The sequence below is a fragment of the Labrus mixtus genome, chromosome 6, assembly GCF_963584025.1.
Source record: "Labrus mixtus chromosome 6, fLabMix1.1, whole genome shotgun sequence".
NCBI classification, from domain to species: domain Eukaryota; kingdom Metazoa; phylum Chordata; class Actinopteri; order Labriformes; family Labridae; genus Labrus; species Labrus mixtus.
The window spans coordinates 28992637-29064725 of NC_083617.1; the positions used below are offsets into that span (position 1 = coordinate 28992637).

At 40.6% G+C, this 72089-nt stretch overlaps 1 protein-coding gene across 1 annotated transcript; it reads right to left on the reverse strand.

Moving 5' to 3' along the window:
• Positions 1 to 793: 793 nt before the first annotated feature.
• On the reverse strand, positions 794 to 44700 carry rin2a (Ras and Rab interactor 2a). Its single transcript, XM_061040818.1, has 12 exons — positions 44473 to 44700; positions 35252 to 35354; positions 30362 to 30462; positions 27659 to 27869; positions 24836 to 24947; positions 21646 to 21718; positions 21080 to 21171; positions 13422 to 15050; positions 4931 to 5239; positions 4681 to 4812; positions 4380 to 4543; positions 794 to 3872 (listed from the first exon to the last, which is right to left on the reverse strand). The coding sequence occupies exons 2-12, from the start codon at positions 35303 to 35305 to the stop codon at positions 3396 to 3398; spliced, it is 3354 nt and encodes a 1117-aa protein (XP_060896801.1). The 5' UTR covers positions 35306 to 35354; positions 44473 to 44700; the 3' UTR covers positions 794 to 3395.
• Between the last annotated feature and the right edge of the window lie 27389 nt (positions 44701 to 72089).

The following is a 72089-nucleotide window of genomic DNA, read 5'->3' on the forward strand; positions in this document are numbered from 1 at the left end:
CATCATTTTGCGCATGCTGGTCCGAACTCGTTAATTTACGAGAATAAAGTCATAAATTTACAAGCTAATTTTTTATTTTTTTTAACATGGCCCCTAATCCTCCGTCGTAGTCAGGGACCTCATTAGCATGTGGAAGATCCATATAACGCAGCCACAACAGCTTGGCACCTCCTCCTCATGCTGGTCACCACATAGTATATATAGTCCAGTGACATAAGTCACGGCCTGATGAGGAGAGATACCTAACCAGGAGTGACATTACTTGTGACGTCGATGAGATGATGTAGCAGGACCCGAACAAAAGGTTGGATCCATAAAACAACTTATGCTATTTTCAATGCTATTGGACTGTAATTTGAATTCATAATTATAATTTTTGAGTTCAATTTTTGTGTATAACTTTTGGGTGATTTTAACTTTTGAGTTTCTTCAATATATTATTTTGTACTGATATAGAATATTTTTTTGGACGCCTGTATAAGAGGATTAAAAAGGGGTACACGAAGTACAGAGGACAACAGTGTTTTGTGGCTTTGAAGGAGTATTTTAAATGGTGAATGTGATGATCATTTAGTTTAAAAATTCATTTAAAAAAAGGATTTTAAGTTTTTTAAATTCAGTTTTATTAAGGGACAGAGGTGAGTTGTGTCTCATTGGGTTGTGTAAAGATTTGACAAGATGAGCAACAAGTGTGGTCAGTTAGCAGAATGGTATGGAGTGAAAATGTGGGGTGTGAGCACCCTCTAGTGGTGAAACACGGGTACAAGTCTTGACAGAGGAACCAAGTCAGGCATGCAATTTCATTTCCAACTTTTATTAAGTGCAAAAGGATATAAATGAAATCACAAACAGTTTGCCTGGATGAAGTTGATATTTTGACACTGTAAAGAATATTACAAACATGGAAAAGCCATCTGTGAAAAATCCCCGCACAGAGACACATAAATACTCACCTCGCTAAATCAATGAGAAGTTATTTTACTGAAAATGTCGCACCATGAGTCGATTCAAGCTTTAAAAACTTGGCACCCAGATAAACACATGTTGAGCATGTCACAGGTTACATACAGACGATACATGTCATCCTGCTACACAACCGCCTCGAAAAGCCTGCAGGTTTGCTTAGAAGGTGATTCCACTCATTTAGACCAGGGCCCTCGGTTCAATACTACAACACTACTTTGAAGACCGTGATGATTCAGCCGTTTCCTCTTACCTTTACAATCAGGTCTATGCCTGTAGAGATCTGTTCTGTTATTTTGTCATTTGAGCAGAAAGAAAACACTGAAGCCATTACAGCTGGTCTTGCAGCTGAAATTCATGTCCAAAGTACATTTAAGGGCCCGGATTAAAAATACTGGAATTCCCTTTTAAGCAACCAAGCTTTTCACTACTGTTTTCAAATTCACTTCACATACCTCACGACATTTTAAAACAGGAATGAATGGAGTGTTACAGTTCAAGACAGTAATTATACAGCATATCAACTTGATTTTGAAACTACTGATATTTAAAAAAAGAAGATATTTTCAAGTGTTTTGTTTTTTGACTGACACTCAACTGTCCTGTAGGCTGTATTGCTGACTGAGCCTGTCTCAGTAACATCTCCGCTCCTGTAAACAGAGTCCTCACATACTTTTGTCTTTCTGAATATCTACGAGCTGTACAGCATGTTCCTCTGTGTGTGACCTCAGACCAGCATGGAAGTCCACAAAACCTGTTTATAACTGACCATATATATATATTTTTTTTTTTTTAATGGGATAAAAACCTTTATCATTCGTCAGTAGTACAAAGACTTGTCTATAATTAGAATATGGCAGCCAGTCACAGTTGTTCCTCGGCCACATCATGTCAATCTGAATGTAAAAGGCGCCCATAAACAAGCAATATATCATGTAAGACACAGTATCTTTCATATCACCAGGATAATCAGTAAATACATGAATGAATGTTACATTTTCTAAACACTGGCAGACGAGCCTGTTTCTAAAATTACACTTAAAAGACAAAACTACATGCAAGAACTTTTTTTTTTTTTTTTACAAATTTCAAAAAGTGAATCCTTAAGATTGTTATATAAAAAAGGCAGTATTATACGTGATATCTTTCACTGATAATGCCAGGATCTACCTGCATATATGCAGCTTAGTGCATGGGACGTTCTGCATGTTGAGAGCAGAGGAGAAAACGAGAAAACGAGAGGCTGTGGCTGTAAACACTGGCCCAGTAGCCACAGCAGCATAGATTTGTTGGAAAAGTACAATTTGACGAGATCGACTTCCCATTTCAAGACATAAGAGAAAAGAGGCAGTTTGGGTTTGGTGTTCCAACAACTATGGAAAAGAAAAAGGTTAGAAACTTCTCGTCTCCTTGGCTCCACACTCTTTGTTTTTTTCCAACAGATTTCTACTTCTTCAAACTCATTAAAGGGAGATTCTGAACATTTGACACAAGCGTTAAGTTGAAAAATGTCTAGAGGCAGCTGTGGGAAATCAGTTATAAAAAATGTCCACCTCTACTGAAGACCAGTACAGTACTGCAACTCTGATTGGTAATGTCATATTATTATATAGACAGCCCTTCTTTTTTTTTTTTTTTTTTTTTTTCTACACATTGCTACATCTCTTTAAAGATATTTTTCCACCACTGAGTTCCTCTTCTTTTTAATAATTGCATAAAGTTACTTAATAAAAAACACTTGGAATATATCAAATTGCAATATTCACCAGCCACCACTAGGTGTCACTTATCTGTTAAAAACTACTATCAGAAAGATTAACAGTTTCAAACCTCACAAAATACAAAATACAGTTTACCAGCAACTGTAACCTTAAAGTCTTAGTTATACCCATCACCTAAATAAAATATCTTAATCTATATCTAAAGTGATTGATCCAAAATGAGATGTTTAGTCTATGTATCTAATGTTTACACTAAGAACATCTGACCCTGAATCAGCACCTTGACACCAGTATTAAGGCAGGACTGTCAACACATTTTAGTGTTTATGTCATCTTTACACTTTATATTAACTCCTACATCCCTCTCTATAAACCTTCTGTTTAGATTTCAAGAGCTGTGTTTAACAAAGTGTCGACCTGATGCCAAATCTAGACCCCAGGAAGTAAACAAAAACTCCATCTTTCTCATTTCCTTCCTTCCTTTTTTCTTTTCCTCTTTCACGTGTCTGTCAGACAAAACATTCCAGCGAGGGGATGTTGACTGAGACGAGACGTGTCATTCGAAAGGAGAAGTCAGGCTTTGTAAAGACTGGCACGATACAGCGTTCAGCCCAGTGGAACCCTGTCAACATGCCGGCCCTTTAAGGTCTAATGGAAATAAAGGGCGATACTGTCACAACTTGGGGACAAAGACCCCATTCACACTCTCAGTCATATTGATATTGAGTTCCCATTGAGGTGACTGGGCGGAAGGCTGAGGCTCAGATGGGGACTGAGGCCGAGGCTGAGAGCTGGCTGGAGGGAGGGGTCTGACAGCTCCCTACCGAGGTCGTTCAAATTGTCCCTGTGGTCAGAGGTCGCAGTGAGGTCGTTGAGGTTGGGTGTAGTATCGGGTGGAGCTGATGATGAGGTGTTGCTGCTGGCCACACGGCGGAACACAAAGTGGAAGGGAGTGGCCTGCGAGCGGCTGTGGAGCTCAGCCTTGATCTTCTGAGGGTGTGTGTCTGGCGCCAGCTGCTGGCTGCTGCCTTCCATCAGCAGAAACAAGCCGTAGTTCTCAGGATCGGACACTTTAAACTTATGAGCGCACAGCTGACAAACCTCCTCCACCGTGGCATACGGCCGGACCTGTAGGGTTTTGGCCGTACAGCCGCTGTCCAGCTCCTGCAGTGCCACCCTCAGGTAGTTCTGAAGAACAGTAACAAAAGAAATACAAATATTTTATCATTTTAGCTTCATCAGTCACTGAACATTATCTGTGTCTGGTAGCCTAAAACATGATGAAGACAAGGGGAAATTCTGTTTTTACACTCTGTAAGTCATGAACACACACATAGGCTGAAGTATACACACACATGCACAAACAGGATCCTCTGGACATGCACTAATGGAGAGATGTCAGAGTGACGGAGCTGCCCACAGCGGGCGCTCCTGAGCTGGTGGTGGATAGGGGGTTTGGTGCCTTGCTCAAGGGCACCTCAGCAGTGCTCAGGAAGTGATCTGGCACCTCTCCAGCTGCCAGACCAACTTCCATATTTGGTCCGCACCAGGACTTGAACCGGCGACCCTCCGGTTCCCAACATACAGACTGAGTTACTGCCACCCCTATACTGCCCCCCCTATACCAGTTAACTCATTCAGCCAAGGGGCTGTGGTAGCCTAGTGGTTAGTGTTCTGCTAAGACTGACTGTTTACCTGGAAGTCATCAAAAGATGGAGCAGATCGCTGCATGGTGCGTCGGCGGTGCCACTGGTGGAGTGTGTCTCTGGTTTCAGAGCTCAGGACTCTGGCTGCCTGCTCCTCCTGGAAGTTCTTGATCAGGGACATAGCTCCGTAGGCGCTGGTCAGGTAGTAGCCACCTGGAAATAAACAAACAGAAGTTTTTAATAATACGTGCATATTAGAAAAAAGACAAATACACCTAGCCTTTGTGTTTTTACTGTTACTGTTTTTAAGAAAGTTTACATCGTGGTTAGAGTGTTTTAAACAAACAGACCTTCTCCATGGAGCAGTGAGGGGTCCAGCAGCTCCATCATGTAAAGTATTTCATTGTCCAGCTGGGGCATGTCACACTGGGCCAACACATAGGTCAGCATGGGCAGGAAGTCATCAGCACCGTACAGACGACCTGAGAGGCAGAGAGAGCACAGACGTTAGGACCGAAGCTTTTAACTTCATCATTTGTGACTATTTTTACTACTTTACTTTTTTTTTTTCTTATAACCCAAAAGTGCTTCGATGTTCACCTGAATTGTCCTCCATGATGGTGTAGATAAGTTTGCAGACTCTCAGCAACATGGTGACCTTCTTCTCTGGGGAGTACAGCTTACTCATGGTGTGGAACTTGTGCTTAATCTTCTCTATGGCCACAGGGTCCGGGGGCAGCGTGTCGGCCACGCCCATTTCCTGCGGCTGCCTGGCCTTGGCCAAGGCCAGGTTCTCCTTTAGCTCCTGCCACTCACCGTTGCGCACCTGGAACTCCCGCAGGGCTGCGCTCACTATCGGTTTGAGGGGCTTCAGGACGCATTTGTGCATGGCCTTTTCCAGAACTTGGTCTAAGGACAAAACAAACAGTTTGTGTTCATTAATAATATTCATATCCGTGTTGAAATGTTGAGTTTTGACTTGTGTCAACATCAGAGAAATGTTTCTGTTTGTTACATGATTAAAACATTTTAACCCCTGTGGAGGGTTTTTCATGTATTCAGATATTTGGAAGACCCTTTGAAGATTCTGAAAATGACCTTCAGAATAGAGATTTGAAATGAAGACCCTCACAAATACTTGCTTTTTTTTAAAAAAAACCTTTGATCTGTGTCCTCTACATCTTTTGTTGGACCAATGAGAAACTTCTTTAAAGGCATATCAGGTAACTCATGCATGGCCGCTGCCTGAAGTAGGATTTAATAGAAACCCCAGTGTGTATGTTGCTGATGTTGAACAAACAAAAATAAAGCAGAGGAGGAACACGATGACTAACCAATCAAATATGCGACGCAGCAGAGGCAGCTGTACACAGAGCACTGCAAGACCACAGGACCTGAACTTTTATCTCCTGGACATGTACTGGAAGGAAATGCTCTGCCCCTCCTGTGTAAGTCTGATATCTGCAGGATGACTAAAAACAACCCTCAGATAACAGCCTGCTGGAGAAGGATGTAAATCTCTTCAACAATCCCACCTCTGACAACATGCACATTAGTCCAGTGTCTGTATATCTGTTGAAGTGTCATTAATCTATAGCCTGTTTGTCTATTTGTCCACATCACACCAAGGTTAACATCTCACTCCTGAACAGTGTTGTTTTGGATAATTGAGACAAAAGTTAATTAGTCAGGACTTCTAAAGCTGCTGAATCTGATTCTTTTTTTGCTCTTATGTTCCTAAGATCTGATTTTTTTATGACAGTGTGAACAGCACAAGTCACATGGAATCAGATCTTTTCATATCAGATTGGGGCCACTTTCACATGTGTATTCCCACAGCAGTCTCATGCAGGCCACATAAAAAGCAGTGTGAACAGCCAAACAAAAGCAACAAATCTGAGCAGAAAACGTCAGAACTGAGCATTAGGGCTTGCAGTGTGAATGCAGCCTAAGTTTCCTGGAAACTAGCACGGTTATATCCCGCCCTATCTTTCTGTTGTTGTAATCAGTCAAACCAAAGTGTTCAATATCCGCAATCTTTAAACATCAGAGTCCAAGACAGTCTTGTCCATGACTCTGTTGGTCTTGAACAGTAACCCAGATTGCAGAGCAGCCAGGGTGTGTATCCACAAACCTACAGTGTCAACACAACTTTTTACAAGCTCAGCTCGTGCAGTCTGACTAACACGAACCATGATATCATAATACAGACAGGATGGATGCAGAGAGGGGGGGCCAAACCACAGCACTGCTGAATAAGGAGCATGTGTGTGTGTGTGTGTGCCGTCTGTGTGTGTTTGTTGCTGATTTTCCTCCAAAAAAGGATGAAGTCAGCAGATTTTCAGCTGAGCACACTAGCAGACACAGATTTTACTTCTCCACCACAGTTGGCTGAAATTCAGCATCTGCCTTTCACATCAATCAGTCTCTTTCACAGAATGAGGAGTTGTTGATTTCTTTCACTTTTTTAAAATACTTTTTTACCATGTAGTTCCAGAGCTCAGAGTAGACTAATGTCTTTTTTTGTCAATAGAGTTTCATGTCTTTGAATACAGTGATGTAGAGGCTATTTCTGGTCCCCCCCCCACCCCAAGTATAAACCCCATTCCAGCGGGGTTGCACTTCCCCGCTGAAGTCATCTACTGAAGCAAAATGGTTTGATCCAACATTTGTAACCAAAACATCATAACACAGATCCCAGGCTCCTAAATGACACAAGACAACACACATTCCTGCTACCTACCTTTGCTAAACCTGAACAGGGCTTTCTCATTCCATCTTTCAAAGACTACAGACTGACTTACAGTGGCACTAAGTAGGGCACCAATCACAGCGAACTAGCATCAACACAATGAGTGATGTGTTTTAATTAAAGGTAAAGACTGGGTGGATTTGTTTTTTTACAAGCTTATTTTAGTATCCCAGGACTATACTTTCCCTAGCTTCATAATCACAAGTTATTTTGGAGGAAAAAACCAACCTGTCTGTTGGAAACAATGTATTCCTTTTGTTTGCATGTTCCCTGTGACAACCTGAATGTGTTACTGCCTACCTGTGGTTTACATGGGAAGTTAAGGCAAACCAAAAGCCCCAAAAACATTTACTCTACTTCCCCAAGTGACTTTGGTATAGGGCTGGGAATCTTTGGGTGTCTCACAATTCAATTAGATTTCGATTCAGAAACAATGTTTGATTCAAAACGATTCTGGATCCATGATTCAAGTCTATTTTTGAATAGTTCAGGATCTACTCCAGTCATCTGTGAGACTGTCTGAATTTCTTGCTGCTCCATTTGGCATTCTACTGAGATTTTTGGAAGTTATGAATCTATTTAATATCTCAGAAGATAAGAATCTCGATTTTTACATAAATAGATTTTTCCCCCCACCTCTACTTTGGTACATTAGTTGTTACATAAAAAAGTTATTTTCCAGCTAGATTCTTGGAAAACAGGTTCAGGGTAAAACCAAATAATTTACGTAAAGTCTCAGTGTGGTTACAACAGACACCAAGGCCTAAAAACAATCTTTTGCTGCATTTGAAGTGTATTTGATTTTCTTCTTCACAAAAAAATTAAAACAAATGAATTTTTAGGATTTGAAAGGAGTCATTTTCCCATACAGTGTGACTTGTACTACTGGCAGACGAACAGATAGATTTTGTTTGTCTTGTTTTTATTCCATCAGTTTGTGTTAAACTGTCCTATGTCTTTTTATTTGTTGTGTTCTTGTCCACTGTACTTCACTATATATATCATATATTGAGTTTGTGTATATCTGATATATTAATGTAAAGAGTTACAGATTAATTAACCTGTAGATAATACAGTCACTTTTTTTTTTTTTTAAGATTTATTTTTGGGCTTTTTGTGCCTTTATTTGAGAGATAGGACAGTGGATAGAGTTGGAAATCAGGGAGAGAGAGCGGGGAACGACATGCGGTAAAAGGAGCCACAGGCTGGATTTGAACCCAGGCTGCCAGCTTGGAGGATCGCTGCCTCCATACATGGGGCACGTGTACTAACCACTGCGCCACCAGCGCCCCATAAACAGTCACTTTTAATCACTCTTTTGAAAGGCAGCTATTTCTTTAAGAAAGAGTAAGAACTGATTTGCTTTTTTCATTGTGAGGTTTCACTCTCATTACAAATACCTCTCTTAGAGCTTAATGACCACTAGACTCCCCACTGTTACAGTGATTAACAACAGGGAAGTCCGTGCCAAAATTCCCAACTCTGGGCCAGATTTACAGAAATTAAAATGACCCAGTTCAAAGTAGAGCAGTGTGTCTAACAGACCTGTAGGAGTGTGAGTGTGTTTTCCCTGTGGCCATTTGTTTTCCAAACTTCAGAGGAACAGCCACAAGTGGTGGCTGACCCTTCTGGACTTCTATGTCCTGTCCTGGCTTCAAAGAGAATTCACGCACTTAGCTTAAAGCATCACCTCTACATAACACAAAAGAGGGGTCAGGCTAATGCAGGGCAACTTATTGGTCAAGGACGGCCAAAGCAGACAACCAGACGCAAAAATATTCTCATACTTCCCACAAACAGGGCCTCTTCCCGCTTGATATAAACATCCTCCCACCCAACATCCTCCCTGTTGTCCTTGACAGTAGTACAAGGAAATGTTATCATTGAAGTTGTATCCCTCAGTCACTTATACCCTTTTTAATATCGTCCCTGGTCTCTGATGCTTTAACTCTTGATTTTGATGTCTAATGTTTGTTTTTAGCAATTTTAAGTTTGATGCCAAGGTGACCTCCTTCAATGCTAAACCAACCAATCATTCTTTTTTTAAACATCACGTTTGATTCCATTTCATATCCTGTGTTGAAAATAGGTTAAACCAAATGTGACACCAAGCATTTAACTCAAAGGCAGTGTGAGGTAGTTTCTTTCAAAAACACTTGGAAGTAGATTGTTTTACAGTATAAATATCTCAAACTTACAACCACACACTTCTAAAAGCACAAAGAGAGACATGTCAACAAGTGTGTCTCCTTAAAGTAAAAATAGACTCACGTTATGTGGAGGAGTGAATCTATCATGTCACTGAGAGAGCACTCCTTGTGATACACAGATTGCTGACTTCCTGCTACAATGATATACACCATAAAAATAACCCAAGTCCATATCTTTAGATCTCAAAAACAAGCAGGCTGAGGGACAAATGTTTACAAGTTAAAACTGGTTTATTGTCTTTCATAAATACAGATCGTGTTGTAGTGAATATTGTAGAACATAAATTGATAATTTGATGAAAAGGAAGAGTTCCACATTCTCAAAAGAACACCATATTGTCTCGTTGAGGGTTGCTGTGAGTACTGACACCAATGCTGTATTTTTATAATACTGCAGCATTTAAAGCTTACTATGCGGCTCTGAGAGAGTTTGTTTTGATCTGAAAATCTGCTTATAAACCCCTCTCTTAAAAGAACCCTCAGGCGTTCTTAAGGCGTCACAAGAGGACCCTTGCTATGTAATATTTTGTGCTTACATGTCTATATGTTCTGTATATTTGTTGTACTTACCTAGATGTTTTCTAATATCCACATTTGGATTCATTCCAGTTTCCTGGAGCAAGACAAGGTTGCTTAGAAAGTTAGAATCTCCAACTAATTTGCCATATTTTGATGTCCACGCCCATGGGTGGGACTTGTGTTAAATAACACCTGAACCTGTTTTTTTGTACAGCCCGGTCGGGCTCGAAAACTTAGTATCCTTAAAAGCACATAGCAAACTAAATCTATAACTACACTAACGCTGCCACTGGATCCACTGGTGATAAACATGCTCACTGCCTAAACAGCCTTTGTTTACATTTTCCACAGCACTGAATGTGCTGTAACGTGAAGTTTTTTTGGGGGGGCGGGGGGTTATGTGCTGTACTGCTAAACTGAGCTCACAGGCTGCTGGCTATGGCATCTTAATGGATGGCTGGATATCGATCTTATCTTCTGTGTAACTACTGAGAGAGTTCTGTCTGGTTTCTTTGAGCAACACATACTGACGAGGTTTACAACGAGCCTTTACTGAGGAGTGAGGCTTCTTCATTATGTATGCAAACGTTAAGCAAACCATCTTTTTCTGATATGTGAGTGGAAAGCTTTCACTTTAAGGCTAAAGTCTAAGACCTCTTCGCTAAAGAGCTCAACTAATGAGCACTCTGTGAAGCACTACGAATAAAGCTTCATGATGCTGGGTTGTCTTGGCTGTGGGATGAAAACAAGGAACTCTATTCTGCCCCTTACCACTCTCGCGGCTCCCCCCACCCTGTCTGAACATCATGAACCCAAATACACACATGGCTGGGTTTGCTGGCTGTGTTGCTGAGTGAGACAGGGACAACTTCCACAGATACAGCAACAACACCAAAAGCATCTCTTGTATTTGAAACCGTTTCTACTCTGAAAATGATTTTCTTTTTATTCTGAAGCTCTAAATTGTCTTCATTTGCTTAGGTTGCATTACTCTTCTTGTATTTAACACATGATTCCACTGAGGTGACCATACGGAGTCCCCAGCAGCTATCCCTTCATTATAGTTAATTTAAGCATGGCACATTACTTTAAAGACAGAGGACCCAAAGAAATGCAGAATTAAAGAAGATATGCAAATCAAGTGCCACAAGGGGCTTGCCTCAATCCTCTCCCTCTGATTGGAGCTTCGCTTTAAAGGACAGAGAGTTGTTTAGACTTCCATTCTACAACTTGGCAGACAGTCATGCATCTGGGCTTCTGAGTTTTCACGTAAAAAAACAGAAAGAAGCTTCCACAACAAAATATTGTGCAACTATTCCAAGAACTCAAACTGCAGCTCAGAACTCATCCCTTTGAAAAACAGGCCAAAAAAAAAAAGGAAGGGGGGGATGGGCAAACAGCACATGGGACCTATAAACATAAGAAATACTGCAGCCTTTAAAACGTCTCCTTTTTCCTTCAGGCATTGCAAAATTACTGGGAACACAGAGAACTTCAATCCTTGCATACGCCCCTGCTCTTTTGCTTTCTAAGCACAAATACTTTGTGATGAGCTCCCTCTTCCATGTGATTCTAGAGTGTAATAAATAAAAACATTTAATAAATGCTACTTTTTCTGAGTTGGCTTCTCTTAAATGTCAAGTGTTGTTGAGTTGTGATTGTTCACCGTATGTTTTTAAAAATGTATACTTCTCCCTACTTACATTTTTAGTCGAGGTGAGGAAAAAAATTGATTTATGTTCAAATCTAGATTCGTATCTTCTGAGATTTTAAATAGATTCATAACTTCCAAAAATCAATTTTCTTTTGGCTAATCAGTCACTCCCTGCTAAGTACTAAGGCTAGCTCTTTAACTGCCAAATGGAGCAGCAAGAAATGCAGCCAGTCTCACAGACTGGAGTAGATCCTGAAGTATGTACTAATTCAAAAATAGACTTTGAATCCATGGATCAATGAATCAAGAATTGTTTTGAATCGAAAATAGATTCTCAACCTTGTGACCCCAAGAATCGAAATCGAATCAAATTGTGAGACATCCCTAATTTTTAGAGTTGTTCATACATGTCTGCACTTTCCTTGTTTAAATCATTCTACCAATATCACTTCCTGTGGCCCTTAATTCTTTATTTTTTTTTAAATATTCAATTATAGCAAATCTCCAGAGCTCATCATGTCAAAGCTGTGTTCCTCAGATTGCAAACTATGAAATAAAAACAATAATAGAGGTATCAGAGACCGGGGTTTTCTGATGTTTGGTCTCTTTTAAGCATTAAGGTTCAAAAACACAGGGTCCTACATTATCCCTAATGCAGTGGGACAGTTTTATTCCACCTTCCATTTTTATAAACAAGGTGGCATTTTCCAAACTCCATCTAAACCAAATGAGACCTTCAAACATCCAGTTTACATTTCAACCTTCCAATTAGCCTCTTTACTGTGAACTACATTATCATCAGTGATGTGCACTGTTAATGACATTCTTTTTCACCACAAGATGGCATTGCCTCAAATACAATGTTCCAGTAAGTTTAGTATATCAATCGAACATTTAAACATGGCTAACCTCAGGGTGTTAAATAAAAGCCTTCCTGAAAGGTGTTAACATTGTATGATGACTTTTGATAGATGAGGATGAGGAACCGTTTTTGACTTCATAATTACAGCGCTCTGGTTCCGGGCCAGTGGAAACAGGTTGGTTCAACAGCAGCCTTCCTTCTGAGATAAAACCCTCTTTGTGCTCTCTGTTTACATGTTACTCTGTCCAAAGTCAAATGCAGCTACTGAAACTTGGCCTACATTATTCAGACAGCTGTTCCGGCAGGTGTGCGTGTGTGTGTGTGTGTGTGTGTGTGTGTGTGTGTGTGTCCATATGGGTGTGTTTGGCTTCACCCTTTCATGTTGCAGTCTATTGTTAATATATTAAATAAAAGGTGGCTATAAACGGTATCGGTAAAAGGAGAATGCAAATATTAGCACTGCATTGTAATAGACTGGCACAAAGTTTGAAAATGTGGGACTGATAAGATTCACCTGTTCCTCTTTTTGTTTCAAATGGATCCTGTCCTTAAAGCACGCACAGCAGCACACAAGTGAATAACGTTATCCTGAGGGTTGTGGCTTTACCAGGATGTATACACACACATTAACAAACATGCACACATCCAACTGCAAACACGTGAGGAGAAGTTTTTCCAATGTCCTCACTTCAAAAATAATGAAGTGAAACTGCTGTGTCGGCACTAAATATGCCTTTTTGTGACATAGCGTTTCCATTTAGAATGACATTTCTCCATTGAAACATCCCTCATTCACACTTCCTAAAAGTAATCACTACATTATTTGCAAAACCATGCAATACTGACTACCACCTCCCTTCAGGTCAAGGTCAGCAGGAGGTCAAGATGTGAAAAAGGTAACAAAACGTTGAGATGGAGCAATCCCGTCTTGTAAACAGTTTGGAAAACGTTGCTCACAGACACAATTACTATAATTAAAGCATCTAACTGGCGTCTTTTCCTGGACTGAAGCAACTTCTACATTTGCACTGCGCTACAGGACACTGTGCAGAGTAAGAGTACAAGCTGGAAGAAGTATTTCTTTAGGTACTCACCGATCTGGTCTTCAGGAATGAGGCTCTCAATTGGTGGCTCAAGCTCGGAGCTCTGTTGCAGGTAGCTCTTCATCTGAGTGATAAACTGGCGGAGAGTCTGCAGCAGCTCCAGTCCAGAGGCGTAGCCCTGCCAGGCCTGGGTGCCTGCTCCCTCGCCCATGTAGCTCAGGTAGTCCTGCACCAGGCAGCCGAAATACGTTCCTCTATCCCTTGACAATTCCACCACCTTGCGGATCGCCCTCTTCTCAGGCGTCAGCAGCGAGTTGAAAACGCCGCTCATCTTGCGCAGGTGCCCTTTCAGTGCTTTCTGCAAGACCAAAGCGCCCGCACTGGGGCGGCGCTTTGTGCGGTGGCCAGGTGGCACCATGGTAAGATCCTGGTCTTGGTCCTGGTCGCTCTCCAGGCTGACACCGTAGTCAGGCTCCTCTTCCTCCTCATCATCGTCATCATCGTCATCTTCCTCCATACTGCAGTAAGGTAGGTGGGATGGTGGGATGGAGAGGGGGAGATGGGTGTTGAAGTCGGCTATGGTTGGGGGGCTGGGGTCATGAAGAGGAGGAAGGAAAAAGGCTGAACACTGAGAAAAATCCAGAGAGTCAGAGGAATCGGTGGACAGGCTCATGTCACTCAACCGCTGACCACCACCGCTACATTCCTTGCCTTTTTCTTCTTCACCTCCTGTCAGCTCTGCCCTCTTTCGTGTTGTCAACTGGGAAGGGTCTGAAGGACTGCTAGAGTCCTGGTCTGGGGATTTGGAGGAGGTTTGTTGAGACAGCCTTGCCCTTAAGAGGGCCTTCTCAATAGTTTGTTCCTCGAGCGCCAAGTGGCACTGAGCATCCTCCTGGCTGGATGATGGTGAGGCTTTAGTCCGTCGAGGAGAGGAGGAGAGAGACGATAGAGAAATGGGCAGGGAGGGCCGGGGGATGGAGATAGGGGAGCTGATGCTGAGTCTCTTGGGTGGTGAGGAAGAGGGGCTGATGCTTAGAGAGGAGCCCAAACGAGAAAGAAGGCTGCCGCCCCTCTCCCTCTCCTCTGCCTTGTCCTTAGGGACTTTGATCCAGGAGATCTTCTCAGGCATGCTGCGTTGTCGGGGAGGAGGGCCTGAGCCTCGCTGTGCAAAGTGAGGTGGAGGTGGACGAGGAGGTGCTGACCGGGGAATGTTGTCTGCAGAACTTGGCTTTCGATTGCTGGTTTCACTGCTATCGTCCTTTACCTTCGTGTTTCTGCTGAGACTCTGCAAGTCGCTTTGACCTGACTGGTCACTGTCACTGTGCACTGAGCTGCAGACCTGAGGACATTGTTGGATTTCACTGTTGTTAGTTTCCAGGCTGTTGCCACCAGGCTCCTCTGTCTGTACTTTCTTAACTGTGCCAGAGGGATTTGAAGTAGTGCTGTGGTCTCCCTCCGGCTGGTGAACCTTTATGAAGAGGGGATTGATGAAGCAAAGAGCCCCGTTAGACTGACAACACTCAAGCTCAGATGGGGTACGAGTTTGAAGCTGAGGGCTCTCTGGGGAGGTTGTTATGGAGACTGGTCTCGGGGAAGGAGGCGGTGGTCTGCTGGGAGCAGCTATTGCTGCCGATGAGGCTGACACCTTTCTCCTGTGGCAAAACTGAGCATCCCAGAAACCTAGATGACACAGTGAGAGAAATATTCTTACTATACAGTCTATAGTGGGCAAAGTTTGATACATAATTTAGGCTCAACATTATGTCAAAGCCCTTGGAAGCCCTTCAGTATTCAGATAACTGATAAGCAAAACTGAGGCAAAGACTTCCTCTTCCATCAGATCGTACGCTCAGTGTTTATAGCTTCACTGGCAACTTGAAACACAATAATGGAGTTGGAGAGGAGAGAAGGGAAGACTCTTATAACCAGATTTGCATACAGCAGATATATTTTTTATTGAGAATTAAAAACAAAGCTAACTTGTTGTTTACTGATAGACAATGATATCCAGTCATTTTGGCCAAGGTGTTGTAGCTTTTTGCTTGGCATAGACTGTTATCCAAAACTGCTTCAAGTGACTGGCCACTAATCACCAGACTTCTTTCAACAACAAAAATGCCCTGCCTACGAGTTCTGCATTCACGGATATCTGGTTTTAGAGGAAAACCGGCTGAAGTACACATCCCTCTCTCTCTCTCCCAGACTTTATTATGCTGCAGATTCATACTGGTCAAAGCAATGACAACTGCTATCTATGTGAAGCATTACTGACAAACGGTTGCTCTGTGAATGTCAAATCACTGACTGTAGACAAAAGCTTGACTCTTTCAGCAAGGACATCAGCCAAATGTTTAGAGGTTTTTTTGTTGAACAACAATACAAGTTGCAACAATACTTTGTATAGATGACTATTTTACTTGAAAAAATTAAACAGTGCTTATTCACAGTAATGACAGCAAATTATACTCACAGAATATGATACCTCATGCTAAATTCAATGTATCCACTCGTCCAATCAACCAATCCGATTGCACTCCTGTTATAACGACTCGTCTCCAAAACAATCACTTAAAGCCACTTTGTTCTAAATCAACACTAATTGCTTTTGTTTTCTGTGAGTGTAAGTAGAAACCCTTTAAAGCAAATGAGAAAATAGGAAAATACTATCAAATCACTGTAACAAGTGATTGTTGAAGCTCCCAAGCCGTACCAGACAGAGCAAAACAAGACAGACCAGCACCAGCAGAAACAATAGCACATGAAGAATACTAGTACCAGACACAGGGCAGCTCCTTCACACGACTACATAACCAGATGGAAAGGGCAACAATACTCACTGTGATCCTGAGGCTCAGTAACACACAGGCAAACTGTTGAGAGTCCGAATTGTCAGAATTTTCTGACTTGTGGTGCTGCAGAGGACAGGTTGCTGTGTCTGCACAAGCTGGGACTCGACTGGCTTCTCTGGCTCACTCATGCTCAATCTGTGTTATGACTCACTCGTGCTAATGTGTGTGTGTGGGCGGGCTGTTAGCTCAGAATTCCCGCCTCCATCCCTCCCTTCCAGTTGAAGTTGCATGGTCTGACTCTCTGTCCCGATTGTTCTCCCTCTGACACACTGAGACACACAAAGGTCTCTTCTATTGAACTTTATCTTTACTCGATGTCTCTCTTTTCTTTTCATATTCTATCATTTTATTTAGGTGCATTAATTATCCCTTTTTTTATATTTCAGGATTAGATCCAAGTTTATGTGATTCTGTATAGTTAGAAAAACAATCAGGAATTATAGATAGCATTTCCGAATTGGTGGGATCATTTTGATGAACCACTTTATACACAGCATGTCCACACAAGTACAGCACAAAAACAAAAAGAAAAGCTGCTGTGAAATGTTTCGACACACTCACAAAAACACACACATACTGCACACCTATGACTGAGAACGGAGAGGAATGTGGTTTGACACGGCTAATGTCAGAAGAGGGAAAGTCAGGGCTAAATTGGGGGCAACTTGTTGAGAGATACAGCAGCTGAACTGTAGCCAAAAATAGAAAGAGTTGGGGAACAGACAGCCTAGCGATTTGGTCGCTCCTCATGTACAGAGCCTATAGTCCTCCAAACCAGTGAATCTGGTTCCAGTCTGACCTGTGGTTCCTTTCAAACACGTCATTCCCCACTCTCTCCTGAGTTTCCTACTCTATCCACTGTCCTGTCAAACAAAGGCAAAAAGCCAAAAACTCCCTTTGTTTCTTTAAGGGTTTAGAGTAATTACAGTCAGGGCTTACAAATGCAGTAGATTCAGGTTTGCTTTGACTGACACGTTCATTTTCTTCACAAAGTCCACCTGTGTTGCTGTAAATAGCCAACAGGAAAGAATGATAGAAAATATCTTGTTCAAAGGGCTGTTCATCTTTGCATGGTTTCATTAGAATCCTGCTGCCAGCATTCTTTACTGTTTTCAAAATTGTACCTTTCCTGGCTGAAATTTCCAGACATCACGATACATTTTGAGACCAAATTTTTATATTTGAGCTTCAGAGTTAGTAAAAATCCCCTAAAAAAACCTACATTTAACTTGTTATTTCCATCAGCCCACAATCCTTTGCTTAATCTGATGTGCAGGTTGATAGAAAACTCTGCAACTAAACCTTTGAATTAACATTAATACAATTTGAGCCTCGAACGACAAAAAATACAGCAATCAGCAGCAACCTATCAAGTAGAAGGACATGAGATATCAATGCGTTGGTATTTTGGTTATGAATATTTAGGGCTTCCCCAGTCTGACTCGCTTATATCAGGCCTTTGATAAACTCAAAGTAACTGCATCCAAATACTTAACTTAGTCAGTAGTGTACCTTTCTCATTCATTTCAGGTACCTGTACAGAAATCTATTAGAAGGGGGCGTCACTAGCACAGTGGTTAGTGCGCTCGCACCAAGCGGACGGCCCAGGTTTGAATCCGACCTGCGACTCCTTTTCCTGCATGTCATTCCCCACTAGGTCTCTCTCTGTTCCTGATTTCTGACTCTATCCTATCTCTCAAATAAAAGGCATTAAAGGCCCAACATTAAACCTTTAAAAAAAAAAGAAGAAATCTATAAGAACTTTTAGAACAAATTGTATGAAAGATAATGTGTACTGAGGACCTCTAAGGCCGTGTTTACACTAGACTTCTTTTTTCAACTGCCAGCACCTTTTTTACATACAAGCCTATGGGAAAATGAAAAAGGATGACGCCTTTTTAAAAAGCGGACACCTTTTCAAAAAGCGCTGTGCCCGACGCCTTTTTCAGTTGAATAATTTCAACTTTTCAGAAAAGCGCTGGGTGACGTCAAGCGCCTTTCTGACAGCTGACCAATCAGGACGAGTAGTAACCTACGTCCCTAGTTACCGGTGCCCAAAAAGATGTCATGCACCCAAAAACGGCAAACTTCCACCAGATATGTGTGCATTGTGTGTCCGCTCCGGTCTGTTACAGGTCCGTGCATCCTCATCCGTCAACACCCACCGGCTGCGTTCTCAGTCTGCAGCACGGAGAGCACAGCCGGACAGCTGGAGTATGAAGACACAGGAATTTCCGCGGTAATTTAACAGATTCACTTGCGACAGCACGAGATAATACGATGTTCATGGTATAAAACTCAATAAAAACTTATAAACACATAAACAAACACACAAACGGTCGTTTTTCTGAACCGTCAAAACGGAGGGTGTTATTCTGAAAATAAACCGGATGTTTTAATGTTGTATCGGTGTCTGACTTCCCGTCCCGCTTGTTCTTTTCTGCACCGCAGACTAGATCCTGTTGTTAAGGTTACAGAACACTCACACATCATCGCTCAAAAGGCGCTGAAGGCAGCGCTTTTTTCTGAAAAAAGAAGTCAAGTGTGAACACGGCTTAAGGTGTGAAAAAAAGAAAAGTTGGCAGACCACCATAATGTAAGAGTGCTGATGAATCATTTCAACGATTAAGGCACATTCATATTTCGCCGACAAAGCAGAAGGAGCAAATTAGGGTTAAGTGTCTTGCCCAAGGACACATCAGACATGTGGCTGCAGGAGCTGGGGATCAAACCACCAACCTTCTGGTTAAGAGACGACGATTCCACCAACTGAGCCACAGCCGACAGGAGGGCCTTCAAAAGGCATGACAAAAGATGACAGAATGTCTCCAGAGCCATACTGTCATTACAGGTGAGCCACACAACAGGTAACATAACACCGTGAGGACGTCAGAATTGCCGGTACATTCTTCTCATCTCAACCGGCCATTAATGTTTGCACGTACGTCAGAACGGCCTCTTAGAGCAACTATTCACTGCTGCTCAATTAACTTCATAGACACAAAACCCGCCATTGTGTCACCTCGCTAAACAGGAAGGCTCTTATGAATGAAAGATCAAGAGGGAGAGAGAGAGAGAGACGGACGAATACAGAAGAGGCAAGAATAGAACCATTTATGTTTGTAGATGGTTTGAGACCACATTAAAGACAAGGTTTCATCAGTTCTTTGTGTGTCTTCCGGTATATTTGAAAGGGTTTGTCACTCTGAGGGACACTGGAAGTCTGGTCGAGTCATTTCTGAGTACACATGATAGCTCAGATGAGTCAAAGGAACAGTATATGAATGCACAGAGATGTCACCCTGAGCGGGTTTAGAAAAGGGAAGTGCTGTGGATGATGAGTCCAACAACACCTACACATTTTTGAAACTTCTATTTTTGTCTCAGCCATGTAAGCATAACTTACAATAATGTCTGCTCTTTTTTTTTAAAGAAATAACAAAGATTAAATTATTGTGTTTCATAAAAATACTACACTCCTCTGAGACAGAGGTGTCAGTTTAAATGAATGAAAACGTCCACATTTTGTGCTAAAGGCTGTAAGCAGGCTCTACCTTTCACAACTGTGAGGGTGAAAAAAAATACTCCAGAGGAACCCAGCTATTGCCTGACTCCATGCCCAGCTGAGCAGTGCAGATCTGGGCCTGGAAGACGCTAGTGTCCCTTGGGGTGAGTCATTAAGCACTGGCATGCCAGTTAATGCTCAGAGCAGAGGGGAATGTGGTCGAGATGGGCTTTACGAGTGTCACGCCTCAGGAAAAAAACTAGTTTTTTACACACAACAGATGTGGGCCCAATGGAAAACATTCTACTTTTCTGAATCTGCAAGAAGCTGAGAGGAGAGCAAAAATATCTTTGCTCAACTGGAGATGTTTCCCTGCTGATGCAATGAGGTACATTTAAAATAAAAACAACTTACAATATCATACCTCTACACACTGACCTACTCAGTGGCCATTCTAGAGTCTGTTGGGGCCCCAGGCGAAAAATAATTGGGCGCCCTACAACCCGCCTTTATCACCATAATGTCTGCCATTTTCCTGACGCTTACTGTTTTCCTGTTTCTGTTTTCTCTCCTATAGACGGATAATTCCCCTTCATTTTTCTTGGTTGACTTTAATTGAGAAACTTCACAGCAATAATGCATGCAACACTTTGCAAGGCAACAAGAGTGAATGCTTTTAAATGGGGCCCCCTTAGGGAGGTTTCCTACTGTCATTGCAAAATTTGCACATTCTGGGCAGCTGCTGTGGTTTCAAGTTTGTGAGCCCTCAGGGGCCCCCTACTGGTCTGGGGTCCCAGCACATGCGGCCCCCATAGACCATCAACGTGGCCCTCAGGTACATTTTTATATATTAATTAATTGGAAGTATTAAGAAAACGTGACAAAATCTGCCATGAAAATCAGAAATATGTCCATAATAATATTTGATCACTGGTATATGTTGAGTTAAAATTGAGACATAATTGACTGTAATCTTTTTGTATGCTACAATTTGGCCCTCTGGCAGTGAGAATTAAATTCATTTGGCACTTGCTGTGACCAAAGTTGCCCATCCCTGGATTAGATGATCATCTTTTCTTGTGACACCTCCACAGTGACTTCGACCTACTTAACTTGATTTTGATTACATGTTTTTATACAAGATTGTCAGTTTGTAGATATATGTAAAATATTTTTTTCTGTTTTGATGTTTGTTGTCTTGTGATTATTATCTATTTTGTGTATAATCTGTTGCTTTCTACTGCAATCAAATCACTTGACGTCATCTTCATATCTCACCTTCAACCTGCCAAAGATTATTCCCATAATTGCATACTTGACCCCCAAATAGATATTCCAAAGCGAGAACAACAAACCTGCTCCAAGTTTAGCAACCTCCTCGAGATCAGCAGAAGTTCTGGCTGATGCAATGGCCTCTGGAAGCTTCAGTGTGAACGGCAGCACATCCCTAAGAAAGATTTCCAGTGAAAAAGGAGAAAGACTCGGTCAACAGAGAAAGAAGAACAGAGTAAAAGAGGGTAGGAGTTACTGAGAAACTAATCCTTAAAGTGTGTGAGTCACTGAGTTGGGCAAGAGGAGCGCGGCTGGGCCTGGGTGGTGTTGGCTGAACCATATTTTCAACCACACAGTCAGAAGGTAATATGCGCCTCCTGCTTTTCTCCTTCAAGGCTTTGACATGCTTTCAAACGTTCCTGTCAAGTAAACCTAAATGATCAAAGTCGGAAAATACACCTATTAGTTTAACTATGGAAGAATGCACAGAGAAGCTTTGTAGACAAAGGTGCTTTGCCGTCAATCTCTGAATGACCTCAATATGAAGTCAAAACAAATACCTGATAACAACCGATACCAAATCCTTGAAATGAGGATATGAAGCATTGACTTAATGTAATTATCAGTCATTCTCTTGTGATGAACTCACCTGCTGATGCAGCAAAAAGCGACCAGACGGAAGAGGTCTGCAAAGCTCAGGCCCGATCCCTCCAGAGAAAAAGCTGCAGGAGCAAAGAACAACATGATCAAGACACGACAAACTCCCTGAACTTTCACAGGACAAGTATTAAAAACACTACAATCTAAGATATTGAATCATGCTGACTACACAGCAAAACATCATGTTTATACTTGTTTCACTTGTGAAGGGAAAGAAGAAAAAGCTGACAAACAAGTACAATCACCAGGGCTCGCATATCTTTATAGTGTTTTAATTCACATGAACTCCCCAGAGATAACAGAGTCACATTGGAATCATAGATATTCAGAACAAATCAGCAAAAAGCATGACAGCAGGGGTAACTGCTCTCCTCATGTGGAGGCAAATTAAATTGTTGCTCTGTAACATCTGTGAGATCTCCTGCTTTAAAAGGAAGAGAACTTCTGCATGCATCTTGTCATCACAACACCTAACACACTTTACACACAATAAAAACAACAAGATAGATAGTCAGACTTCAAATCCATTTAACGTAAGAAGAAAGAACAAAATGGAATCTTGGCAGTAGGAAGTGCATTGAATTCAAAGTATAAAATGCTTAAATAGGGAGGAGGATGCTGTGAGAGCAGAACCATAAATGTGTCCGGTAAGTCCCACTGAAGCCCTTTTTTTCCGACTGCTTTTTCCATAATGTGCTGTAACTTAGCATAGGGGTCATCCTGTCTTTGTACATTCATATTGATTCTGCGATGGCGTAATATTGGTGTCCCAGTCAGTGAATTCATTGCGTATCAGCCACACAGGGGGAGCTCCACGTACACACACAGTCAGACATGCACGCACACACAGCACTGTGATCCCTGCTGGCTCCACTGAAACCGTCTCGTCTCTGTTGCTACATCTGAAGACGATACAGAGGTGGGATCATTTCGTCCCCCAACACGCCACCGCGACATTCAGATTGAAGGCGAAACTTCACAGGAGCGTAAAAAATAACGCCTTATTCAGGCAGCATTCTGAGTAGAGTTTAAGATTCTGTTAGCTTTGCAGTACACAGCTCAGTATTTAGTTCTAAACTGTGAACCTATACTATTTGAGGAACCAATTGAAAGTACAAGCAAAATTGTAGGACTACATTTTTTCTTGGCCGTGAATATTAGTCAAGTCAAACTGAATGGTAACTTTGGAGAGGATAGTTTCTGTTACTAACTTACTGTTACTTACTAAGGGAACGAATAGTCTGTCCTTGGTTCTTGTAGTTTTAGTCGTTTATATTTATGACTTGCATCAAGAGCTGACACCGTCCCCAAGATACCTGACTGTCTGGATGTGTGCTTTGCAAATCCTGTGGCATTGACTGCATGGCCAGATTACATGTGTAATCCCTCTAGTGTGTTCGAGGTCTCCTTCTAGTTGAACATGCCCAGAAAACCTTTAAAGGCAGGAGCACAAACAACCTTATTTGGCTCTTTTTGTTCTCTTGTGCAAATAAGAGGCGGCTCTCCTAAGAGCTCCTTCAGCATTTCTAAGCTTTTCACTCGGGTGAGGTAGACATGCATCAAAGGCAGGCAGGGAGTTGAACATGCAGCCGATGCAGTGACAACTGCAGCCTCTGAGGGGCCCGCTCTACTGAGTGAGTTTAAATTCCCGTAGAATAAAGGAGACTATAATTTAGGCCAGTGAACTGTGGAAGACATTATGTGCTTTAGTTTATGAAAAACTATTATCAGACAGGTCTAATTTTAGCATAAAGCCTGTTTTTATTGTCATTGTATTATTGCACTTGTGTATTGTTCTCTACAGGTGGTAGGAGAGACGTCACTGACTCTTCAGTCTGCGCCTTTAGCCATTAGTCAGCAGTAACGGGTAGAGGCAGAGAAGGCTGCCAGAGGCAATGATTCACGCGCATGAAACACTCTCACTTGGTAAGCATTTGGAAATTCCAGTTTGGAGCTGACAGAGACAAATGCCAGCACACACAGATACAACAGGGGGGGAAACTCTCAGAATAGTGAGAACTCACAGCGGGAGATTCACATTCAAACGAGTATTTGTATCAACAGACGAGTTTTAAAAGAAAATATTCAGAAGCAGCTTCACTCCATACAAGAAGATAAGACTGGTCGTTCACCATTTTTATATACAGTAAATGTCATCACACTTCACCAGCCCGCCCGCAATTCTTTTTTTTTTTTTTATATTACCTACTGCATTCACACATCGGCTCACCCTGACTCCACCAAATAGATGAATACAGGGCTGACAGGAAAAAGTCTGGGTTAATTCAGGGTGTAAAATATGCCGTTTGCAGCCCACATGGAAAGAGGACTGCTGAACAGAGCTGCTGCTGGCAGGTTTACTTACTGTACATGAAACCAGGTGTCTTCAGGTGGATCTAAATGTGTTGTTTAAAGAAGCCTGGGGTTGGTTTCAGTCCTGCCATATTGCATCAAGTCAGGAATAATTACATTTCTGATGTGTCTTTAAAGAAGGGGATAGACATGCTATTGGCTGCTGTTGGTAGTAAGGCAGACACCATCCAAGCTTTGACAGTGTCCATTGGTTTGGAGTTTCATGTCACTCCTATTTCCCTGTTTGCACTGATTGTCTAACAGAGCTGATTCTTTTGAAACAAATATATGCAATCCAACCCTATTTGAAGCTAATAAGAGGTTTTAAAAGAGGCAAATACAAACATGAAGGGGAAAGAAGAAACTGTTTGCCCAGGGACTGTTGGAGTTTCCATTCAACTTGCTAAAATAACAATTCATTGCATTTTGAAACCAACAGCTGCATGTGTTTATAATGTATTTAGACTGTAAGTGGGTCAAAAGGATTCAGTCCTATGTCATAATTGCAGGTTTCTGCACATGCTCGCGTGACTACTTCAAGAACTTAGAAAAAATCTAGGCTGCATATTTAAAGTAGCCCGGCAATTCCATTAAGAGACCTTTGCCAATTTTTATCCATGCCCAAAAATCACAGAGACCCCTGAGGGGTGGACACGGACATATTTCACAACAAAATATGTGCATATCACCTGTTACAGCCTGTTGACTTTTTTTCAACTCTCTAATAGCGCGTGTTGCTTGAGGGTGACCTTGAAACCTGATTGCTAGCTTAATTAAGTATAAGAAAAGAAAGACAGACAATACAAATGAAGTTTTCAGATACTTACTGTACTGACTCTCTTTGACAGGAAAGTCTTTGACAGGGACTTCAGAGTCTTTGTCCATGCGTACAGATATTACTTTCCTCTGCAGGCTAGTAGACTTCCTCACCACGAATGTCTGAAATTCAGAGGAAGAAGCATCCAGTCAGAATATTTACTTTTGTGTCTATCATTGGATACGCTGACTGATGGAGATAAGCTGACTTAACTGCCTTTTGTGAAGGATTTTAAATATGGCAAGGAATGTTAAACTACAGCCTGACCGATTAATGGACCTGCCGATAATATCAGCCGATATTAGCTAATTATTTTTTTCCACGGTTTATTTGGCAGGGAAAGATGCAGTATAGAACTAAACAACAATTTTACAATGCACTGCACCACAGCATTTATAGCTAATGCTAATTTCCAATGCCTGTCCCTGAAAAAGTCTTCAATATAAAATACATAACAAATATGATAAAAATATATAGAGAACATGCTTACAGAAAAAACTGATCTACACACTCACATATACAGTAAATAAAAAAGTGGTCCTAGGATCGATCCCTGTGGGATTCCTGTTTTAGATTTAAAAAAGGATGATTTTTTTATTTTTATTTCGACACATTGTTGACGGTTGGAGAGATAAGATTCAAACCATGCCTGGGATTTTTCTGAGAAATTGAATGTTTGGAGATGAGAATGCTATGGTTTACAGTATCGAATGCTTTCTTAAGGTCTAGGAAGACTGCCCCCACCAAATTCCCTTTGTCTTTATATAGTTTGAATTTTTCCATAAGGTAACAGTTAGCACTTTCTGTAGAAGATTTTGGTCTAATCCCAAATTGTAATGCGTGCAGATAGCTGTTTGTTTCCAGGTAGTTTGTTAGTTGTATTGCTACAGCCTTCTCCAAAACCTTTGATATAACAGGGAGGATTCTGATTGGCCGATAATTACCCACTTGGTTCCTTGCTCCTGATTTAAAGATAGGTGTCACTCTTACACTTTTCCATGCATCCGGGAAAATCCCATTGGCCATGGATATGTTGATCAAGTGGGTTAACGGTTCTGTCAATACATCACTCTGCTGTTTCTAGAATGGAACATCCAGGTTATAGAGATCTTTAGAGTGGGTGGCTACAATATTATCAATTATGTCAGCTAATTGCTTTTTGGTAACTGCTTGCAAATTGAACAAATGATCTCTGTCTATATCTGTAAATGTGTCAGTGACCCTGCCAGTTTCAGTAAAATTACTGAAAGTTCCCTGACTGACTTGATGAAATAATCGTTAAATGTGTGTGCAAGTTGTTCACTTTCAGAGATAATAAGGCTTTCAACTTTTTGGGGGTTTCCCCTGTGGTTTAATCAAGCTATTTATGTGTTTCCAAATTGCTGAAATGTTGCCTTTTGCATTTATCGTTTCAGTGTAGTTCATGGCTTTAGTGTAGTTTATAACTTTGTGTGTGCGCTTTTCATCTCTGTTTGTAAATCAAAGTTCACTCCCTTCTGGCAAAAGTCCGCTCCGGTGTACCCACGACCCACAGTTTAGTCCATTTCAGTTCAATGTTTAACAACGAAACAAAAACTCTGCTCCGGGTTTTACTGCGGACCTCAAAAACAAATAAGGAAATAAACTCAAAAGAAAACCAGCATATCTCTTCGCGGTGCAACAATCAAAAACACAAACAAACAAAAGGCACATCAGGTACTCACAGTACCAAAGTTTATAAAGTCAGTCAGTACGTCAGAGTCGGTCCTTGCACCGGTACAGGCATCTCCTGACTCTTACGAACAGCTGATCCGAACAGAGAAACACACAAATCCGACAGAGAACGACAGACCTCCAGCGACTAAGATGTCACACAAACGGCTATAACACCGACTTCAAAACACGCTCTATGCCGAGGTGACACTTCTCCTTCACTGACTTTCTTTCACTGTCTCTGTGCTTCAATCACCGGTGACTTGCACCTATACAAATGCCGTTCCTGGAGGTCGGATTCAGACTGCGCGGGGTACTGTGGCTGTTTTCCATTGGAGTGTAAGATGAATGTGGGTGGATGACAGAGGAAGCCATGAATGGAGGTGTGAGTTACTGGAAAGGGGTGTAGAAAGGGGATTCTGACTCTGCAGGCGCTACAATATATTTGGATTATTGCTTAGAAGAACACTGTCCCATGTCGCCCTTTTAAGTTCACTTTATAGCTTTATTAGATCCTGTTTAGGTATCACAATTTTATTTGACTTTGGCAAACTGAAATTAGTAAAATGTTTTCCTGTAAGTTTCCTGGAAGCTAAAATCATATTGTGATCTGACAATCCTGTTATGAGACTGTACGTCTTCACAATTGGTTCCTCCTGGTTTTGAAAATATTAGATCTATCTGAGACTGTGTTTATTTTGTAATTCTGGTGGGCCCTTTAATTACCTGACTAAACTCAAATTTAATCATGGAGCTTTTAAGTTTTGACCAGTCAATATTAAAATCTCCAAAAATCATCACCTCTGTTTTGTGGGAGATCATTTTGAGCAGTGTTTCTAATTTATCATAAAAGCCAGTGTCACATGCAGGAGAATTGTATAAAACTAAGATACATATGTGCATCTCTGAGGGTAGGTATACATTTAGTCCTTATCATTCCATTGATACATCATACTCAAACTCGATTTCTGTACATTTAGTACTTTATATAAATAAAAACACCTCCCCCTCTTCCTGTGGTTCTGTCTAAAACATACATACCCAGGTACTTCAATTATGGTGTGACTATCGGTATCAGATAATTTTATCTAATTAAAAATTATATATATTCAATAATAATAAAAAGCAGCTTTCCACTTACCGCGGTGGGTTGGCTCTGCAGTAAACGTGTGGCATGCTGGTGGCTGAGACCCAGCTGTAGCCACACAGCATGTGTGTGCACCAGTCTGTCCAGGACACTGAGCCTCCGATGGAGGGAGTCATAGCCCGAGTCTCTCGCTCCCGCCTGCCCTGCACCGATTCCAGCACGAGGGGAAGCCGGCAGGAAGAGACCCCCCACCTCTTCACCCAGCCTGAAAGTAAGAGGAAACAGATAAATACACTGAAGGGATTTTATAAAAGAACATTTTCACACAATGCCAGATTAATGTAGCATGACTGGATGACATTCATCCCTACTGCCAATAAATCTAATTTTTCAGAGCTATTTTTATGTCTTTTTGTCAGCAGAATTACAAAGAATCTACCTACCAACTTTAACAGCAACGTAGTAATGCTTTGGAAACAGACAGTAAAGCATTAATTTTCTCTCAAAATCTTAATATATGACATCTGGATTGTGTTTCTTCTTTGAAGCTGATGTTTTAAAGGTGTGTTACTGATAAAATGAAAGTGATTCTTAGACGTATCGGTACCCCTGAGCTTCAAATGACCGGCCAGAGGAGACATGTCTCTCTGAATCACTGACAAACTTTAAATGAGTTTATAAATTAACTGATAGACTTCTCTTATCTGTATTCTCTCTTTCCTCCTTTGAATAAACACTGATTTACACTTCATGTATGTTTGTTTGTACATGTTTCTAATTTGACTATACTCATCTTTCATAACCCTGTTCTTGGTTTTCAGTCACATTGCTTTACTTTATTGGAGCTGTACCTTCATAATTCCTTTCTTGTTTTTTGAATACTGTTTTGAATTTCAAATATTTTACAGCCCTCGGCTTAGCCTGCTTCTACTTTTGAATCAAGCACTTTATAATCTCTATTTTTTTTTTAAAGTTATTTTAATATTTCAAATATCTATACATTTACTCTTGGGTTATTAGGCCTTTACCATAATCATATTGTGTAAGTTTAAAGGAAGAATGTGCGACGTTTTGATCCAGGAGATCTCGCCCTTGAGCACCAGCAATAAACCAAAACAAACTGCTTTTTGACCATACCTCCGCTATTCTGAAGCCTTCGCTCTCCTGCAGCAGCACACCTCCAACCCCTCTCCACAAAGGAGTTATGAATTAGAACGCACCATAATTAAACACTATTAAGTTCAAGCGGAGGACAAATTGTCCTTTGCTCGAGCTGCAATTGCCTGTAGCCTTCATTGTTGTGTTAGCATGCTAATGTTAGCACACTTTGGTTAACTCAGCCTCATATTGCACATCGATTGACACAGAATAACCGAGATCTAAAGACACTTTCGTGAAATCTAAAAAAGCAGTGAGTAGGCTGTGTTATTCTTCTTTTCTCTAGTCCTTGACTAAAACAGCAAATACACAAGGCCGTCCCGTCCATGTAAACATGATGTAAACACGGCTCAGACAACAGTACAGCAAACGGGACTCACGCTTCTCAATCATTGTAGACAGTCATGAGTCAGAGATACGTTTACAAAGGGTAGACTGGATTTCTGCTGTATTTATGTGTAAAATGTTGCATTTTTTTCATTTAATGTATGTTTATATTTAAAAGTCACTGATTTAAATCATCGGTAAAAATAAATGTACTGGCCCAATATTACTGAATTGCTCTATAGTAAAAGCATTCAATAACTAATATTGTGTTGCACAAGCATCAACAAACTTAAAAAGAAGTAGACAGCACTAATATGATGAAAAGATGCTGATTCATGTGTTGACAGTTCATGACTTCAATTCAATGAATTCAATTACCAATTATTAACAGGTTAAGTAACTGGAACTAATGTTTCATACTGCTGGTCTGCCTCCCTCACACTTCCCTCACACTAAACCTGGACTTTATGGATTCTACAGAAATTTGGCGCTGAAGAGGAATTAATCAGCACAAATTTACAGTAAATACTCCATCCAAAGTGTGCTCATGCACGTACACATGTTACTGGCTTGTCTTGTGTCTTTCTTCTACAACATATTTTTTAAAAAGTTATTTTATCTTGATTTAAAAAACAACACACGCGTTGCTCCATTTCGTGCTTATCATAATAACTGACAATGCATGTTGGCCACTGATGTGTCTTTGGCTGGTCACCAAGTCACACAACATAAAAGACCTAGTAAGAGTGACCTCTGCTGGTAGTCATAGGTAACAGCAAGACCTTTAAATCAAAAGGTTGTACTTGCTCGTACATAAAAAGTGTGCGTGTTAGGGTTCAAAAATTGTGATCATCATTATTATTTGATTGATATTAAGATCACGATTATTAAAGATGACCATTCATTGATTTTTTCAAACATCTGGACCACATGCATTTATCAGACTTAAACACTCTTAACACTTTGACATTCTGAACTCTTTGAAAAACAAGCAATACAAGTGAAAAATATACATAAAAATAATGATATATGATAAATAAAAATAAATTCAACATGTTTGTGAGGTAGAGATGATGTACTCGTGGCCAAAATATAACAACACTTTCAAACCTTAACCGCACTTGATAAACCTGTTGCACAAAACAAACACAACACAGCATTGTAGGATGACAAATTTAATTGAAATTCGATTAATTTCCCTGCCCTAATGCATATGCACACACTCTTCCTTTCTCTGCACACACATGGTCAACAACATAAATTCTCACTCACCCGAGGAGAGGATCAGTCTTGTTGTCTCCTTCTGATTGTTCTGTCTTTTTCCCCATTTCCTTCTTCAGTGTGCCTATTTCCCAGGCAAATGAGTCAATCAGCTACAAGGAGACATAAAGAACAACGTGTTTATTTTATGGAAAACAGCAGCAGGTCACATACAAGTTCAATCAAACTAAAATATGAATTGATGGAGTCAGGTTTTTCTCAGCCTCTATTAGTGTTTTCAGTTTCTACTGCAGTATGTATTGCCTGTGTGTGTGTGTGTGTGTGTGTGTGTGTGTGTGTGTGTGTGTGTGTTTGTGTGGCTGCAACACAATGTACCCCGCAGCCTGACCACTTCCTATTGACCACACAGAGTTACTAAAGAGGAACACGGGGAGGAAACAATTCATAACAATTCAGTAAGTTGTAAAATCTCTACTGTACTGTATTAATGTTAGAGAAGTTACAAATGTAACTTGCAAGCAAAACCAACATTTCCAAATCAAATGTTTCATATGATCAAACACAAAACCTTTTCTGATGGCAGTAATTATTCATATTTTTGTTAATGTGGGCCCACAATACCGCTTCATGTTGTGTTTTAAGGAAGAATGTTGGAAGCAGGGAGACTAAATTGTCCTTTGCTTGAGTTGCAATTGCCTGTGGCCTGCACTGTTGTTCCAGTGCTCGAGTTTGAGGAGAGTCCCAGCTACCAATTAAAGTGTTTAAAGCTTCTAAGCTGAGCTTTAACTTTCTATCATCTGTATCATCTGCCTCTTAAAACACAGGGCCAAATTATGATGAATTAAGTTGAGCAGTGCAAGCTGTCAGGCGATTTTTATTGTGTTGTATTGATATAGCTCTTTTTCAAATGGTTACGTTAAATGAAGCTGTTGTTAGTGTTAATGTTTCAATGTGTGCAGTGATGTCACTGAAGCAAATATCATGAAACATTTAAGCGACAAAAAATATCCAGGAAACTCTCCATATAGGACTGATCAACTTTTAGCATTTAAAACAAAATGTCGAAGACAGCTCAGTGAACGTGTTTCATAATAAAAGATACTTAACCATCCTGTCTGCGTGCCTGGTTACTGAACTTGTTAATGAAGTGACAGTGCTGTGCGTCATGCATAGACGCGCACCACACCCCACTTGTGGAGATGCACTGATTGATTCTGCTGCTATGAGATCACAGCAGGTGTCTGATAAACTCAAAAGTACCTGCAACCCACCCGATAGTGATCAGAATTTGAAATGTACATTTTCAGAATAGATTGAAAAGGTGCAGGTACAGATACAGTAAAGCCATGCACATCTCCACCTCCTCAGGAAACCAGCCAAATTCACTTCGACCTGATTCTGTATGATATGAGATCTGATTACTTCTTGATTAAAACAAGCAGAGTTTTGTTTGCACTGTAAACAGGTACACCAGCAGTTACTCCTGAGTTGTATCAGTAGATCTAAGGAAGCTGCTTATCATGTTATAAACTGAAAACCAAATCATTAGGACTATAAGCTGAATGAAAATAAAGACCATTATAAAATCATTCTTCTTGTACATTTCCGTCTTAAGTTCTGGTATGCCTTATATTAAATGGGAATAGTCTGAGGTTGTTTCTTTTTCCTTGGATTATTCTGGTGGTGTCATTTGTTTCATTTCCCAGTTATCCGTCTAGTTGGGCAATGCATCTATTGAGTAACATCAGATCAGCTGCCTGAAATCTATTAGCTCAGCTGTTTAAGAGGAAATCAAACTGACTCATTGGATTTCGACGTTAATGGCCTCAATTTTTCAGAATGACTTAATCTCATTCTGAATAAAGACGGAGCTGCACTGGAAACCGGACATTTCTGCACTCAGGCACACCACAGCTGAGTTTGATAATGGCGCAGACAGTGCACACTGTTTTTGTTAATCAGTTCATTCACTGTTTTCCTCTTTGTTCTTCTCTGTTAGGTCAAACAAGAAAGGGCCAGGTAATGCTTGAAGAGGCAATTGACACAGCTTTAACACTCGTACACATTTTTCAAAGGTTACCTAAAGGTCACTTGATGCACATACAAAACATGTCAATAATATATTAAAGATGGAAACAAAAGAACATGATAAAAGGAGATACTGTGGTAGTATTGCAAGAGGTGTTGTTGAAATTCTTAAAAACCAAGCAGGAACCTCTGGTGTTGAGTTTCCACTCGAGGCTAGCTGCAAAAGCCTCAATGTCACGTACACATGTTTATTATAGCAGTAATAAACATGTTTAAAGCCAACAAATTTGGTATGGGGGGTGGCGGCTTCAAGGGCCCCTCTAGAAACCAATGGGTGACGTCCATGTTTTATACAGTTTATGATTGTAACTTAGCCAGAAACTTCAGGCTATATTTGGCAGGGTCACTGTGACCCACACAAAATGGCATACATTGGAACAGCATATCCAATATTGATATTACCAGGCTTCTGGTGTTGGAGCTTATTAGAGAAATTCCAAGGCATTTAAGGATGGGGAAGAATCAATTATCTGGACCAGTTAGCTTGCCCACTTCCATCACTGCAACACCTGTTGGTTTGCTGTGATAACTGGTCTCATATCTATCAAACCCAGGGCTGTCCAGGTCAAAACAAAATCAAACCCTTCAGGACTGAATCTAAAGTTAGAAGGAGGACATACTGGCTGCTGCATTGTTGTCAGAGAAGCCAGCACTTCAACATAGCATGTTTCCTGCATGTCTGATCATATAATAAGGTAATTTTATTATTACTTCATTTGACATCTTATATATTGCTCCTTTCCCTTTAACTTCACTTTATTGTCCGAGGGGACATTTAGTTTGCAGCGAGGTTAAAACCATAACACTTAAAGAGAACAGAGGCATGTAGTAATAATAGTATTCTATTTTAGAGTAGTAGCTCATTATATGTACATTAATGTGCAGTCACATTTTTACTCATAGTACCTTCAGAGCTATTTTTTTTTTTACTTGAGTGTTCGGTACATTGAGATTCTTGAACTTACTGATCCCTGTCTTCTATTTATAGTTTTCCTTCTACCCCACCTTCCTTCTGGTTTCCTCTCAGACCTAAATTATAGCAAGAGCAGATGTGTAGGAGGTATCATAAGGTGTTAAAAGTAGTGGTAAAAATGTATTCACAGAATGGCTTTTGTGACAAAGCATTTTAGAGGAAAATGTACTGAAGTGTGTTGATCCTTGATTTAAAAAAGTAAGTCTGCCCTTTACATAAAACTTTTGATAATCACAACATGATATTGAAATATTATTTTTACGTAACAAATCTCTCTTACTTTACCTAATGTGGTGTTTAGTATGATGTCTGACCTTTGCTCTTTGCTGTGAGGTGTGGTCACACTTCAGGGCCATGTGTGTTTAGGACAAGTCTATAATTATGACAGGCTGTAGATAAACAGCAAGAACAACTCTACACTATGTTCTGCAAGTGAACTTAACAGATACTGCATAAGGCAATATAATGCTTTGATACTTCATGTTTTGAATTCATACGGAGACCCCTGAGATCTGTCCAATGCTTGCTGTTTATACCATAATACTTTCTTTACTCCATGTGCTAGATTTGAATTTAAATGTATGCACCAATTTACAAAAGAACAGTGGCTTTTTAAGCAGTAAAGAGTTTCCATAGAAATGTTTTTTCCTTGGACAACACAAAGAGAATAACTTGGCCTGTTGACACTTTTTTAACCAGTGTCAAAAATCAAGACAACAGACAATGTGATGGTAAACTTTTGATACAACACCTTTGTAGTTTCTTAATTTTCACCTCTGATTTTGCATTATTTCCCATTTAGTGAAGCGATGAATGTGATCAGGTGGTGAAAAGGGAATATATTCAACGGTAAGCAGGAGAGACCGATCATAATGCAGTCTGCAGATGACAATTATTAGTGTAAAAACAGGAGGGTTAACAAGTATACATGGCAGCTATGCTTATAGCCTCGATAAGATTAAGCTCTCTTGCAACACAGGACAAAGTTTCTTTTACAAGAAAAAATATCAGATGAAGTGAGGTTGCACTGATTTGGGTTACATTAGATACCCTGTTGCCTGGTTAAAGGTCCTCTTAATGAAATCGTTGCTTTACAGTCTTGTGTTAAGATGTAAACAGTCAGATACTGTATGTGTGTGTGACTGATGGGAGAAGCAAAGGTAGCCCTAAAACACACTCAGAGTCACAGATATAAACAGACCTGCAGTACTGACTGAGGCTGAGCACCGGAGCTGAGGCGGGTTTCAAGCCTCCTGACAAGCTGCTTCACAGAGCACACCTGTCAATCATGTCAGCTACGTGCCTAACTATCGATAACACGTAGCGTTAATAAAAATCTAAACGGATGAGTTATAAAAAAAAGGGAGCCTGAGCTGGAAGAAGAGCTCATGCTTTTTTGGAAAGGAAAGGATTTTCAAAGCAGCTTGATTTGAATTCTAGGATGATTCATAAATCTATTTAGCCCCTGATGAGTTAATCGATCTTACAATCAGCGTCAGCAATTTGCAATAATCGTATCATAAATGTCAGTTTTTACAAGTGAGTTTGTACTCCTCAAACATGCCTGAGGCACTAATGAAAAAAAAAAGTTGAAAAAAAATGAATTTGAGTTGGTTAAGAGAAATTATATATTCCTTAAAATACCTCTGTTCAGCAAACAAGGAGATGCTGAGATTTAAGAAAACCAGCAGAGATGAAAAGGCTGGCAGGTAAACCACAGAGCTGCACTCAGCTCCACCTCTCTCTCCTCCTTCTCTGTAATCTTCTCCAGGAGCCTGTAACTGGACGTTTGGCTGCCCCCCACCCTCACTGTATTTTTTAGATCTGTGTGAAAACGGGTTTGCCCCACACACACATATACTTATTTGAGTGTTGTGTACCTTGAAGAAGCTGCCTCTCTTCTCCTGCTTGCAGGGCGGACTGATGGTGGACATGATGTCATGTGATGTGGTGCCTTCTCTGTCCGAGTCTCGGCCGAACTGTCTGTGAAGGAACGAGAAGATTAGAGCTACACATACAAAGAAACACAAAACGAGGAAGTTAATTTTGTCCACTCAAGATCAGTCTAAATGGAGATACATGAAGACAGAAGTGGTTTCAAAGGCGGCTCTGTTTCTCAGTCACACCGTTTTTTACGCCCATTTCAGGAAAGTACAGGCTACACCTCAACTGGCCTCAAATATGACACAAAATATTGCATCAAAAAATTCAAGATTTCTGAAACTTATCAAGAAGTGAGGACTTTAGCTAAAGCTTGATGACGTTAACTTGGTGAAAACAAAATCAAATTCAGCACTCTGTTTTTTCGTTGTTGCACAATCCAGACAAAATGTACGTTTCACAGCATGCGTTTTAAATGACTCACCCTAGCCTGTCACTTGTGTTTAAGCACTCCAATATACGAATCAGCCAAAAGGCTATTTTTCATCTGCAGTTCCATACCAGGCGAGGGTGACCTACAATACGTCACTTAGTGTCAAATCAACACTAGTTTGTTAAGTGGGACATTGTAGTTTGTCGTAATGAAGAAGTCTACATTTTCACTTTACAGAATGGATTTTATTTAATGGAAAAACCATAAGCTGGAGTCCCTTAATTTTAGTCCCCTTCCTCCCTTTTTTACATCATCACCCAGCTGATAGCACACTTTAAAAAACAGGCTTACTTGCCCTAACAAGAATGTTTCTTTTTTGTGTCTTTGATGGAGCTCTTACAGCCATTTCACTCAAAACAATACCAAAGCCTAGTCATTGTGGTTTATGCACTACAGAGAGGAATAACACATGTTCACATATCCACAGGCATGCTTGACCTAGATGTTGTGGATTTTGTTTCAGAGTTGATATGAGCCAGCTGTGTCAAGGCATGCAAACACTTCCCAGACCTCCCATTTAAGAAAGACACATGGGAATAAACCCCCTCAGCATCCATTTGTGGAGAAAAAATTCCTATCCATGCTGTCAGACACATCCACAACAATGCGGGGACGGGAGATTGTTGTGAAAGCATAAATCTTGGCGCTATTGTTAGACTGATTGGAGTGTTTGCCATTTAAAAAAAAAAAAAAGATTTATCCTTGGGCTTTGTGCCTCTATTAGAGAGACAGGACAGTGGATAGAGCCGGAAATCAGGGAGAGAGAGTAGGGAATGACATGCGGGAAAGGAGCCACAATTGGGGCCCGAACCCGGGACGCCGGCCCGGAGGAGCAACGCCTCCATACATGGGGCGCGCGCACAAACCACTGCGCCACCAGTGCCCCGAGTGTTTGCCATTTGACTTTGAGGAAATCTGCTTTACAAAACGTTTGCTGTTCACTTATTGTTGGAATGCTTTTGATCCCAGAGCCAGATATGTGCTCTGAGCATGTCCTATACACGTGCTGGCAGGTATTCACTTTCAGTTAGATCCAAATATGTATCGTATGCTCCATACTGAGCTGCAAGCTGTGTGTTTGAAAAGATGTAATCCAAAGTTCAAAAGAGATTCTGTCTCTAGACACCACAGAAAAGCAGAATCAAAAGCCTAGTCAAAGTCAGTTGTACATTTTGCCATTGTGTATAAAAGGTACATAGGTGGATTGGGGTTAGGGATGAGGGGGCAGTGTGTTTCTGGCAGCAGAGGTAGTAACCAACCTGTTACCAGGATGGCTGTGTTAATTAAACACTCGGGCAGCAATATTCTAGTGACAGGTAGTTGAAAGTGAAAAGCAGTTGGGTTAGGGTCTGGGTTTTTTAAATAGCATTAGTACAGCAACAAATCTAATTACTTTTGTGTTTTTTTTGGCATAAAAATATATTTTCACATGAAATAAAATGTTAAAATATTCATGACCACAGAACTTAACGCGTACTCCCTGAACAATGCGCCAGGGCCAAGATGATTCAATTCAATCCAATATCAGGTTGGCTTGCATCCTCAATTTGTTACTGCACATGGCTACTTTTTCTCATCAGTGAAGTCAAGCAGTCAGATAAATATGAACTCCCTTTTTTATTATTTAGGAAGTGCTTTAGAAATCAACATAAATGTCTATTGTAAACCAATAAATGATAAAGGTCCAGCCACTGCCAGAAAATCTACAAGCAATGTCACCATAGGCAATAATCAACTCTGTCACTGCATCGTTGGAGAATCTTCCACGTCTGCATTGCGATGCATAGTAAAAAGATAATTTTCAACATACCTACAAAGATGTAACTGCATGTCATAAAATGATCAAGTGATACCTCCTCTTAGCAGACATAACTGAACATTGTTGTGCTAACCCTTATTATTACTGCAATTAGTAATGCAATGGCAAAAGATAGAAGGGATTGGCATTTCAAGCCAAGATACTATTCGAATGTCAATGACCCATCAACTTTCAACTTTCATCTTTGGATAATTTTTGAAAGAATCTAACTGAAAGTGAATGGATTTGAGGGATGGCTGAGCTCACTAAGAGTCAGCGTCTGTAATATCTTTGACATACAGAAGTCAAGGGACAGCATGGCTCTCTATTTGAACACTCACTGATGATAAATGAATAAAAGGCAGCTTCATTAAATAAATAAAAATAGAAGTGCTGATCAAATGATTAAACACACTCAGCTGTAAGCACTTTAACAGTAGCTCTTAGCTACGTACCAGGCCTCAAGATTTTAGGCTAATGGGCACACTCACACTAGACCCAGTTGCCCCACAATTGCCCCCTCCCCTCCCCATTCCCTGCACTCACACTGCTCCAGGACTAGCCTGGCCTGAGCACGGTCACCTCTTGTACACAATGCTGTTAAACACTATGCACTGCTTTACATGATCATGAAGCTTAAACAGGTGGACTAAAAAAATAGAAATGTGGAGTCTGTGTCTGCACATTGGAGAAGAACAAAGAGAACAAGACAGCTACATAATGACCTTGTGGCTTACAGCCATAACACTGTGATTTCTTGATAATGGAGCTGGGGATCTTTAAGGCTATACTTCATGTCCGCGTTGTGTACCTGTGCATGAGCAACTATACTGTGCCGAAGCACACCTCTTCCAACTGTGCCAGAGCCAAAGAAGTGTACCATGCTTGAGCACGAAACATAGCACTCACACTAGTCAAACGAACTGGACTTTGAGGGTGAAAGCGTGCCTAGGCACAGTACAGATTGCCTTGTGTGAGAGCGCCTTCAGGAGAAAATGACTGGACTGGATTTCTATGTTTTGAACTGGCATGTGTGTGCATGTAAGATTGAGAAACAAATGGAGAAACAGGTTAATTTCCTGGAAAGGAAAAACAGAGCAACAGAAAGTGTGCGACCTTGCTGCTCTTTATCTCCTGTCTCTCTCACTGCCTTTCCCTCTTCCTCTTCACATCCCTAGTGGGGCTCTGTGGGGCCCACCCCCCCTTGTCAAAACAAAGAAGTGCTGTTAGCTTTTGCGGGTTGTTTTGCTCCGAGCACAACTTGTGTCTGTTCGCAAGTGTGACACCAAGATTGTGAGTGATTCACAGTCCTGGACTATGGTAAACAGGAAGGCCCCTGTGGTCTTCAGTCGAGGAAAAACAAACACTGTACTCCCAGTTGTCCAGTAATAAACAAAACAGCCCGAGTCCCAGCCCACTACACAGACACAAGTGAAACCATTTTTAAAGGGCTATTGGTTGTCTACAATTTCAATACAATCAAAGCACAGAATGTGGAAATGAAAAATGTCTCCTCACAGTAAAATATCGACTAGCAATGAAGGCGCAACCACGTCGTCAAACGAAGTATAGGGCTGGACCCGAATATTCGGCTTTTGGAATATTCGTTCGTCGGGTAGGCAATCAATTATTAATTTTGGGATTCGAATATTAATTTTTGTTTTTATTTTGGGTACTTGACATTCCTATCCTCACAGCGGTCAGTGAACGTCACACTTCAGTTCACCATGGCCGTTAAAGGGAAGACAAAATGCCGAAGACAGCTGTGTGGGAACACTTTAGATTAAGTGAAGACAAGACAAAGGCAGTGTGCCAAAGAAGCCATTTGCAACTGGCCTACCATGGTGGCACAACAAGCATGAAAAGTCACCTGAATGCAGCAAGTAGTTTGCTATGTTTTGACGGTGTAAAAAGCCGAGACCATACTAGCTTGCAAACTTAGCTTAGCCTTAACCTTTGCTTGGAAAATAGTTACGACTCGTTAAGTTAGGGTTGTAAAACATTATAGAGACTTACTGAGCCGCACCGAGACAAAGTTAAGACTGTGACCCCAAAACCAAGGTACCAAACAATCTGTAACAGTTTAACGCTGCTATAATGTTTTTTAAAAACGGCTGTGAGGCTTTTATTAACTTAACATGTTGCTGTTTGCCTCAGTCAGTGTGAACATAACTCACTGAAACTCGGATGTTTATTCACCTGCTGTGTCCATCTGTGCTTCACTTGCTTGCAACACTGTGCTCTCAGCAGTATGGGTCCAGTGTTTGAGGGAATGTAATGGTGCAGTATTTTGAAAGCTGGTGTTCAATCTGTTTTCCCTTATGTTTATAATCCTGGCTCTTAATTGCCTTTCCAAACTGGTTTGTGTTCATGTACAGAACACAAACCAGTTTCTGACCTTAACCTCGGGGACAGGAAGTTACTCACAGGGGTTGCCTTTTCAGAGAAAGAGAGGCAGCTGAGGGGGAGGGGTCAGAATATCAACATGACTTAACATAAGACACCTGCAAACTATTTACCCAGATTTTCATCACCTTCATTCTGGGTCAAGTTCTCTGATCGCCTTGTACAAACAGCAATCGTCCAGTAAAATCTGATTAACAGTGAGATGACAAAGGGGGTCTGTCAGGCTTTGTTTTTCTCTGGGTACTGAAGCAATGTGCATGAGGCTGTAGTATGAGTGAAATGGAGGTTTCAACAGTTAGCTGTTGAAATGGGATTAAAAAAAGTACACCCACCAAGCGCCAAAAGTGCGCCATCCACCATGGTCATTAAATGTTTGTTCCAAATATAGTTACCAAAATATGCAGTTTTCACCTCGTTTGGTGTAACTGCAGCTTCTTTCTCCTGCTTCTCTGCTGTCTGCATGTCAAGGCTTTGTGGGTGCAGGCTGGCACTCGGAGGAAACACACAATGCACACATATCTGGTGGAAGTTCAATGTGATGCCAACACACCCGCACAAACAGGAACACCGGACACCACCCCAATGGGCCATCAGCTACTCTGCCTACAGCTAGCTAGTGTTAGCATTGGTCAAACTAAATAGCTAGTATGTGGCAATATTTACAAGCAGTCACTAAAACTTCCTAATGATTAATTTCATTACTGCTGGTAAGAAATATGCTTGGCTGACTGATTCTTTCATCTGATTGCCAGTCTGGCCTGTGAGACAAAAAGGAAATTTCAGACCCTTGATGAAAACATAGAAGCAGAACAAGGAGAGTAGAAAGGAGAGTACATTATTGAAAGGATCTGCTGATACAAAACATAAAGCAAGTTGTTTATTCCTCTTCCTCTTCACAAGAGTGAAAGTAACAAATAAGCTGGATACCATTTTTCCTCATTCAAAGTCTTGCCTGCTGCCTTCAATCAAAAGTCCATGATGTGTTGTGAACTATAGAGCATAAGCTGGAAAAAGCAGTGTTGAAATGGACACTCCTGACCCAGTCGACATCCACCATTCCTGAGCACCTCTCTGCCGTCTGTAAAGGATTTCCTGTGGGTTGTGGTTAGACTGGTGGATTGAGGGATTTGGTGGCAACTATTTAGCTTATTTTTTTTTAAAGAGCCAATGTTTAGCTCTTTAAAAAAAGTGTGTGAAGTGTCACACATTTCCCCTTACACTGGCTGGGTGTGTCTATGATTTGCACTGCAGAGTTTTATTACGTGGAAAAACCAACCAAGCTGCAGAGAAATTGCACACATATCTCGATTGACAGTGAAGGCAGTTCCCTACAGCCGCAGCTATCATAGCATTGCCCTGCACATTACACACTGACTCACACCCTGGACTCCGAGCCAAAGCCTAAACCATGTCAATCAAAATACTGAACACAAAAAAAAACATACTTCGATGAAATAAGTCTAAATTAAGAATCAAACTCTTGATTGTTCTCACAATAAACTTTATGCACATCACACGTCGCTTCAACTGTGCATTTTAGAAATGGAACAATATGATGAGTCAATGATACCTTGAATAGGTTCTCTCAAAAAGAAGACAAAGCTTTCAAAATAAATCTCTGAATATACGCTGAACTCAGAAACATGGTCTACACAGCATAGCTTTAACATTACCAATGACCAACTCAATTATGCTCATCATAAGGAATGCAGGTTGGTGTATCTGTGCAGTTTAAAAGGTAAAGAAATAAAACTTTAATACTTGTCTTGCTGTGGTTGGACTGCTGCCAAGTCAGCCAGTTAAGCTGAGAGATAGGTCTAAAGACTACTAAATCCTCCAGTATCACAGAGTAGAGAGGAAAAGTGTAGCTCTTCATTTTTTCTACTACAACTTTAAACTGCCAGTAGAAGCATTTCCCTTACTATATTTCTTTGTGCCTTTAAACAAAGATCTGGGGAAATACCAGTTTTGTCATTTCAATCACAACAAGTAACTTCACACCTTGATTGATTTTTACATGTAAGTGTTTTTTAAGCACTGATACCTGAACATTTTCACAACACAGTATTCCAAAGCTGATGAGTCTTTTTTCAGTCAACTTCTCAAGTTATAGTGGAAAGAAAAATAATTTTAAGAGGAAGAAACCAGGCTCACGAAGACCAGCCATCCGACAAAAAGCCGGGTTTGCAAAATCAGATGGGGGGGGGGAGTCCATAGCAGCAGGCTGTCCCCAACAACAATCCGGAGGAACCTACGAGAGCTCTAAATAACAGCAAGCTAAAAGGAAAATCTCAAAAGATACTGCAGACGTTTTAATACCAGACTAAGTTCCTTTCTTCTGGAGGTCAGAGCCATTGGCAACATTTCTGTGATGTTGGGAAACATCCTGTGGCTAAAGGTTTTTTGGTTAAAAAAAAGGCCTATAGTAAAAAATGTAGGTCCTCTAAATTTGCCCAACATAGCACACTATGCATACTATCACCACTTTTGAAGGTACACTCTGTGGTAACATGCTTTGATAGATGACAGCAGACCTGGGTATTCTGTAGCACAAACTACAAGCTCATGGCTAGAGAGCTACACACTACTTTCTGAAAAATGCCTGACTCTTTGGGTTTAATAAGATGTTGGTTCTAAATCAACTTGTTTGATTTCTGGAAGTGACACTTTAGTTTGGGAACAGTATAGGCTACTACCTAAGGGCAAGCAAGTTTCTATAACAACAATTCTATGATTCACTTTATATTACAGTGTCTGCCATTGCATCGTTCCCATCTTCCATGTAGAGATTAACTTGAGTTAATTTATTTTAAAGCATGGCATCTAACCAGAGCATCTATCCTTCTACCCATGACCTAGAATGACTCATATACCTCCTTCCTCAACATATGGAAAGAGCTAAACTTACAAGAGATGGTGAAACAGCCCCCAACTCTGCAAAATCAAAGCACTCTTGAATTCCTGAACTGTGACTCAGGTTTGAGGAAGAAAACAGTACTAGTCTGAGTTGTCCCCAACCCTGAGCACTGAGCACATTAGCAGATTGTTGAGCAGATTGAAAAACCAGGGTCTTGGCCAGTATCAGGAAATACATTGGCTCTATTTTGTGTTTTCCTCCATGAAAACTAAACACTGAAAGGAGATATGCAACTTGTGAGTGACTTGTGGTCATAGGTAAGGTTACAGTGTGGGAACCCCGACAATGCCTGGCAGAAACTTTTAAACAGCAGTCTAATTACCAAGCAAACAATAGATGACACACCAATCTGTGAGCTGGAGGCATTCGGGGGCTACAGAAAGCCAAGCTTTCAGCCACCAGCTACAAAATTCCACTGCAGACAAGTGGATTTCTAGGCTGAGCTGAAATATCACACTACATCAACAGATGCTCCAGGCAAAACAAACCTTTGGGGATGAACTCTCTTTGTTAATGACATGACAATCTAGAGCTTCTTGTTATTGAGGATTGCCCTAGGATGCTAAACCATCTTCTTCTTAGTGTATTTTATTATTATTAACGGACAAAACGCCACCTTAGTTCAACTCAAAAGTTGTTCAGCCTATAGCCTAAGCCTATAGGTTATATCCCTGGTCACCAAAGTGGGGAGACACCAATCGGGGCCAGCCGATATTGGCAAATAAATATCTATATTAAGCTCTACATAGCCTACAGGTCTAAGAAAGATATCGGTCAATATATCAATATATGATTTTTTTTTCTCTCCTCACTATCGATATCAGCACCAAAACACTCAGATGTCTGCTGCTCTTCACACACAGGCAGATTCACATCCCTGTGTGTCTATGTAAGTTGTGTATGTCGACTCACGTGCTAAGGTCTATGAAAATGACTTAGGCCTATATTGTGTTTTTAGACTTTCTTCTTATAGGCTGCAAAGCTGTATAAAATATATTTGTTGTTTTCTTTTGTGCGTTTCTTCTGTGTTGCCGATATTTGGCGTGTGCTTAGCTGTGCGCTAAGTTTATATGCATTAACCACCTCCAGCGGCAGTGGGGGGTCCTCAGTAACCTGGGGTAGTGAGCTGAAAAGTTTGGGAACCCCTGTAGCCTAATATATGAGCAAATTGCTTGCATGATACAGGCAAGTCGTCCTGAATCGACATACTCATATTGAGGCTTCAGTACGATGCAATGTATCTACTCTTTTTAATGACCCTACAGTTGTGTTTTGATTTGATATCTATGCTACTAACGGTTGTGCCCTGGCCTGGTTTAATCTCCATGAAGGTTATGATGAACTATTACAGGCTGACATGCAGATTAAAATGTCAACCAATGGAAAAATAATAATTTCCCTGTTGTGTAAATTGTTGCGGGCGCTTCAATCACGTCTGATAAAACACTGACGTCGCAACAGGTGGCGATAAGTTGAAAAACACGTTTCGCAGGGTTCCTCTCTCATCGTCTAGCGTAGTAAATATTATTATTATTACCCTTTTCAAAAACAGAGAGCTGTTTGGAAGTTAACTAGCCATAGCCAACACAAAGGATATCCGTCTTACCTTTTCACGGAGGGATTTTTAATCCACTTTTGCCATGAGAAAACTCCGCTTCCGCGACGAGTTGCGGACAAAAGTTATTCCAATTATAGTTCCATGGCAAGTACCTTTCGTCATTTACATAATATGTGATGATAAAATGGACATTGCAAAACTTTTCACAGTGTAAAAACACTTAACTAACTCAGGACAGAGCCGGCTGCCTCCATGGTCCATAAGTATTAAGGAGACGTTGGCTGGCTGCGTTTTCTATAAAACATTCCACAAAGGGACTTCCGTTATATTTTTCAAAATAAAACAAATACATGTTGCACTATAAAAGCTTTTACTCCGAAATAACATGATTTCCAATTAATTAAAAAAAACGAATTAAGAAGTTGAATTTTATTTGCTCCTAGAGTAACAACTGTTATTCATTTATTTGTATTTGTTTAGTTCTCCAAACTGAGTCCAACACATTTTGCTGAGTCAACTCAACTAAACTGATACAAGCCTAATGCTCTACAACAGGGGTGGGCAACTGGCGGCCCGGGGGCCACATGCGGCCCCCATCAACCCTCAATGTGGCCCTCAGGTCAAAATCTGCCATGAAATCATGAAAACCAGAAATATGTCCATGATAACATTTGATCACTGGTATATGTTGAGTTAAATTTGAGACATAATTGACTGTAATTGTACTACAATTTGGCCCTCTGGCAGTGAGAATTAAATGAATGTGGCCCTTGCTGTGACCAAAGTTGCCCATCCCTGCTCTACAACCTAGGCAGGATATCCAGTGCAACATTTATGTGATGATAATTTATTGATAATTTATTATAATTATTCATGTATCATTAGGACATCCACTTTACTTTACAATTGCATCAAACATATGATTATTAGTGTAAATTAGAAAGAAAAAATAAAGTAGATAAAATAACACAAAATATGTTATGATCACATCATACTGGTTTGCAAAATACATTTGTCTGATATTCAACTTGTGTGCACTATTACAATTTACTGATACAATGTTACAACAACAAATAATAGTTAAGTCAGCAATGTTGTAAAAACCTGACATGATGTTTTTCCATAAATAAAATACATGTACATACTTCCTACTTTGTTGGCCTAAAATGCATTTTAGTGTGCTATTATTATGTCTTAATAGGTTCTAGGCTCATTTCTTCCACGAGACGTGCTATTATGTTCCTTTATTTTGAAGGTGACGGCGCATTACTTCCGCGGGTTTCGTAATTATCCCGACAACTTGACAACTCCGCCTCCTTCCCCTACAGCTCCGCAGAGGAACAAAAACAAACCCTGCTTTGACTTTCATATCACGTGTTCCAACTGGAAAAATGCTATAGGTCCCTGTCTAAAGAATCTGGTACCTCCACTTAAGAGCAATAACATCACACAGAGAAGCTATTTTAAAAAGGTGGAGTTAATAAAACATCTTAGGATCAAAGTGACGACAAAGACTCTTCCAGTGATACCAGAAGTTCAGTGCAATAATATTTCACTTGAATGGAAGGATAATTTCGTGGCTGAAAGCTTGTGAGTGGAGCCAGCAATTAATTGAGGACACCTTTGTGTTTGCTTTAAATGTTTTAATTCATTGTTTTAGTAAAATGAAAGGACAAACAGAAAATGTTGATTAAAGTGTATTGACTAATTAACCTTTAAACACAAAATAAAAACCCTGTTTAAAGGTTAATTAGCTTTATTATTACTTACCGGTTATCTCTGTTGTCAATCTTTAATCAACGTTTTGTATTGAACACTGGAGAGCAGTACTGAGCACAGATCAGGGGCAAAGAAGGTTCAACAAACCCTCAGTCTAAGGGCGTGGTCACACTGGTCATTTGTACCGTGCTGTACCCAAGCACGATTGCCCCCGCCCGCTGCGCCATTTCCACGCTGGCCGGCACGGCCCGCGGTCATACTGGCCAGGACTAACTGGGCTTAAGCACGATTACCTCTTGTACATAACATCGTAATACAACACATGCACACTTTATGTTATTATGAAGCGTGCTCAGTTTACAAACAGGCGGACGAGAGAGAGAGAAAAAGAGACGCGTAGTCGAGTCCGCGGCCGCACATCGGAGAACAACGTTAAACAACATTTAAAGCGAGTCGCGCATCCGACCGTTCACAAACTTTACGATGATCGGAAAGTGACACAGATCATGTAAGGGATAAAAAGATAAGAGACATTTTTATCCAGATGATGTTTTGTTCAACGTATTTCATTCACTTAAGAATGCTTTGTGCAGTTGTACATTTGTATGCTTACAACATTATGTATATCTTGCATAAATTTAACAATTGATTTCATACAATCAAATTTATTCTGATGTTGATTTCTGAGTGGACAGGAAGGTGATGGTTTGACTTTTGTTACTCGTAGCCTGATAGCCTATATTGCTTTTATTTCAATCCCAACCTTGTGGTAATTAGGATTATTTCACAGGTAAAAAGGCACAGGGGAAAGTTTTTTAGATGCACTTTTGCGCATTTATTTACGTCGCCTAGTGGAAATGTGGTCGGATTGTTAGAGCAACACCTTTCCCTAAGTCCTTTATGAATTCTCCTAACATCTTTCCTTAACCTCATGACGTTTTCCCCGGGGTTAAGGTAAAGTGGATAGTGAAATGGGGATAGGAGGGACAATTCAGATGCACCCTAACCCTGAGCTCTGAGGTGATTCACTCTCAGATAGGAAACTCTAGGTTTTTGTTTCCAGATCAGCAGATTTGAATTTGAAGTTAGATCAACACCGAGTAGGTCCAATCAGTGTTAGGCTTTAATTGACAGACATGAGTTGTCAATAGTGTATGTGGGAGCAGGAGTGAGGTGAGAGGGGAGTGGCTGAGACGCTTTCAGGCTCAATTTACTTAAAGGAAGACAGCAGAGATACCATTGATATTGGTAGATTTCCTGTGTTCTGGTTAATCCTCTGGTTAGCATGTACTAAATTGACACTGTTTATTTCAGAGTGAAAGTGATGTTGTCAAATAAAACTGCCCCAACAAGTAGCACTTACTGATTCAAGTGACAAGCCAATGCTCGAGTTAGGGTAATACTAATGACGGATTTGGGGAATAAAAGGAAGCCAGATACAGTACATGTCTTGATTGATAAACATGGACAGGAAACATTGCCCTGGTAAGCCTTGAAATCGGGGAGTTTGGTGGTCAGCAACATTACCCCAACAAGTAGCACTTACTGCATTCATATTCCAAATCAGCGCATGTGTTTGGGTAATGCTGGTGACATTCAGCCAGTCATGCAAAAACAAACACACATTCTCAATGCTGGAGATACGTCTGTTGCAAAGTCACAATCAAGACAACCCCAAAGAGAAGCACTTATGAACACAAGAATCATCAGTGTCTCCATTTGAGGAGATCTGAATGTGGTTTAATGTAGTACTGTCTTCATGTACAGTCTGTCTTATTTGCCATTGAAACCATCCCAACAAGTAGCACTTACCTAATTTAAAAATCAAGTACATGCCCAAGTCAGGTCAATATCCCAGGCACAAAATGCACAATTGCTTGCTAGCTTCTCCAGCTGTTTCTTCTGGCATCTTCTGTGTTGAGTCCCTGTTGCAGTAGAAGTTGTGACTGGTTCACATATTTGGCCATCTTTTATTCTCAAGGCAGCCATTTCAACCCAACTCCGCCTTCATTTTTAACAGGTTTCAATGGTCTTCATAATTGGTCATAGACAATTGCAATACCTGTACTTGGAGAAAAAGCCATCAACATGCAAGCAATTTGCATGCATGGAGGGCTAATCAGTGGGTCTGATGTAATTCTGATCCAGGCCTCCTTCAGCTGCAAAGTTTTCAAAAAATAAAAGCAACTTTAAGAACAATTTATGTAAAACTTTATTTTCTTTCCTTTAAAACAATCTTTATATCTAAGGGTTCTCTCTAAGTGCATCTCAGACTTCCTGAACATGCAGAGGTCAGTAAAACTACCCCAACAAAAAGCACTTACTGCATTTATACCAAAGTCAGTGTTTATGTTAGGGTAACAATACTGAGCAGATCGAAATATTGATGATCAAATTGTATGGCATTCAATTCCAGTAGATATAACCCAAGATGCCCGTCAATTTATTAGTTATGGAGTCAGACAATAGCATAGGTGTACAACTCATACTTGTTGAGAAACAATAACCAGCTCAGTGCGGACGTGTCCACTTTTCACCTCCAAGACAACCCCAAAGAGAAGCACTTATGAACACAAGAATCACCAGTGGCTCCATTTGAAGTTATCTGAGAGTGATTCTTCCCAAAAAATCTCTTGAAAATCATGCAGTTGATTTTGTCAAATAAAACTGCCCCAACAAGTAGCACTTACTGATTCAAGTGACAAGCCAATGCTCGAGTTAGGGTAATACTAATGACGGATTTGGGGAATAAAAGGAAGCCAGATACAGTACATGTCTTGATTGATAAACATGGACAGGAAACATTGCCCTGGTAAGCCTTGAAATCGGGGAGTTTGGTGGTCAGCAACATTACCCCAACAAGTAGCACTTACTGCATTCATATTCCAAATCAGCGCATGTGTTTGGGTAATGCTGGTGACATTCAGCCAGTCACGCAAAAACAAACACACATTCTCAATGCTGGAGATACGTCTGTTGCAAAGTCACAATCAAGACAACCCCAAAGAGAAGCACTTATGAACACAAGAATCATCAGTGTCTCCATTTGAGGAGATCTGAATGTGGTTTAATGTAGTACTGTCTTCATGTACAGTCTGTCTTATTTGCCATTGAAACCATCCCAACAAGTAGCACTTACCAAATTTAAAAGTCAAGTACATGCCCAAGTCAGGTCAATATCCCAGGCACAAAATGCACAATTGCTTGTTAGCTTCTCCAGCTGTTTCTTCTGGCATCTTCTGTGTTGAGTCCCTGTTGCAGTAGAAGTTGTGACTGGTTCACATATTTGGCCATCTTTTATTCTCAAGGCAGCCATTTCAACCCAACTCTGTCTTCATTTTTAACAGGTTTCAATGGTCTTGATAATTGGTCATAGACAATTGCAATACCTGTACTTGGAGAAAAAGCCATCAACATGCAAGCAATTTGCATGCATGGAGGGCTAATCAGTGGGTCTGATGTAATTCTGATCCAGGCCTCCTTCAGCTGCAAAGTTTTCAAAAAATAAAAGCAACTTTAAGAACAATTTATGTAAAACTTTATTTTCTTTCCTTTAAAACAATCTTTATATCTAAGGGTTCTCTCTAAGTGCATCTCAGACTTCCTGAACATGCAGAGGTCAGTAAAACTACCCCAACAAAAAGCACTTACTGCATTTATACCAAAGTTAGTGTTTATGTTAGGGTAACAATACTGAGCAGATCGAAATATTGATGATCAAATTGTATGGCATTCAATTCCAGTAGATATAACCCAAGATGCCCGTCAATTTATTAGTTATGGAGTCAGACAATATCATAGGTTGATGTACAACTCATACTTGTTGAGAAACAATAACCAGCTCAGTGCGGACGTGTCCACTTTTCACCTCCAAGACAACCCCAAAGAGAAGCACTTATGAACACAAGAATCACCAGTGGCTCCATTTGAAGTTATCTGAGAGTTATTCTTCTCAAAAAATCTCTTGAAAATCATGCAGTTGATTTTGTCAAATAAAACTGCCCCAACAAGTAGCACTTACTGATTCAAGTGACAAGCCAATGCTCGAGTTAGGGTAATACTAATGACGGATTTGGGGAATAAAAGGAAGCCAGATACAGTCAATGTCTTGATTGATAAACATGGACAGGAAACATTGCCCTGGTAAGCCTTGAAATCTGGGAGTTTGGTGGTCAGCAACATTACCCCAACAAGTAGCACTTACTGCATTCATATTCCAAATCAGCGCATGTGTTTGGGTAATGCTGGTGACATTCAGCCAGTCACGCAAAAACAAACAAACACCTTCAGCTGCAGCTTTTCTTTCCTTTAAAACAATCTTTATATCTGAGGGTTCTCTCTAAGTGCATCTCAGACTTCCTGAACATGCAGAGGTCAGTAAAACTACCCCAACAAAAAGCACTTACTGCATTTATACCAAAGTCAGTGTTTATGTTAGGGTAACAATACTGAGCAGATCGAAATATTGATGATCAAATTGTATGGCATTCAATTCCAGTAGATATAACCCAAGATGCCCGTCAATTTATTAGTTATGGAGTCAGACAATATCATAGGTTGATGTACAACTCATACTTAAAAGTGTTGTTGAGAAACAATAACCAGCTCAGTGCGGACGTGTCCACTTTTCACCTCCAAGACAACCCCAAAGCGAAGCACTTATGAACACAAGAATCACCAGTGGCTCCATTTGAAGTTATCTGAGAGTGATTCTTCCCAAAAAATCTCCTGAAAATCATGCAGTTGATTGTCAAATAAAACTACCCCAACAAGTAGCACTTACTGATTCAAGTGACAAGCCAATGCTCGAGTTAGGGTAATACTAATGACGGATTTGGGGAATAAAAGGAAGCCAGATACAGTACATGTCTTGATTGATAAACATGGACAGGAAACATTGCCCTGGTAAGCCTTGAAATCTGGGAGTTTGGTGGTCAGCAACATTACCCCAACAAGTAGCACTTACTGCATTCATATTCCAAATCAGCGCATGTGTTTGGGTAATGCTGGTGACATTCAGCCAGTCACGCAAAAACAAACACACATTCTCAATGCTGGAGATACGTCTGTTGCAAAGTCACAATCAAGACAACCCCAAAGAGAAGCACTTATGAACACAAGAATCATCAGTGTCTCCATTTGAGGAGATCTGAATGTGGTTTAATGTAGTACTGTCTTCATGTACAGTCTGTCTTATTTGCCATTGAAACCATCCCAACAAGTAGCACTTACCAAATTTAAAAGTCAAGTACATGCCCAAGTCAGGTCAATATCCCAGGCACAAAATGCACAATTGCTTGTTAGCTTCTCCAGCTGTTTCTTCTGGCATCTTCTGTGTTGAGTCCCTGTTGCAGTAGAAGTTGTGACTGGTTCACATATTTGGCCATCTTTTATTCTCAAGGCAGCCATTTCAACCCAACTCCGCCTTCATTTTTAACAGGTTTCAATGGTCTTGATAATTGGTCATAGACAATTGCAATACCTGTACTTGGAGAAAAAGCCATCAACATGCAAGCAATTTGCATGCATGGAGGGCTAATCAGTGGGTCTGATGTAATTCTGATCCAGGCCTCCTTCAGCTGCAAAGTTTTCAAAAAATAAAAGCAACTTTAAGAACAATTTATGTAAAACTTTATTTTCTTTCCTTTAAAACAATCTTTATATCTAAGGGTTCTCTCTAAGTGCATCTCAGACTTCCTGAACATGCAGAGGTCAGTAAAACTACCCCAACAAAAAGCACTTACTGCATTTATACCAAAGTTAGTGTTTATGTTAGGGTAACAATACTGAGCAGATCGAAATATTGATGATCAAATTGTATGGCATTCAATTCCAGTAGATATAACCCAAGATGCCCGTCAATTTATTAGTTATGGAGTCAGACAATAGCATAGGTGTACAACTCATACTTGTTGAGAAACAATAACCAGCTCAGTGCGGACGTGTCCACTTTTCACCTCCAAGACAACCCCAAAGAGAAGCACTTATGAACACAAGAATCACCAGTGGCTCCATTTGAAGTTATCTGAGAGTGATTCTTCCCAAAAAATCTCTTGAAAATCATGCAGTTGATTTTGTCAAATAAAACTGCCCCAACAAGTAGCACTTACTGATTCAAGTGACAAGCCAATGCTCGAGTTAGGGTAATACTAATGACGGATTTGGGGAATAAAAGGAAGCCAGATACAGTATATGTCTTGATTGATAAACATGGACAGGAAACATTGCCCTGGTAAGCTTTGAAATCTGGGAGTTTGGTGGTCAGCAACATTACCCCAACAAGTAGCACTTACTGCATTCATATTCCAAGTCAGTGTTTATGTTAGGGTAACAATACTGAGCAGATCGAAATATTGATGATCAAATTGTATGGCATTCAATTCCAGTAGATATAACCCAAGATGCCCGTCAATTTATTAGTTATGGAGTCAGACAATATCATAGGTTGATGTACAACTCATACTTAAAAGTGTTGTTGAGAAACAATAACCAGCTCAGTGCGGACGTGTCCACTTTTCACCTCCAAGACAACCCCAAAGCGAACATGCAAGTTGATGTACAACTCATACTTGTTGAGAAACAATACGTTTCCACTTTTCACCTCCAAGACAACCCCAAAGAGAAGCACTTATGAACACAAGAATCACCAGTGGCTCCATTTGAAGTTATCTGAGAGTGATTCTTCCCAAAAAATCTCTTGAAAATCATGCAGTTGATTGTCAAATAAAACTGCCCCAACAAGTAGCACTTACTGATTCAAGTGACAAGCCAATGCTCGAGTTAGGGTAATACTAATGACGGATTTGGGGAATAAAAGGAAGCCAGATACAGTACATGTCTTGATTGATAAACATGGACAGGAAACATTGCCCTGGTAAGCTTTGAAATCTGGGAGTTTGGTGGTCAGCAACATTACCCCAACAAGTAGCACTTACTGCATTCATATTCCAAATCAGCGCATGTGTTTGGGTAATGCTGGTGACATTCAGCCAGTCACAGATAGATAGATACTTTATTCATCCCCTTGGGGAAATTCAGGTTTCCAGTAGCTCACGTAGTCAGACAAATAAAACAAACCAAACAAACAAAAAATTGGACAAACAATAAAAGTCAATAAAAGTCAATAAAATAGTGAGCAATATTGCACATAATTAAAATTGTATATAAAAAAGAAGAGCCGGAGGTAGATATTAAATAAATAAGTATTGCACTATTGTCCATTGAGCGTATGTGTGTATGTGTGCATGTGAGGGGGGGCAGAGAGAGAGAGAGAGAATGGGAGAGAGTCACAATAAGCCCCTGCCCTCGACTGAGGTGTTGTGTAGTCTGATGGCTGTGGGGACAAAGGATGCTCTGTACCGCTCAGTCCTACAGCGCAGCGAGATGTGTCGTCTGCTGCGGCCGCTCCTCTGTTCTGCCAGTGTGAGGTGTAGAGGATGGCTGGCATTGTCCGTGATGGCCTGCAGTTTACTTTGTGTGCGTCTCTCCACCACCACCTTCAGCTGATCCAGACTCCTCCCGAGCACCGAAGCAGCCTTTTTGACCAGTTTGTCCAGCCGTCTGATGTTCTTGTCTGCTATGTTGCCTCCCCAGCAGACGGCAGCGTAGAAGAGGACACTCGCCACAACTGAGTGGTAAAACATCTGCAGCATTTCACTGCAGACATCGAAGGACCTGAGCCTCCTAAGGAAAAATAGTCGGCTCTGTCCCTTCCTGTAGAGGGCATCTGTGTTCACGGACCAGTCCAGTTTATTGTCTAGGTGCACCCCTAAGTATTTGTAGGTTTCCACAATCTCGATGTCATTCCCCTGGATGTTAACTGGGTTAGGTGGGGGCTTCGACCTGCGAAAGTCGACCACCATCTCCTTGGTTTTGGAGGTATTCAAAAGGAGACCGTTCTTCTCGCTCCAATCAGTGAAAGCTTTAACCAGATCCCTGTACTCCCCCTCCTGACCCTTCCTCACACACGCCACAATAGCTGTGTCGTCAGAGTATTTTTGAATGTGGCAGGACTCAGTGTTGTGTTTGAAGTCCGCTGTGTACAGAGTAAAGAGGAATGGAGCAAGAACAGTCCCCTGTGGAGCGCCTGTGTTGCTCACCACTGTTCCGGAGACACATTTCCCCAGTCGGACGAACTGTGGTCTTCCTGTCAGGTAATCCGTGATCCATGAGGTAAAGGAGGGCTCAACACCCATCTTTTCGAGCTTTCCTCTGAGTGCTGATGGTTGAATGGTGTTAAAAGCGCTCCAGAAGTCGAAGAACATAATCCTCATATAACCCCCCGGCTCATCCAAGTGAGAATAAGCCCGGTGGAGCAAGAAAAGGACAGCATCGTCCACTCCAATGTTTTGCTGGTAACCAAACTGTAGGGGGTCAAGTGCATGAACAGTCTGTGGTCTCAGGTGGCGGAGAACCAGCCTCTCCAGTGTCTTCATGATGTGCGATGTGAGGGCCACCGGTCTGTAGTCATTCAGCTCAGCCGGGCGCCCGGCCTTGGGTACCGGAACAAGACATGATGTTTTCCACAGAACCGGGACCCTCCCTGTCTGCAGGCTCAGATTGAAGATCCTCCGGAGGGGCTCAGCCAGTTGAGCTGCACAGACCTTTAACAGTCTCGGACAAACACCATCCGGGCCAGCAGCTTTCCCTGGGCGCAGCCTCCCTAGCTCGTTCCTCACCTCGTCTGCTGTGAAGGAGAGGGGGGGCCCAGGTGAGAGAGGAGGTGCAGCCACAGTGATGGGACTGCCACGGTGTTGGTGTAGGGGAGAAGGTGGGGGAGAAGGTGGAGGGGGGGAAACCGCAGCTAAAGCGATGGGGGAGGAGATGGGCAAGGCTGTGCTGGCAGGGGCAGGGTCGACACCAGCTGCCGTGTCAAACCTGTTTGACACGGCACCTGGCAGGAAACATTGCCCTGGTAAGCCTTGAAATCTGGGAGTTTGGTGGTCAGCAACATTACCCCAACAAGTAGCACTTACTGCATTCATATTCCAAATCAGCGCATGTGTTTGGGTAATGCTGGTGACAATTAGCCAGTCATGCAAAAACAAACACACATTCTCAATGCTGGAGATACGTCTGTTGCAAAGTCACAATCAAGACAACCCCAAAGAGAAGCACTTATGAACACAAGAATCATCAGTGTCTCCATTTGAGGAGATCTGAATGTGGTTTAATGTAGTACTGTCTTCATGTACAGTCTGTCTTATTTGCCATTGAAACCATCCCAACAAGTAGCACTTACCAAATTTAAAAGTCAAGTACATGCCCAAGTCAGGTCAATATCCCAGGCACAAAATGCACAATTGCTTGCTAGCTTCTCCAGCTGTTTCTTCTGGCATCTTCTGTGTTGAGTCCCTGTTGCAGTAGAAGTTGTGACTGGTTCACATATTTGGCCATCTTTTATTCTCAAGGCAGCCATTTCAACCCAACTCTGCCTTCATTTTTAACAGGTTTCAATGGTCTTGATAATTGGTCATAGACAATTGCAATAACCGTACTTGGAGAAAAAGCCATCAACATGCAAGCAATTTGCATGCATGGAGGGCTAATCAGTGGGTCTGATGTAATTCTGATCCAGGCCTCCTTCAGCTGCAAAGTTTTCAAAAAATAAAAGCAACTTTAAGAACAATTTATGTAAAACTTTATTTTCTTTCCTTTAAAACAATCTTTATATCTGAGGGTTCTCTCTAAGTGCATCTCAGACTTCCTGAACATGCAGAGGTCAGTAAAACTACCCCAACAAAAAGCACTTACTGCATTTATACCAAAGTTAGTGTTTATGTTAGGGTAACAATACTGAGCAGATCGAAATATTGATGATCAAATTGTATGGCATTCAATTCCAGTAGATATAACCCAAGATGCCCGTCAATTTATTAGTTATGGAGTCAGACAATATCATAGGTTGATGTACAACTCATACTTAAAAGTGTTGTTGAGAAACAATAACCAGCTCAGTGCGGACGTGTCCACTTTTCACCTCCAAGACAACCCCAAAGAGAAGCACTTATGAACACAAGAATCACCAGTGGCTCCATTTGAAGTTATCTGAGAGTGATTCTTCCCAAAAAATCTCTTGAAAATCATGCATTGATTTTGTCAAATAAAACTGCCCAAACAAGTAGCACTTACTGATTCAAGTGACAAGCCAATGCTCGAATTAGGGTAATACTAATGACGGATTTGGGGAATAAAAGGAAGCCAGATACAGTACATGTCTTGATTGATAAACATGGACAGGAAACATTGCCCTGGTAAGCCTTGAAATCTGGGAGTTTGGTGGTCAGCAACATTACCCCAACAAGTAGCACTTACTGCATTCATATTCCAAGTCAGCGCATGTGTTTGGGTAATGCTGGTGACATTCAGCCAGTCATGCAAAAACAAACACACATTCTCAATGCTGGAGATACGTCTGTTGCAAAGTCACAATCAAGACAACCCCAAAGAAAAGCACTTATGAACACAAGAATCATCAGTGTCTCCATTTGAGGAGATCTGAATGTGGTTTATTATAGTACTGTCTTCATGTATAGTCTGTCTCATTTGCCATTGAAACCGTCCCAACAAGTAGCACTTACCTAATTTAAAAGTCAAGTACATGCCCAAGTCAGGTCAATATCCCAGTCACAAAATGCACAATTGCTTGCTAGCTTCTCCAGCTGTTTCTTCTGGCATCTTCTGTGTTGAGTCCCTGTTGCAGTAGAAGTTGTGACTGGTTCACATATTTGGCCATCTTTTATTCTCAAGGCAGCCATTTCAACCCAACTCCGCCTTCATTTTTAACAGGTTTCAATGGTCTTGATAATTGGTCATAGACAATTGCAATACCTGTACTTGGAGAAAAAGCCATCAACATGCAAGCAATTTGCATGCATGGAGGGCTAATCAGTGGGTCTGATGTAATTCTGATCCAGGCCTCCTTCAGCTGCAAAGTTTTCAAAAAATAAAAGCAACTTTAAGAACAATTTATGTAAAACTTTATTTTCTTTCCTTTAAAACAATCTTTATATCTAAGGGTTCTCTCTAAGTGCATCTCAGACTTCCTGAACATGCAGAGGTCAGTAAAACTACCCCAACAAAAAGCACTTACTGCATTTATACCAAAGTTAGTGTTTATGTTAGGGTAACAATACTGAGCAGATCGAAATATTGATGATCAAATTGTATGGCATTCAATTCCAGTAGATATAACCCAAGATGCCCGTCAATTTATTAGTTATGGAGTCAGACAATAGCATAGGTGTACAACTCATACTTGTTGAGAAACAATAACCAGCTCAGTGCGGACGTGTCCACTTTTCACCTCCAAGACAACCCCAAAGAGAAGCACTTATGAACACAAGAATCACCAGTGGCTCCATTTGAAGTTATCTGAGAGTGATTCTTCCCAAAAAATCTCTTGAAAATCATGCAGTTGATTTTGTCAAATAAAACTGCCCCAACAAGTAGCACTTACTGATTCAAGTGACAAGCCAATGCTCGAGTTAGGGTAATACTAATGACGGATTTGGGGAATAAAAGGAAGCCAGATACAGTACATGTCTTGATTGATAAACATGGACAGGAAACATTGCCCTGGTAAGCCTTGAAATCGGGGAGTTTGGTGGTCAGCAACATTACCCCAACAAGTAGCACTTACTGCATTCATATTCCAAATCAGTGCATGTGTTTGGGTAATGCTGGTGACATTCAGCCAGTCACGCAAAAACAAACACACATTCTCAATGCTGGAGATACGTCTGTTGCAAAGTCACAATCAAGACAACCCCAAAGAGAAGCACTTATGAACACAAGAATCATCAGTGTCTCCATTTGAGGAGATCTGAATGTGGTTTAATGTAGTACTGTCTTCATGTACAGTCTGTCTCATTTGCCATTGAAACCATCCCAACAAGTAGCACTTACCAAATTTAAAAGTCAAGTACATGCCCAAGTCAGGTCAATATCCCAGGCACAAAATGCACAATTGCTTGTTAGCTTCTCCAGCTGTTTCTTCTGGCATCTTCTGTGTTGAGTCCCTGTTGCAGTAGAAGTTGTGACTGGTTCACATATTTGGCCATCTTTTATTCTCAAGGCAGCCATTTCAACCCAACTCCGCCTTCATTTTTAACAGGTTTCAATGGTCTTGATAATTGGTCATAGACAATTGCAATACCTGTACTTGGAGAAAAAGCCATCAACATGCAAGCAATTTGCATGCATGGAGGGCTAATCAGTGGGTCTGATGTAATTCTGATCCAGGCCTCCTTCAGCTGCAAAGTTTTCAAAAAATAAAAGCAACTTTAAGAACAATTTATGTAAAACTTTATTTTCTTTCCTTTAAAACAATCTTTATATCTAAGGGTTCTCTCTAAGTGCATCTCAGACTTCCTGAACATGCAGAGGTCAGTAAAACTACCCCAACAAAAAGCACTTACTGCATTTATACCAAAGTTAGTGTTTATGTTAGGGTAACAATACTGAGCAGATCGAAATATTGATGATCAAATTGTATGGCATTCAATTCCAGTAGATATAACCCAAGATGCCCGTCAATTTATTAGTTATGGAGTCAGACAATATCATAGGTTGATGTACAACTCATACTTGTTGAGAAACAATAACCAGCTCAGTGCGGACGTGTCCACTTTTCACCTCCAAGACAACCCCAAAGAGAAGCACTTATGAACACAAGAATCACCAGTGGCTCCATTTGAAGTTATCTGAGAGTTATTCTTCTCAAAAAATCTCTTGAAAATCATGCAGTTGATTTTGTCAAATAAAACTGCCCCAACAAGTAGCACTTACTGATTCAAGTGACAAGCCAATGCTCGAGTTAGGGTAATACTAATGACGGATTTGGGGAATAAAAGGAAGCCAGATACAGTCAATGTCTTGATTGATAAACATGGACAGGAAACATTGCCCTGGTAAGCCTTGAAATCTGGGAGTTTGGTGGTCAGCAACATTACCCCAACAAGTAGCACTTACTGCATTCATATTCCAAATCAACGCATGTGTTGGGGTAATGCTGGTGACATTCAGCCAGTCATGCAAAAACAAACAAACACCTTCAGCTGCAGCTTTTCTTTCCTTTAAAACAATCTTTATATCTGAGGGTTCTCTCTAAGTGCATCTCAGACTTCCTGAACATGCAGAGGTCAGTAAAACTACCCCAACAAAAAGCACTTACTGCATTTATACCAAAGTTAGTGTTTATGTTAGGGTAACAATACTGAGCAGATCGAAATATTGATGATCAAATTGTATGGCATTCAATTCCAGTAGATATAACCCAAGATGCCCGTCAATTTATTAGTTATGGAGTCAGACAATAGCATAGGTGTACAACTCATACTTGTTGAGAAACAATAACCAGCTCAGTGCGGACGTGTCCACTTTTCACCTCCAAGACAACCCCAAAGAGAAGCACTTATGAACACAAGAATCACCAGTGGCTCCATTTGAAGTTATCTGAGAGTGATTCTTCCCAAAAAATCTCTTGAAAATCATGCAGTTGATTTTGTCAAATAAAACTGCCCCAACAAGTAGCACTTACTGATTCAAGTGACAAGCCAATGCTCGAGTTAGGGTAATACTAATGACGGATTTGGGGAATAAAAGGAAGCCAGATACAGTACATGATTGATAAACATGGACAGGAAACATTGCCCTGGTAAGCCTTGAAATCTGGGAGTTTGGTGGTCAGCAACATTACCCCAACAAGTAGCACTTACTGCATTCATATTCCAAATCAGCGCATGTGTTTGGGTAATGCTGGTGACATTCAGCCAGTCATGCAAAAACAAACACACATTCTCAATGCTGGAGATACGTCTGTTGCAAAGTCACAATCAAGACAACCCCAAAGAGAAGCACTTATGAACACAAGAATCATCAGTGTCTCCATTTGAGGAGATCTGAATGTGGTTTAATGTAGTACTGTCTTCATGTACAGTCTGTCTTATTTGCCATTGAAACCGTCCCAACAAGTAGCACTTACCAAATTTAAAAGTCAAGTACATGCCCAAGTCAGGTCAATATCCCAGGCACAAAATGCACAATTGCTTGCTAGCTTCTCCAACTGTTTCTTCTGGCATCTTCTGTGTTGAGTCCCTGTTGCAGTAGAAGTTGTGACTGGTTCACATATTTGGCCATCTTTTATTCTCAAGGCAGCCATTTCAACCCAACTCCGCCTTCATTTTAAACAGGTTTCAATGGTCTTGATAATTGGTCATAGACAATTGCAATACCCGTACTTGGAGAAAAAGCCATCAACATGCAAGCAATTTGCATGCATGGAGGGCTAATCAGTGGGTCTGATGTAATTCTGATCCAGGCCTCCTTCAGCTGCAAAGTTTTCAAAAAATAAAAGCAACTTTAAGAACAATTTATGTAAAACTTTATTTTCTTTCCTTTAAAACAATCTTTATATCTAAGGGTTCTCTCTAAGTGCATCTCAGACTTCCTGAACATGCAGAGGTCAGTAAAACTACCCCAACAAAAAGCACTTACTGCATTTATACCAAAGTTAGTGTTTATGTTAGGGTAACAATACTGAGCAGATCGAAATATTGATGATCAAATTGTATGGCATTCAATTCCAGTAGATATAACCCAAGATGCCCGTCAATTTATTAGTTATGGAGTCAGACAATATCATAGGTTGATGTACAACTCATACTTGTTGAGAAACAATAACCAGCTCAGTGCGGACGTGTCCACTTTTCACATCCAAGACAACCCCAAAGAGAAGCACTTATGAACACAAGAATCACCAGTGGCTCCATTTGAAGTTATCTGAGAGTGATTCTTCCCAAAAAATCTCTTGAAAATCATGCAGTTGATTTTGTCAAATAAAACTGCCCCAACAAGTAGCACTTACTGATTCAAGTGACAAGCCAATGCTCGAGTTAGGGTAATACTAATGACGGATTTGGGGAATAAAAGGAAGCCAGATACAGTATATGTCTTGATTGATAAACATGGACAGGAAACATTGCCCTGGTAAGCTTTGAAATCTGGGAGTTTGGTGGTCAGCAACATTACCCCAACAAGTAGCACTTACTGCATTCATATTCCAAGTCAGCGCATGTGTTCGGGTAATGCTGGTGTCAAATTCAACCAGTCATGCAAAAACAAACACACATTCTTAATGCTGGCGATACGACTGTTGCAAAGTCACAATTAAGACAACCCCAAAGAGAATCACTTATGAACACAAGAATCATCAGTGTCTCCATTTGAGGAGATCTGAATAAGGTTTAATATAGTACTGTCTTCATTTACAGTCTGTCTTATTTGCCATTGAAACCATCCCAACAAGTAGCACTTACCTAATTTAAAAGTCAAGTACATGCCCAAGTCAGGTCAATATCCCAGGCACAAAATGCACAATTGCTTGCTAGCTTCTCCAGCTGTTTCTTCTGGCATCTTCTGTGTTGAGTCCCTGTTGCAGTAGAAGTTGTGACTGGTTCACATATTTGGCCATCTTTTATTCTCAAGGCAGCCATTTCAACCCAACTCCGCCTTCATTTTGAACAGGTTTCAATGGTCTTGATAATTGGTCATAGACAATTGCAATACCTGTACTTGGAGAAAAAGCCATCAACATGCAAGCAATTTGCATGCATGGAGGGCTAATCAGTGGGTCTGATGTAATTCTGATCCAGGCCTCCTTCAGCTGCAAAGTTTTCAAAAAATAAAAGCAACTTTAAGAACAATTTATGTAAAACTTTATTTTCTTTCCTTTAAAACAATCTTTATATCTAAGGGTTCTCTCTAAGTGCATCTCAGACTTCCTGAACATGCAGAGGTCAGTAAAACTACCCCAACAAAAAGCACTTACTGCATTTATACCAAAGTTAGTGTTTATGTTAGGGTAACAATACTGAGCAGATCGAAATATTGATGATCAAATTGTATGGCATTCAATTCCAGTAGATATAACCCAAGATGCCCGTCAATTTATTAGTTATGGAGTCAGACAATATCATAGGTTGATGTACAACTCATACTTGTTGAGAAACAATAACCAGCTCAGTGCGGACGTGTCCACTTTTCACCTCCAAGACAACCCCAAAGAGAAGCACTTATGAACACAAGAATCACCAGTGGCTCCATTTGAAGTTATCTGAGAGTTATTCTTCTCAAAAAATCTCTTGAAAATCATGCAGTTGATTTTGTCAAATAAAACTGCCCCAACAAGTAGCACTTACTGATTCAAGTGACAAGCCAATGCTCGAGTTAGGGTAATACTAATGACGGATTTGGGGAATAAAAGGAAGCCAGATACAGTCAATGTCTTGATTGATAAACATGGACAGGAAACATTGCCCTGGTAAGCCTTGAAATCTGGGAGTTTGGTGGTCAGCAACATTACCCCAACAAGTAGCACTTACTGCATTCATATTCCAAATCAGCGCATGTGTTTGGGTAATGCTGGTGACATTCCGCCAGTCATGCAAAAACAAACACACATTCTCAATGCTGGAGATACGTCTGTTGCAAAGTCACAATCAAGACAACCCCAAAGAGAAGCACTTATGAACACAAGAATCATCAGTGTCTCCATTTGAGGAGATCTGAATGTGGTTTAATATAGTACTGTCTTCATGTACAGTCTGTCTCATTTGCCATTGAAACCATCCCAACAAGTAGCACTTACCAAATTTAAAAGTCAAGTACATGCCCAAGTCAGGTCAATATCCCAGGCACAAAATGCACAATTGCTTGCTAGCTTCTCCAGCTGTTTCTTCTGGCATCTTCTGTGTTGAGTCCCTGTTGCAGTAGAAGTTGTGACTGGTTCACATATTTGGCCATCTTTTATTCTCAAGGCAGCCATTTCAACCCAACTCCGCCTTCATTTTTAACAGGTTTCAATGGTCTTGATAATTGGTCATAGACAATTGCAATACCTGTACTTGGAGAAAAAGCCATCAACATGCAAGCAATTTGCATGCATGGAGGGCTAATCAGTGGGTCTGATGTAATTCTGATCCAGGCCTCCTTCAGCTGCAAAGTTTTCAAAAAATAAAAGCAACTTTAAGAACAATTTATGTAAAACTTTATTTTCTTTCCTTTAAAACAATCTTTATATCTAAGGGTTCTCTCTAAGTGCATCTCAGACTTCCTGAACATGCAGAGGTCAGTAAAACTACCCCAACAAAAAGCACTTACTGCATTTATACCAAAGTCAGTGTTTATGTTAGGGTAACAATACTGAGCAGATCGAAATATTGATGATCAAATTGTATGGCATTCAATTCCAGTAGATATAACCCAAGATGCCCGTCAATTTATTAGTTATGGAGTCAGACAATATCATAGGTTGATGTACAACTCATACTTAAAAGTGTTGTTGAGAAACAATAACCAGCTCAGTGCGGACGTGTCCACTTTTCACCTCCAAGACAACCCCAAAGAGAAGCACTTATGAACACAAGAATCACCAGTGGCTCCATTTGAAGTTATCTGAGAGTGATTCTTCCCAAAAAATCTCTTGAAAATCATGCAGTTGATTTTGTCAAATAAAACTGCCCCAACAAGTAGCACTTACTGATTCAAGTGACAAGCCAATGCTCGAATTAGGGTAATACTAATGACGGATTTGGGGAATAAAAGGAAGCCAGATACAGTACATGTCTTGATTGATAAACATGGACAGGAAACATTGCCCTGGTAAGCCTTGAAATCTGGGAGTTTGGTGGTCAGCAACATTACCCAGACAAGTAGCACTTACTGCATTCATATTCCAAGTCAGCGCATGTGTTTGGGTAATGCTGGTGACATTCAGCCAGTCATGCAAAAACAAACACACATTCTCAATGCTGGAGATACGTCTGTTGCAAAGTCACAATCAAGACAACCCCAAAGAGAAGCACTTATGAACACAAGAATCATCAGTGTCTCCATTTGAGGAGATCTGAATGTGGTTTAATATAGTACTGTCTTCATGTACAGTCTGTCTCATTTGCCATTGAAACCATCCCAACAAGTAGCACTTACCAAATTTAAAAGTCAAGTACATGCCCAAGTCAGGTCAATATCCCAGGCACAAAATGCACAATTGCTTGCTAGCTTCTCCAGCTGTTTCTTCTGGCATCTTCTGTGTTGAGTCCCTGTTGCAGTAGAAGTTGTGACTGGTTCACATATTTGGCCATCTTTTATTCTCAAGGCAGCCATTTCAACCCAACTCCGCCTTCATTTTTACAGGTTTCAATGGTCTTGATAATTGGTCATAGACAATTGCAATACCCGTACTTGGAGAAAAAGCCATCAACATGCAAGCAATTTGCATGCATGGAGGGCTAATCAGTGGGTCTGATGTAATTCTGATCCAGGCCTCCTTCAGCTGCAAAGTTTTCAAAAATTAAAGCAACTTTAAGAACAATTTATGTAAAACGTTATTTTCTTTCATTTAAAACAATCTTTATATCTAAGGGTTCTCTCTAAGTGCATCTCAGACTTCCTGAACATGCAGAGGTCAGTAAAACTACCCCAACAAAAAGCACTTACTGCATTTATACCAAAGTTAGTGTTTATGTTAGGGTAACAATACTGAGCAGATCGAAATATTGATGATCAAATTGTATGGCGTTCAATTCCAGTAGATATAACCCAAGATGCCCGTCAATTTATTAGTTATGGAGTCAGACAATATCATAGGTTGATGTACAACTCATACTTAAAAGTGTTGTTGAGAAACAATAACCAGCTCAGTGCGGACGTGTCCACTTTTCACCTCCAAGACAACCCCAAAGAGAAGCACTTATGAACACAAGAATCACCAGTGGCTCCATTTGAAGTTATCTGAGAGTGATTCTTCCCAAAAAATCTCTTGAAAATCATGCAGTTGATTTTGTCAAATAAAACTGCCCCAACAAGTAGCACTTACTGATTCAAGTGACAAGCCAATGCTCGAGTTAGGGTAATACTAATGACGGATTTGGGGAATAAAAGGAAGCCAGATACAGTACATGTCTTGATTGATAAACATGGACAGGAAACATTGCCCTGGTAAGCCTTGAAATCGGGGAGTTTGGTGGTCAGCAACATTACCCCAACAAGTAGCACTTACTGCATTCATATTCCAAGTCAGCGCATGTGTTTGGGTAATGCTGGTGACATTCAGCCAGTCATGCAAAAACAAACACACATTCTCAATGCTGGAGATACGTCTGTTGCAAAGTCACAATCAAGACAACCCCAAAGAGAAGCACTTATGAACACAAGAATCATCAGTGTCTCCATTTGAGGAGATCTGAATGTGGTTTAATATAGTACTGTCTTCATGTACAGTCTGTCTCATTTGCCATTGAAACCATCCCAACAAGTAGCACTTACCAAATTTAAAAGTCAAGTACATGCCCAAGTCAGGTCAATATCCCAGGCACAAAATGCACAATTGCTTGCTAGCTTCTCCAGCTGTTTCTTCTGGCATCTTCTGTGTTGAGTCCCTGTTGCAGTAGAAGTTGTGACTGGTTCACATATTTGGCCATCTTTTATTCTCAAGGCAGCCATTTCAACCCAACTCCGCCTTCATTTTGAACAGGTTTCAATGGTCTTGATAATTGGTCATAGACAATTGCAATACCTGTACTTGGAGAAAAAGCCATCAACATGCAAGCAATTTGCATGCATGGAGGGCTAATCAGTGGGTCTGATGTAATTCTGATCCAGGCCTCCTTCAGCTGCAAAGTTTTCAAAAAATAAAAGCAACTTTAAGAACAATTTATGTAAAACTTTATTTTCTTTCCTTTAAAACAATCTTTATATCTAAGGGTTCTCTCTAAGTGCATCTCAGACTTCCTGAACATGCAGAGGTCAGTAAAACTACCCCAACAAAAAGCACTTACTGCATTTATACCAAAGTTAGTGTTTATGTTAGGGTAACAATACTGAGCAGATCGAAATATTGATGATCAAATTGTATGGCATTCAATTCCAGTAGATATAACCCAAGATGCCCGTCAATTTATTAGTTACGGAGTCAGACAATATCATAGGTTGATGTACAGCTCATACTTAAAAGTGTTGTTGAGAAACAATAACCAGCTCAGTGCGGACGTGTCCACTTTTCACCTCCAAGACAACCCCAAAGAGAAGCACTTATGAACACAAGAATCACCAGTGGCTCCATTTGAAGTTATCTGAGAGTGATTCTTCCCAAAAAATCTCTTGAAAATCATGCAGTTGATTTTGTCAAATAAAACTGCCCCAACAAGTAGCACTTACTGATTCAAGTGACAAGCCAATGCTCGAATTAGGGTAATACTAATGACGGATTTGGGGAATAAAAGGAAGCCAGATACAGTACATGTCTTGATTGATAAACATGGACAGGAAACATTGCCCTGGTAAGCCTTGAAATCTGGGAGTTTGGTGGTCAGCAACATTACCCAGACAAGTAGCACTTACTGCATTCATATTCCAAGTCAGCGCATGTGTTTGGGTAATGCTGGTGACATTCAGCCAGTCATGCAAAAACAAACACACATTCTCAATGCTGGAGATACGTCTGTTGCAAAGTCACAATCAAGACAACCCCAAAGAGAAGCACTTATGAACACAAGAATCATCAGTGTCTCCATTTGAGGAGATCTGAATGTGGTTTAATATAGTACTGTCTTCATGTACAGTCTGTCTCATTTGCCATTGAAACCATCCCAACAAGTAGCACTTACCAAATTTAAAAGTCAAGTACATGCCCAAGTCAGGTCAATATCCCAGGCACAAAATGCACAATTGCTTGCTAGCTTCTCCAGCTGTTTCTTCTGGCATCTTCTGTGTTGAGTCCCTGTTGCAGTAGAAGTTGTGACTGGTTCACATATTTGGCCATCTTTTATTCTCAAGGCAGCCATTTCAACCCAACTCCGCCTTCATTTTTACAGGTTTCAATGGTCTTGATAATTGGTCATAGACAATTGCAATACCCGTACTTGGAGAAAAAGCCATCAACATGCAAGCAATTTGCATGCATGGAGGGCTAATCAGTGGGTCTGATGTAATTCTGATCCAGGCCTCCTTCAGCTGCAAAGTTTTCAAAAATTAAAGCAACTTTAAGAACAATTTATGTAAAACGTTATTTTCTTTCATTTAAAACAATCTTTATATCTAAGGGTTCTCTCTAAGTGCATCTCAGACTTCCTGAACATGCAGAGGTCAGTAAAACTACCCCAACAAAAAGCACTTACTGCATTTATACCAAAGTTAGTGTTTATGTTAGGGTAACAATACTGAGCAGATCGAAATATTGATGATCAAATTGTATGGCATTCAATTCCAGTAGATATAACCCAAGATGCCCGTCAATTTATTAGTTATGGAGTCAGACAATATCATAGGTTGATGTACAACTCATACTTAAAAGTGTTGTTGAGAAACAATAACCAGCTCAGTGCGGACGTGTCCACTTTTCACCTCCAAGACAACCCCAAAGAGAAGCACTTATGAACACAAGAATCACCAGTGGCTCCATTTGAAGTTATCTGAGAGTGATTCTTCCCAAAAAAATCTCTTGAAAATCATGCAGTTGATTTTGTCAAATAAAACTGCCCCAACAAGTAACACTTACTGATTCAAGTTACAAGCCAATGCTCGAGTTAGGGTAATACTAATGACGGATTTGGGGAATAAAAGGAAGCCAGATACAGTACATGTCTTGATTGATAAACATGGACAGGAAACATTGCCCTGGTAAGCCTTGAAATCTGGGAGTTTGGCGGTCAGCAACATTTCCCCAACAAGTAGCACTTATTGCATTCATATTCCAAATCAGCGCATGTGTTTGGGTAATGCTGGTGACATTCAGCCAGTCATGCAAAAACAAACACACATTCTCAATGCTGGAGATACGTCTGTTGCAAAGTCACAATCAAGACAACCCCAAAGAGAAGCACTTATGAACACAAGAATCATCAGTGTCTCCATTTGAGGAGATCTGAATGTGGTTTAATATAGTACTGTCTTCATGTACAGTCTGTCTCATTTGCCATTGAAACCATCCCAACAAGTAGCACTTACCAAATTTAAAAGTCAAGTACATGCCCAAGTCAGGTCAATATCCCAGGCACAAAATGCACAATTGCTTGCTAGCTTCTCCAGCTGTTTCTTCTGGCATCTTCTGTGTTGAGTCCCTGTTGCAGTAGAAGTTGTGACTGGTTCACATATTTGGCCATCTTTTATTCTCAAGGCAGCCATTTCAACCCAACTCCGCCTTCATTTTGAACAGGTTTCAATGGTCTTGATAATTGGTCATAGACAATTGCAATACCTGTACTTGGAGAAAAAGCCATCAACATGCAAGCAATTTGCATGCATGGAGGGCTAATCAGTGGGTCTGATGTAATTCTGATCCAGGCCTCCTTCAGCTGCAAAGTTTTCAAAAAATAAAAGCAACTTTAAGAACAATTTATGTAAAACTTTATTTTCTTTCCTTTAAAACAATCTTTATATCTAAGGGTTCTCTCTAAGTGCATCTCAGACTTCCTGAACATGCAGAGGTCAGTAAAACTACCCCAACAAAAAGCACTTACTGCATTTATACCAAAGTTAGTGTTTATGTTAGGGTAACAATACTGAGCAGATCGAAATATTGATGATCAAATTGTATGGCATTCAATTCCAGTAGATATAACCCAAGATGCCCGTCAATTTATTAGTTACGGAGTCAGACAATATCATAGGTTGATGTACAACTCATACTTAAAAGTGTTGTTGAGAAACAATAACCAGCTCAGTGCGGACGTGTCCACTTTTCACCTCCAAGACAACCCCAAAGAGAAGCACTTATGAACACAAGAATCACCAGTGGCTCCATTTGAAGTTATCTGAGAGTGATTCTTCCCAAAAAATCTCTTGAAAATCATGCAGTTGATTTTGTCAAATAAAACTGCCCCAACAAGTAGCACTTACTGATTCAAGTGACAAGCCAATGCTCGAATTAGGGTAATACTAATGACGGATTTGGGGAATAAAAGGAAGCCAGATACAGTACATGTTTTGATTGATAAACATGGACAGGAAACATTGCCCTGGTAAGCCTTGAAATCGGGGAGTTTGGTGGTCAGCAACATTACCCCAACAAGTAGCACTTACTGCATTCATATTCCAAATCAGCGCATGTGTTTGGGTAATGCTGGTGACATTCAGCCAGTCATGCAAAAACAAACACACATTCTCAATGCTGGAGATACGTCTGTTGCAAAGTCACAATCAAGACAACCCCAAAGAGAAGCACTTATGAACACAAGAATCATCAGTGTCTCCATTTGAGGAGATCTGAATGTGGTTTAATATAGTACTGTCTGCATGTACAATCTGTCTCATTTGCCATAGAAACCATCCCAACAAGTAGCACTTACCTAATTTAAAAGTCAAGTACATGCCCAAGTCAGGTCAATATCCCAGGCACAAAATGCACAATTGCTTGCTAGCTTCTCCAGCTGTTTCTTCTGGCATCTTCTGTGTTGAGTCCCTGTTGCAGTAGAAGTTGTGACTGGTTCACATATTTGGCCATCTTTTATTCTCAAGGCAGCCATTTCAACCCAACTCCGCCTTCATTTTGAACAGGTTTCAATGGTCTTGATAATTGGTCATAGACAATTGCAATACCTGTACTTGGAGAAAAAGCCATCAACATGCAAGCAATTTGCATGCATGGAGGGCTAATCAGTGGGTCTGATGTAATTCTGATCCAGGCCTCCTTCAGCTGCAAAGTTTTCAAAAAATAAAAGCAACTTTAAGAACAATTTATGTAAAACTTTATTTTCTTTCCTTTAAAACAATCTTTATATCTAAGGGTTCTCTCTAAGTGCATCTCAGACTTCCTGAACATGCAGAGGTCAGTAAAACTACCCCAACAAAAAGCACTTACTGCATTTATACCAAAGTTAGTGTTTATGTTAGGGTAACAATACTGAGCAGATCGAAATATTGATGATCAAATTGTATGGCATTCAATTCCAGTAGATATAACCCAAGATGCCCGTCAATTTATTAGTTACGGAGTCAGACAATATCATAGGTTGATGTACAACTCATACTTAAAAGTGTTGTTGAGAAACAATAACCAGCTCAGTGCGGACGTGTCCACTTTTCACCTCCAAGACAACCCCAAAGAGAAGCACTTATGAACACAAGAATCACCAGTGGCTCCATTTGAAGTTATCTGAGAGTGATTCTTCCCAAAAAATCTCTTGAAAATCATGCAGTTGATTTTGTCAAATAAAACTGCCCCAACAAGTAGCACTTACTGATTCAAGTGACAAGCCAATGCTCGAATTAGGGTAATACTAATGACGGATTTGGGGAATAAAAGGAAGCCAGATACAGTACATGTTTTGATTGATAAACATGGACAGGAAACATTGCCCTGGTAAGCCTTGAAATCGGGGAGTTTGGTGGTCAGCAACATTACCCCAACAAGTAGCACTTACTGCATTCATATTCCAAATCAGCGCATGTGTTTGGGTAATGCTGGTGACATTCAGCCAGTCATGCAAAAACAAACACACATTCTCAATGCTGGAGATACGTCTGTTGCAAAGTCACAATCAAGACAACCCCAAAGAGAAGCACTTATGAACACAAGAATCATCAGTGTCTCCATTTGAGGAGATCTGAATGTGGTTTAATATAGTACTGTCTTCATGTACAGTCTGTCTCATTTGCCATAGAAACCATCCCAACAAGTAGCACTTACCTAATTTAAAAGTCAAGTACATGCCCAAGTCAGGTCAATATCCCAGGCACAAAATGCACAATTGCTTGCTAGCTTCTCCAGCTGTTTCTTCTGGCATCTTCTGTGTTGAGTCCCTGTTGCAGTAGAAGTTGTGACTGGTTCACATATTTGGCCATCTTTTATTCTCAAGGCAGCCATTTCAACCCAACTCCGCCTTCATTTTGAACAGGTTTCAATGGTCTTGATAATTGGTCATAGACAATTGCAATACCTGTACTTGGAGAAAAAGCCATCAACATGCAAGCAATTTGCATGCATGGAGGGCTAATCAGTGGGTCTGATGTAATTCTGATCCAGGCCTCCTTCAGCTGCAAAGTTTTCAAAAAATAAAAGCAACTTTAAGAACAATTTATGTAAAACTTTATTTTCTTTCCTTTAAAACAATCTTTATATCTAAGGGTTCTCTCTAAGTGCATCTCAGACTTCCTGAACATGCAGAGGTCAGTAAAACTACCCCAACAAAAAGCACTTACTGCATTTATACCAAAGTTAGTGTTTATGTTAGGGTAACAATACTGAGCAGATCGAAATATTGATGATCAAATTGTATGGCATTCAATTCCAGTAGATATAACCCAAGATGCCCGTCAATTTATTAGTTACGGAGTCAGACAATATCATAGGTTGATGTACAACTCATACTTAAAAGTGTTGTTGAGAAACAATAACCAGCTCAGTGCGGACGTGTCCACTTTTCACCTCCAAGACAACCCCAAAGAGAAGCACTTATGAACACAAGAATCACCAGTGGCTCCATTTGAAGTTATCTGAGAGTGATTCTTCCCAAAAAATCTCTTGAAAATCATGCAGTTGATTTTGTCAAATAAAACTGCCCCAACAAGTAGCACTTACTGATTCAAGTGACAAGCCAATGCTCGAATTAGGGTAATACTAATGACGGATTTGGGGAATAAAAGGAAGCCAGATACAGTACATGTTTTGATTGATAAACATGGACAGGAAACATTGCCCTGGTAAGCCTTGAAATCGGGGAGTTTGGTGGTCAGCAACATTACCCCAACAAGTAGCACTTACTGCATTCATATTCCAAATCAGCGCATGTGTTTGGGTAATGCTGGTGACATTCAGCCAGTCACGCAAAAACAAACACACATTCTCAATGCTGGAGATACGTCTGTTGCAAAGTCACAATCAAGACAACCCCAAAGAGAAGCACTTATGAACACAAGAATCATCAGTGTCTCCATTTGAGGAGATCTGA

Bases quoted from the DNA above. Each gene is read 5' to 3' on its own strand.
- rin2a (XM_061040818.1), bottom strand. From the start codon at position 35,305: ATGTCCACCATCAGTCCGCCCTGCAAGCAGGAGAAGAGAGGCAGCTTC. The intron at 24,948-27,658 runs GTAAGTGGAAAG...TCTGAATTTCAG, and splicing joins TGCAGAGCCAACCCACCGCG to ACATTCGTGGTGAGGAAGTC. The intron at 5,240-13,421 runs GTGAGTACCTAA...TTTTGTCCTTAG, and splicing joins CATTCCTGAAGACCAGATCG to ACCAAGTTCTGGAAAAGGCC.